Here is a 72,089-nt window from a genome sequence, read left to right on the forward strand (position 1 = left end):
ATTAAATAACATAGGACCCAATCCTGAGCCTTGAGGGACTCCACAAGCCAAACCCAGACGCCGTGACGTAAACTCACCCAACTTCACAAGCGGTTGCCTCTCTGTTAGATCACTTTTGATCCACTCCCCTAATCTTTAAAGTTTAACCAACAATATTTTTACAGTGTAGTGCAATTGTAGGACAACCACAAAGACAACCGAATGAAATGTATCAAACAAGAGTCAAACAAAAAGCACAGGTTATTATTATTGAAGATTCTTCTCATCCGTTGGATATTACATTTAATCTTTTACCATCAAAAAGGCGTTTTAGGCGAACTCAAGTCAGGAAAAGGTGCATCAATGTCCTCCGTGCCGACTGTGAGGGGGATTGTGTTTCTTATGTGATTTGTGTGATAATATTGGTTCACAAATTCCCCAAATGTTTCACTCATATGTACATCACAACCGTGAAGTTGTGACTTTAAGGGTGATTTAAATCCCAGTCATTAAAACTGCATGCCATAACAATTACAATCAGTAAATGGTTATTGTTGCTATGCAGGCAAGTTATATTAAGTTGCCTTATTAAATAATGTAACAATATATTAACTCATTTGAACTATAAGACAACTATACATTTTACACAATGCCAATGTCAAATGTCAGACAAAGCCAAAGCAAAGTGTGTGTGTGTGTGTGGGGGGGGGGGGGGGGGGTGTTATCTCACAGGTGTGATTAGTGGAGCGAGAGCGCCATCTAGTGTTCATGTTGAAGAACGACACATGACTGAAGTGCAGATTATTATAATGCCGCTAGGTGTCAGTGTGTGCTCATATATGTGTGTGTGTGGGGGGTGAGGGGGTGGGCTCGCTGTCGGCCCTCTGCTGGAGACTTTGGTACTGTCTTCACCTCCGTCCTGCAGATTTATTTAATCACACACTGATGCAAGAGGACACGGTAGACATCTGTTGACCTGAACACACACACACACACACACACACAGAATATCATCAAATACTGATGCATATACAATATACTCATGATTCAAATAAACACTAACAAATATATGCCTTTAAAACTCAAAGCAATGCTAAATGGATTTAAAAGCGTAAGATAATACCTCCTTTATTCACACGTCTCCATGTGTGTGTCTTACACTCATTTAACTCAAATGAATCACACTTTCCAGGAATGATGAAGGTTATGCATCGGAATATATCATGATTACATCTCTCTTCTCTTCTAGTGTATTTTATATGTCATGCACATCTTTTATGACTAATCTGTTTCAGTTATTAATCATGTTTATGAACAATACACTGAGAGTATGGAGTGGAAAACCCCTGATGAAGAGGAAGTGTGTATTAAACATGTTTAACAGTAAGTGTTGTATATAAACGACAGGCCTGCTTGATGGCAGATTATAAGGCTCATATTATAGACCAAAGTCATGCATGTGCTCCATCTCTCTCTGCAAGCTGCAAGATCTGCACGTTTGCATGCATCAGTCTTCCTGTCCTCATTTCTGTCACCCACACACACACACCCACACACACTCACACACATGCGCAAACACACACATCCTGTCTCGCTCGCCTCGCACAAGAGAAAAACAACCACAGCGTCTGTGACGTGGGCAGGAAGTTCTTATTTCTGCTCAGTGCCGCTTCCTGTGGAAACTCAAACTAACCCCAGATCAGATCATCCACTCACCTACTTCACAATCAGGCCAGAGCTTCAACATCACTACTGTACAATCAGGCCAGAGCTCCAACATCACTACTGTACAATCAGGCCAGAGCTTCAACATCACTACTGTACAATCAGGCCAGAGCTCCAACATCACTACTGTACAATCAGGCCAGAGCTCCAACATCACTACTGTACAATCAGGCCAGAGCTCCAACATCACTACTGTACAATCAGGCCAGAGCTTCAACATCACTACTGTACAATCAGGCCGGAGCTCCGACATCACTACTGTACAATCAGGCCAGAGCTCCGACATCACTACTGTACAATCAGGCCAGAGCTCTGACATCACTACTGTACAATCAGGCAAGAGCTCCGACATCACTACTGTACAATCAGGCCAGAGCTCCGACATCACTACTGTACAATCAGGCCAGAGCTCCGACATCACTACTGTACAATCAGGCCAGAGCTCCGACATCACTACCGTACAATCAGGCCGGAGCTCCGACATCACTACTGTACAATCAGGCCAGAGCTCCGACATCACTACTGTACAATCAGGCCAGAGCTCCGACATCACTACTGTACAATCAGGCCAGAGCTCCGACATCACTACTGTACAATCAGGCCGGAGCTCCGACATCACTACTGTACAATCAGGCCAGAGCTCCGACATCACTACTGTACAATCAGGCCAGAGCTCCGACATCACTACTGTACAATCAGGCCAGAGCTCCGACATCACTACCGTACAATCAGGCCGGAGCTCCGACATCACTACTGTACAATCAGGCCGGAGCTCCGACATCACTACCGTACAATCAGGCCAGAGCTCCGACATCACTACTGTACAATCAGGCCAGAGCTCCGACATCACTACTGTACAATCAGGCCGGAGCTCCGACATCACTACTGTACAATCAGGCCGGAGCTCCGACATCACTACTGTACAATCAGGCCGGAGCTCCGACATCACTACTGTACAATCAGGCCAGAGCTCCGACATCACTACTGTACAATCAGGCAAGAGCTCCGACATCACTACTGTACAATCAGGCCAGAGCTCTGACATCACTACTGTACAATCAGGCAAGAGCTCCGACATCACTACTGTACAATCAGGCCAGAGCTCCGACATCACTACTGTACAATCAGGCCAGAGCTCCGACATCACTACTGTACAATCAGGCCAGAGCTCCGACATCACTACTGTACAATCAGGCAAGAGCTCCGACATCACTACTGTACAATCAGGCCGGAGCTCCGACATCACTACTGTACAATCAGGCCGGAGCTCCGACATCACTACTGTACAATCAGGCCAGAGCTCTGACATCACTACTGTACAATCAGGCCGGAGCTCCGACATCACTACTGTACAATCAGGCCAGAGCTCCGACATCACTACTGTACAATCAGGCCGGAGCTCCGACATCACTACTGTACAATCAGGCCAGAGCTCCGACATCACTACTGTACAATCAGGCCAGAGCTCCGACATCACTACTGTACAATCAGGCCAGAGCTCCGACATCACTACTGTACAATCAGGCCGGAGCTCCGACATCACTACTGTACAATCAGGCCAGAGCTCCGACATCACTACTGTACAATCAGGCCGGAGCTCCGACATCACTACTGTACAATCAGGCCGGAGCTCCGACATCACTACTGTACAATCAGGCCGGAGCTCCGACATCACTACTGTACAATCAGGCCGGAGCTCCGACATCACTACTGTACAATCAGGCCGGAGCTCCGACATCACTACTGTACAATCAGGCCGGAGCTCCGACATCACTACTGTACAATCAGGCCGGAGCTCCGACATCACTACTGTACAATCAGGCCGGAGCTCCGACATCACTACTGTACAATCAGGCCGGAGCTCCGACATCACTACTGTACAATCAGGCCGGAGCTCCGACATCACTACTGTACAATCAGGCCAGAGCTCCGACATCACTACTGTACAATCAGGCCAGAGCTCCGACATCACTACTGTACAATCAGGCCGGAGCTCCGACATCACTACTGTACAATCAGGCCGGAGCTCCGACATCACTACTGTACAATCAGGCCAGAGCTCCGACATCACTACTGTACAATCAGGCCGGAGCTCCGACATCACTACTGTACAATCAGGCCAGAGCTCCGACATCACTACTGTACAATCAGGCCGGAGCTCCGACATCACTACTGTACAATCAGGCCGGAGCTCCGACATCACTACTGTACAATCAGGCCAGAGCTCCGACATCACTACTGTACAATCAGGCCAGAGCTCCGACATCACTACTGTACAATCAGGCCGGAGCTCCAACATCACTACTGTACAATCAGGCCGGAGCTCCGACATCACTACTGTACAAATAGGCCAGAGCTCCGACATCACTACTGTACAATCAGGCCAATCATACAATCATAACTGCCGGAGATCACACCGTGACTCAAACACACGTTTATTTGAAACGCAGATTCATATCTGTGCTTTTGTTCAGGCGTGGATGGTATCATACACAGTTCCATCTGTGCTTCTCTGAAGCTTTTGGAAAAACTGTGAGGGTTTTCCGTGTGCTTGCTCAACAATCGGCCTTTTGTTCTTTTGTGTCAACTGTCGTATCGTTCAGGTTTGCCAGATTTAATGTTTAATGTTAATATTTTTAATCTGTTTTAAAACTCCTGATTCAGATCGCCCACTGCTTTCACAGCCTTTAACACGCCTAAGGTCAATTATATTCGTCATGATACTATATTTTAAAAACTAGTATGTTTTTTTAAACTTTACAGCACGTAATGAAAAAGGACTTTACATGCACTGTAAAACAAATGTTGGTTTAACTTAAAGTAAGTAAGAGTTTATTGCAAAAAGTTATTTTTTTTGATACAATGAAGGAAACTGGTTTGATAAATAGAAACTCAAAATATTATACATTATAAAAAATGTAATAAATCATGAAAATAGCATAATTTGGCATGTTTCACGGCATCATCACAAATAAAACACACAATTACCCAATATGCTTACAAAATATTTGAATAATATTTGAATAAAAGTCAATTCTCAAAAATGTTCATTGTACTAACTCACATTTTTATTTTCAATGAACTCAATTTTTAAGGCAACCAGGTTACTTATTTTTTACATAATACATTCATTTATATATATATATATATATATATATATATATATATATATATATATATATATATATATATATATATATATATATATATATATATATATATATATGCAAGTGAAGGTAATGCTACAAAATTAAACAATTTCACTCCCTCTATCTAATCATAACTGATGCCCTGAAAAGAGCTTTAATAAAATAAATCATAACAGTTAATGTTCTGTCATTCAAACACTTCAGTTACACATTATTCTGATAACATATCTGCACAAAAGTGAATAAATGTTATTTATATTATATTATATTCAATATTTTATGTATTATTTTACATATTAGCATATTAGTCAGGTTAGTAACAACCAAATTTGAGAATTTTGTTTTAAATTGATTTCTGACACACTTCTAATATTTATTACTACGGCTAAACTTTTTTTTAAATAATTTGCATATTTACTTGGAAACCGGTACCCAGACTCTCCTCAGATCTGAGAAAAGGCCTTAGAGCAGTGTTATATTAATCTTGACTAAATATTAATCTCATATTGCATTATGTCCCTCATTAAGCTTGCATTTAAAGGGATTAAAGAGATCGGTTTGCTTAAAATCGAATTAGAGGATACCGCGTTATGACAGTGTGTTATTGATCAAAGGCCTGCCCCTAAAATATCATCATAATAAACCATTCTTTATTTCTGCAGGAGTGTAATGAGGTCACAGTATTTAAGGTCACATGGGCTGCAGTACACACACACACACACACACACACACACACATTTGTCTGTTTCACTATATTAGTGAGGACATTACATAGATTTCCCTTGATTTTATATCAGGTTAATGATACTTTCTATCCCCTAACCCAACCCATCACACACACACACACTGCCCCTAAACCTCCCCATCACACAGACACACACACACACACACACACACACACACACACACACACACACACACACACACACACACACATACGTCTGTTTCACTATATTAGTGAGGACATTACATAGATTTCCCTTGATTTTATATCAGGTTAATGATACTTTCTATCCCCTAACCCAACCCATCACACACACACACACTGCCCCTAAACCTCCCCATCACACACACACACACACACACACACACACACACACACACACACACACTGCCCCTAAACCTCCCCATCACAGAAACATCTGCACAACAATAGATTAAATAAAAACTTGTTTTGGCCGATTTATAAGCCTTTTTAACAAGTGAGGACCAGTCCAATGTCAAACTAGTGACTTGTTTTCATATATAACTATATAAGTGAGGACATTTGTCCCCTCACAAGTATTGCCAAACAAGGTACACACACACACAAACACACACACACGCACACACACGCACACACACACACACAGGTCTTCATTCAGATGATCATGTCTTCATCTTCTATATTTAATGAAGATCTTAATGAAGATTAAAATGGATTTTAATCTTTATTTAATTTAAAATAAAAGGAATACACACCCTCTTAAATATAGCTGTTGTTTATCGGCCTTGACTGAAGAAGCGTTACACCTGAGGATCTCCACGGCACCGAAGGAGCTTTAGATTGAAGATCACTGAAGCGTCACACACATGCTGCATTAATAACACCTTATTAGCATAAACTCATTTAAAAGCCAGAACTTCTTCTAGAATGACAGATACAGACACACACACACACACACGAGCTCACACACACACACACACACACACACACACACACACACGAGCTCACACACACAGGCTTCACTGTATGCTCATGCCTTGCAGCTCCAGATTATTTATTATATATATATATTTTTACCTTTAATCTGTAATATTTATTTCTGCAATGAAGATGACACAGAAAAACATCAACAGGAAGTGTGTGTGATTTTGTTTGCGTGGAAAACAGGTGTTGTGGATGTGGGCTGTACACACACACACATACACACACACACAGCTGGTGTATCTCGAGAGGTTTCCGCTTCACACACACTCTGGTTTAACCCATGGAAACACAACACACACTTCCCGGATGAGGTGGACAAGTTTAGACATTTGGGCGTGTGCTTTTCTGGCCCGTTATTTACAGATGTTGTGTTTCACACACACGTGCTCAGGCGCGTTTATTGTGGGTTTTTAGGACACCCCGTATTTGTGAAACTTTATATTTTTTTAAAGGCATCAAGAATGATATATTGTGCTTTTGCATGACATATACAGTACAGTGTGTATAAATATTACACATAAGTCTCAAAGGTCACATGATATGACGGTATTCTGATCCTGAAAGCTGTTACAGCCAAAACATTATGAACTCTGCTAACTTCAGTATAACTCCATCCGTCATTAGAGGATTAGTCTGATTAATATCAGCCTTCTGTAACGCTAACCTATAATACTCAGAGTCAGCTGAGGTGCAGGAAAAGCACGAAATGCAAGGCCAGAACATTGTTCTATATATTTTAAATACATTTTAAATTAAAAAGTAGTGTTGAGGAGGTTTTGATGCATGCTATACCATTAGTGCCTAAAGGGGATCACCAATGATAGGGTCAATAAGTCATGTTTTCAAGATAATTTAACTCATCAAAATAAATTAAAAAGTTGAAATTGCTTAAGTTATATAAGATTCAGTCCCACTTTAGATTAGGTGGCCTTAACAAAAGATAAGTAATGTACATGTTGTGTTCATATTGTAATGCAAACCCCTTTTGCTGATATTGAGGTAAGGTTCGGGACAGGTGTGGTGTGTATTTAGTTTAAGAGTAGGGTTAGGTAAGAGAAGTGTCAACAGTTTTAGTAATTAGTGTAATTACATGCAGGCTTTTTTAGTACAATGTAAAAACATGTATGTACACAATAAGTGCATTGCATCAAATGATTCATTTAAATGTCAGGCCACCTGATATAAAGCGGGTCCCGATTCAACTCAAAATGATCAGTTTAATGTAAATTAAGTTGAAATGACTTGTATTTTTAAGTAGCTTTTTAAGTTGAAATAGGTTTGCATTTTTTACAGCGTACATTCAAAAGGACAAAATGCTACAAAATTAAATACCATTTTCAATTTAAGTTGAATATTCATACGAAATATCATTTATTAAAACGGATAAAACCCCCTCAAGTCAAATGGAGCAGATCACGAGAGCACAATATCCTGATATCCTTCGGTTTGATTTGTATTTCCAGTTTTTGATGTGATTATGAATCGTTAACCCATTAAGACTGACTGATGAAGTGCCCACACACACACACGCACGCACGCACGCACGCACGCACGCACGCACACACACACACACACACACACACACTCAGGCCTTTGGGTCATACTAAACACTGTAATATCCTGATTATCTTACATGCACGAGTCCTTCAGATGCTCTTACAACATGTCTTATTATAGCTTGAAGGCTAAAAGTGTATTATTTTCAGTATTATAATTCTCTGTTGTTGTTCATAATCAGTTGTGTATTTTGTTGAGGACTTAAATTATCTTTAATTTCTTGACATATAATAATAAATGTGAAATCTCTTGGCAAAATAGCCGGCGTTCAGTCCGTGATTCATCAACAGTGGGGATAACAGCTGAAGTCCACACTGCTGTTAGCACTTGCTGCACATAAATAGACATATTAATATGAAGTTTTTAAATGATGGTTGCTCTAAACTTTAAAACTTGCTGTTGGTTTCTTCTTTGAATTCGATTGCTGTCACATTTAATGTGTCTATTATAAAACACATGCCTATGAAACTTATTTAAACTTTACATGAAGTGTGTAAATATGTGTGTGATACATCACACACAAAACAACTATTATTCTGTTTATTCGCCACCCTGGCTCACAGGACCATAAGCTATAAAACATGTACTATACTACTGGAGAAATGAGCATCATTCAGAAATACGGCCCTGAACACGTCCCTTTAATTTTCCGTCATGAAAAGAGTTTAAATATTCAAGAAATCTCATATAAAAGGCATAAAATGGTTAAGCATATTGCTTTTCATATTTTAGAACAGTGTCTGAAATGCTTTTATGTGTTTGCCTTTAGTACTAAAACTAATAAGTGCACAACAACTCAACTAAACAAGTAATTGATAATATAAATCATTAAAAAGAATGTTCTATCAGTGTTAAAATACTGTCATTTGAAAATACTTGTATACATTTATGCCCATCTATGAAAAATATACATATGTCAAGGTCAAAGTTCAGAGGAAGAGGGGACGTTCAAATGTTCAGTCGTTTTACACACACATCGTTGGTGTTTTTATTTTTAATACGCACAACAAACGTCTGTTTTCTTTAAAAGAGATCGCATTGCTTCCGGTTTTCTGTGTGTAGATATAGAGCCGTTTTACACGAGAGAGAGCAAAGATGAGCAGTGCAGATTAATATCTACTAATATTATAGTGAATAAAACTCCAGTAATAACAACAGCTGATTACATCCATACATAACAACAATAATAACAGCATAATAACAACATAATAACATAATAACAACATAACAACAACATAACAACAACATAACAACATAATAACAACATAATAACAACATAACAACATAATAACAACAGCTGATTACATCCATAGATATCAGCATCCGTGTTGTTAACACTAATCTGTGTCCTGTTAGTTGATGTGACGTTCAGCATAAAGCCGATTATTCAGAGATTATGATTTAATCTGATTGATAATGCATGTTGTCATTGACAGCATCTTGAAAATGAAGCTTTAATGACTGACACAGGTCCTTTATTCTGCAATAGGTGCTCATAAACACGTGTGGGTGGAGCGGATGCATTGATTAGATGGAAGGAGTGAAAGTGAGTCTAATGAGTTCATGAACTGGCCTGAGGAAGGGTCCAATAACGTGAGGCTGACTGAGATAAACCGGTGTCTGGTTGATCATGTTATGGCCTCATCGAGCGCCCGCTCCATTAAAAGAAAACCGCTTTTAAACAGATTTTTCAAAACATATTTTTTTATGTGTAAAATGTTATTGAGGAAAAATGCCAACCAATGTCCAGCAAACATATATATAAGCAAAATGTCAATTCAAGTTTTGAATGTAAGGTATCTTCAGAGTAACGGAGAAATTCAGCAACAGGTTGATTTATGAGCACTGAATAAAAGTCAAAGATCATGAATATCTCAATCCTGAACACTCAACTGTGCTCATAAAACACACACCATCAAGACTAAACGTCTGTGCTATATATATATGAATGTGTTTATTTGAATATAATTATGTATTTTAGGCCATTAGATGAAATATGGCAGATGGTGAAAAGCTGTCCTGGTTTATGTGTAAAATGTCAACCAATGTCCACCAAACTTAGGCAAGCAAAATGTCAGGCACGTTTTAAATGTAAGGTTTTTCGAATCTATCTTTAGAGTAATGGAGTAATTCAGCAAAAGGTTGATTTATGTTTATGAGCACTGAATAAAAGTCAAAGATCATGAATATCTCAATGCTGAACACTCAACTGTGCTCATAAAACACACACCATCAAGACTAAACGTCTGTGCTATATATATGAATATGTTTAATGTATTTTAGGTCATTAGATGAAATATGGCAGATGAACTAGGTGAAACGCTGTCCTGGTTTACATTAGTTATGACGGAGGGATAAGGTGTCAGGTGGCCAGGATGTGTGTGTTCAGTCTTTCCATCAGACACATGTAGGTCAATGAGGCCAAATCTGTGAACTAAACAGCAGGAGAAGCTGGATCTGGAGTTTAAGACCGCTCAAGCTGCTATCCTTATCCTTCCTGACACCAGATATTGGTCCTGTTAATGCAAATCATAGGAACTAAAGGAACACTACCCATAGTACAGCGTATGTCTAAGTTTGGGTGTTTTAATAAGTCGGAAATGAGTTTATGTTGCAGATGTTTGTCTGCACTTCCTCCAGATGTGCGGTTTCGTTAGCGTTTGAAACTGGGTCGAGAGCTGCAAACTCAGACGCCGTGAGATGCACAGTCATAAGAACAAAGTCATGTGTGAGGAAAAGAGCGTGTGTGTGTGTGTGTGTGTGTGTGTGTGTGTGTGTGTGTGTGTGTGTGTGTGTGTGTGTGTGTGCACTAGAAAACTGGCAAAACCACGTGTAGTTAAAAATACACAGAGGAAAAAGTACTTCATTACTTGAGTAAAAGTTACAGTACTACTGGTCAAATATTACTCCGTTACAAGGGAAAGTTGTAAAAATGGATTATTACTGGAGTAAAAGTACAGAAGTATTTGTTTTCAAAAGGACTTAAGTATCAAAATTACATTTTTTTGTTGCCGCATTATTTTATTATTGTTGTATAAATGCACATTATGCCTTCATGGTTTAATATAAATACTTGTAGAAAAGTTACAAAGCTGCTGTCACTTTAAGGCCGAATGCACGGATCCAATACACTGATACACATCTGATATTCTCACACTGTTCACCTTCACTGAAGACAGAATCAACTTTGTTTATGTGAATCCTCCACTAAATGAGCATTTGGACATCCGTCTTCTTCCATTTTGCTCTAAACTATAAATCAGTGTTTAATAAATGCTGTGAAATCATTGAACTTCACGAGACTCTACAAGAGTGATTCCTGAAAGGCTTTCTGCAAAAACCCAAACACCTTTTAAAGAAGAAAAAAATCATCACTGACTTTCAAAGCTGCGACAGAAACGACTTTCCACTTCGAGGACCTTGATAGAAATGTAGTGGAGTAAAGAGGACGATATTTGTCTTTCAGATGGAGTGAAGTTAAAGTCAGAAGATTACAGAAAGAATAATACTCCAGTAAAGCACAGAGACTCAAACAGTGAACTTCAGTACAGGACTCGAGGAAATGAGCTGAGGGACTGTCCAGCTCTGAAAATACAAATATATGTATATATATATTAGAGCTGCAAGTGATATCCTTTGTTTACTTAATCTGTTGAGTTTTATCAGCGTTTGGTATATTAATGTGCTGTTAGGGCTTGTACTGAACATTATGAGCAAAGACACTTTTGTGCATGGTCACCTGCTTTATTCCTGAATTACAGCGTCTGAATAATGATTTGCCTGTTTAGTTTACTTAAGTACACAACTGAACTACATCTGTTCAATCACCTTACATTTATAATGTTAAACTGGGGGGAAAAAACAATATGGAATATTTACAAAAATGTTATTTTGTTGGTATGGAATTAAAGCGTTAGTTCAGCCCGTAGTGTAAATTGTGTGATTAATTCCTCCTGTGGTTGTCCAGCCGTCAGACCTCCGCTCATCTTCACACACAGATGAAGATATTAGTGTTGAAATCCGATGGCTCAGAAAGGCCTTCATTGACACCAATGTCATTTCCTCACTCAAGACCCATAAAGGCACTAAAGATGTCGTTACAAAGCCCATCTCACTACAGCGGCTCTACAATCATTGATGAAGAGGCCAGAATAGACCTAAACAACTAAATAACGACTTATATAGTGATGGCCGGTTTCAGAACAAAGCTTCGAACCGTTATGAGTCAGTGAATCGATTCATGAGTCGAACCGTTATGAGTCAGTGAATCGATTCATGATTCGAATCGCGAGTCAAACTGCTGAAATCACGAGACTTTGGCGATTCGAATCATGAATCGATTCACTGACTCCTAATGGTCTTACAGGTGTCCAACGACATTAGGGAGAGGAATTAATGACAGAATTTACATTTTTGGGTGAAATAACCCTTTAAGTAAAATCTACTTAACTACGTTGTGTACAGTTAACAAAAAAAATGTGGAGCTCTTCACCAGTTGTGCGTCTCACGGGTATATCTGTGGCCAACACTACACTATAAGGGTCACAATTATCCATTTTTCTTTTCTGCCAAAAATCATCAGGATATTAAGATCATGCTCCATGAAGATATTTAGCACATGTTCATATCATAAATGTATTATTAGTAGTAATATGCATCACTAAGGACTTCATTTGGACAACTTTAAAGGAGATTTTCTCAATATTTAGATGTTTTTGCACCCTCAGATTCCAGATTTTCAAATATTGTCCTATCCTAACAAACCATACATCAATGGAGAGATTATTAATTCAGCTTTCAGATCATCTACACATCTCAACATTGACCCTTAGGACTGGGTTTGGGCTTTAACTGGGGCAGTTAGAGTTTGAGTAATTTTTCATTTGAACTCATTTAAAGTGTTTCCAGTACATTGTATTAAAATACTGTAGTACTTAATTAAGCCATGATTTTGAAGAGTATGGTTTACTTATAAACATTTAAGTAACCATCTCAATAGATTTACACTTTGTAAGACAACACATCTCCATCACCGAGACCCCAACACACAGTAACCCTAACACTCAAAGGATGGAGTATGAACGGGTCATTTTGGGTAAGAAATGAGCTCCAGCCTCCGGTTTCACAGACGGGGTTTAGATTAAGCCCAGGTTTAGTTCAATCAGAGAATTTTAGTATCTTTTATAAACGTGTGTTAGAAAAGAAACATTACTGGTGTGCATCTTCAGACAGAAAGACAGATTTTAAGATATGCTTTCAGTTAAAACAGCTCAAACGGGAGTTTTAATCTGGGACTGGATTAAGTCTGTGAAAGAGGGGTTAAAGTGTTTAATGTGCAGTTATGTTGGAGATTTAGGAGTCTTGCTCATGTTATGTGGTTATTAATGGAGATTATGAATGTGCAGTGCAGCTGCTGTATGCTGTGTATTGTTTCACTTATTGAGAAATAACTGAGACACCTGTCTTATCTTATGTGCTCATTCCATTGATATAGCAGTACGATAACTATCTTTAGCATGCTGTCGTGTTGTAGTACTAACTGGCCCTCTCAGATCAGGTCGGTTCTTTGTCTTGATTTGCTTGAGCTGTGGCCAGCAGTTGCTCATTGTGAAGGACTTTTCTTAACATTAACCTCCTATAGACTAAACACACATTCACATGGACTCTAGACATGACCAATTAACTTAACTCTCTTTCAGGTTAAATCACGGATCAGGCCCGTCCCATTTCCGGTACACCTGTCGAGTGCTTCATCTATACGTGCATTTCATTTACAGTTTTTCTCAAACGCTTTGGCTCATTTCTCGAATTAGACTTTGTTTTCTCATAACAATGAGTTCAGATCACAACAATTCATTTGATCAAACATTAATTTGGCGCATGAGTACAAAAGAGTTAGTACAATTGTCTTCAGTTTGGACAATGACTAAATGCACAGCTCTTCACAACTTCTAAACATTATTTCATCAAGTTTGTTAAATTGCAACACACACTTACTATATATATTGTGTGTGTGTGTTGTAATGGAGTTTGCAGACAGCACTATCACCACCGTTTTGAACATGGAGGAACATCACACCCCTGTACCGCATCAGTTACATCAGTTCTTATATTAGTACTTAGTTCAGTTTTTACTCAACGTAATTACTTTAAATGTGCCTTGTGGAGATTGTAGTATTGATTGCTTTTTATTTTGCAGCGAGTAAAGGTGTGGTCAAGTCTGTGAAGTTACGCAGACACAAATGTCCATTGACTATTGTGAGCCATTTACATTGTGGACACACACACACACACACACACACACAATGGTTCGTTTTGGCGTAGACATTCACGCGGAATCACACGGCTTACACATTCACGCTGATTGCTCATAATGCGTACAGATATCTCACCGCTTGGCTGTAGAAAGTGGCGTGTGTGTTCATGCAGAGTCCTAATGTCATGTTGGTAATGAAGAGCTTTCTGTTGGCCAAAACTAAGACCCCTAGTGAGTTATCTGTTATCTGCTTAGGTTAGGAATACTGTATTCAAAGCCTCTACTCAACAGGCGATTACGATTCATATCACACATTTACACTAAGCCATGGTGTGCATTACAGTCTCCAGTCTCATGGCATCCCAGACTTCAGTATTTTAATACTTTCCCAAAAGCTTTCTCTGAATGCTGCATGAAGACTGCATAAGGAGTATCTTTATCATGACCGGCTGTGAAAAGTGTATTTAACTCGGTCTTGGACTCGTTCTCGAGACGGTATTTTAATGGTCTTGGTCTTGTAATGGACTCGGTATTGACTCGTACTCGAACATATTAGGAATTGGACTCATTCCTAAGTCCACTCGAGTCCCATCAAAATATTTTATGATTATTACTGTACGTTAATAATTCTTTAAATTGATGTTTGATTGACACATCCAATGACTGGTGATTTTTTTTGTTAGCAACTGAGCAAGACTTGAGACGTTAGTGCAAACATAGAGCACAGTTCCAGCTATTATCGAAAGCGTGGTTGAACACTATACTATTTCTCAACTGTTATTTATGTGTGTATACATACATACATATATATATATATATATATATATATATATATATATATATATATATATATATATATATATATATATATATATATATATATATATATATATATATATATATATATTCTGTTTACAAAGTAGGACAAAAGTGTCAGAGAAAACCAAATCTCATTTATGTAATAAAATGAAGACAGATGAGATGACTGCTGACAGTCTCAACACTGAACATCTTCAGGAACATTCACACTTTTGCATGAAAAAGACAGCAGTTTTTCTGCAGTCACTCTTGTGCTTGCCCTCCGTAATTAAAACGTTTATTAAATTGAGTTTTAATGTTGTTTGTGGATTTTCTCTGCACTCGGACTCGAATGAGCTGGTCTCGACTACAAATGGTTTACAACACCGGTTTAACACACCAATGAAACTGACTCAGAAATGTATTCATGTCGGCGACACACACCGTTTAAAACTCTCCACTCATGCCAGGATGACCAAACTCAGTGTGTTTCTCAGAAACTCTCAGTGTCTCAGAAAAAATGCTTCAAAATTAAGAAATCTTTGGAAAATATCACTGAACATGTATTTAACCATAGCAAAGGTAAATTTAAGTTTATTTAAAATAAGACAAATCTGATGTTATTGTAAGTGTATATCTGTTATTTAACAGTTGAGATCCGGGGTTAATCCCAGTGGAGCCTCCGGGGCATGTTGTCACACTGAGTCTCTATTAGAAATATGATATTATAGTCTATACTTTTATGAATTATGTTGAGAAACCATGAAATAAAGACTGAGAGTCAAATTTCCAAAGGGGTAGGGGCTCAAGCCCCTGAGAAAAACTGTAAAGTTATTGCCTTGCATAATGATATTAACATAAACCATGTCATTTAAATCTGTTTTTCTCGTTTATTGTAAGACATAATCATCATTATTTCCACTGTTTTGACTTTGTAAAGCATTGCAGTGCTGCTGGGTACCCAGAATGCTCTGTGTTCTGGCCAGTCTTGGGTCTGAATACACACACTGTAAAGAAAAATCAGGTCTACAATCGAACATTTTCTAGTGACGGATCACATCTACATTTTTCAGTTGGCTGAACTTAATTTCTGTGAATTAAATTGCATCAATTCACAGAATTTCAGTTCGGCCAACTGAAAAATGTAGATGTGATCGGTCACTAGAAAATGTTCGGTTAGAATATATTTGTTTTGTTTCCAGTGCAGGCGATGTTGTGAGAGCTCCAGAACGGTGTGTGTACCGCATGCTGTGTGCTGTCAGCTTGCCTCATCATTCATAACCTCAGGAGATGTGGTTAGGACATTCTCATCACCACGCGCTTTTCTCTTCGTCTCAGTGAGATTTTGAGATGTGATTATAATCAACAGTAACATATTTCCACAGAGGGGGAGTAAGGTTATTACTTCATACCAAGTTCAGTAAAACATGTGAAAACATAAAGACAATTCTCCTTATTTGTATTATTACAAACTAAACTATATGTCATTTCCCCTTTAGCAGCCATTTTATTTGGCGAAGGAAGTAGGCCTGTTCAGGAGTCTAAGATGGTCTGCATGTTTGGTTAGTTAGTTCTGTAACACCACAAAACTTCAAAGTTGGTAATTTTGAGGAAAATGATCAGTGTTTGTAGATTTACAAGAGCTTGTGGTCACACTTTAGATTAAGTTACAACTCTCACTATTAACTATGACTTTCCCCTCAATAAATAATCAATGCTTATTAATAGTTAGTGAGGTTGTTAAGTGTGAGTATTGGGTATGATTAAGAGAGATGTATATGATCATGCAGAATAATTCCTTCATATGTGCTTTATAAGCACTAATAAACCGCTAATATCTTAGTAATGTAGGAACTGAACCCTAAACCGTAGTGTTCCAGAGTTAGTTTGAGTTTTATTTCGGGTTGGCTTCGTGCTCTGTGTTTGCTATGGAGGCTTGTTTCTGCCACAGAATAACACATAAAACGGAAATCGCTAATTTATCACTCGATTCTGACTTTATAACACGCAACTGCAAGATGTAAGCTCACAATTGTAAGATAAGAAGTTTTTATTTAAGAAGCAATTATTTTTCAAAATGTTTTATTCTGAGTTGGAAAAGTTTCCCAAGCTAATCAGCATATTTTGACTATCAGTGTTTCATATCCCCGTTCTTGGATAGATTCAGAGCTTTTCTCCCAGTTTAATCCATGTCTTAACTTTAATGTACATTTATATCACTCATTTGATACCGTGCCCTTATTGTCTGCTTGCTTTTACATCGTGCATTTTGCACTCTCAATTACAAATGGAAAGACATTGCATATTGATTTATTTGTAATTACACTGTTGTAGACCAATATTTTAGTATTCAATATTAACTTTTATTAGCATTCATAACCAGTTAATATTCTGTATCTGTATTATTACTTTTTTAATATTTATAGTCATTGTTAATCATTGTGTGCTTGAATACTGAGTGTAGGAAGAGGACTGTGAGACCAATGTAAGTGTGTAGTCTGAGTTTTAATACCTATGTGTTCTCAGCATTTAGTTATATATTCTGTGCTAATGTAGACTTAACGGTCTGTTTTATGTTCTGTGTATATGTTGACTTACACATTTATACATTTCATTTTAATGGACATTACATTTTGTTCACCTGGAGTATTTTTTTTTCTCAGAGTGTCTATTTGCCTCATTGGAAAAGGCTATTTACACTAACTCCACCCACTATTGTCTGGACAACCGCCTAGCAACCACCCAGAGTACCTTAGCTACTGCCTAGCAACACCCTAACAACCACCCAAAACACCATTTTTGTTAAAAACAAGCATTTATTATATAGTCTTCCGCGTTATCTTTGGCTAAATTACATTGGTTACATTGGTAAATGTAACTCATCCCCCAGCTTTTGTCGTACACTCATGAATGAGTCGTCAAATCATGCGGCTTATTGAGGAGAGGTGTGTTATGACTTTAATAAACAATTGGGGGTACGACGTGCGCCTCAGGGGCGAAAAAGTAGCTGAATAAATCCCAACACTTTAGACCAGAGATCAGAGAAAGCTGGAATGAAGACGATCTGCCAGAAAATGTCTTTCTCTCCTATGTCAGATGTCTGACAGATAAAATAATAAAAAAGAAAATCTCTTTGCAAAATAACTAGTGTCCGGTCCTGTGAATCAAACTATAAAGGGGACAAAGCTTACATTTTAAGTCTACAACTGTTGACCTTAACCCACCGGTAACCCTAACCATCCGACCTGTCCTCAGCTTTGCCCATACAGTGTGGACAGTACTTCATATTTTTATGCAAGCACAAAGTATTTAATGTCAACTAATATAAGTGTGACCACAAAACTTTAATTTGTAAAGCGTCGGATTATCATTTAGTAAATTAAATGTACCTGTAGATTTTCATCTGGTTGGATTTTGTTTATAATACACAGTTTCTGAACAAATGCTTATAATACACAGAACCCCAGAGTTGGTCATTTATGCATTTTATTTTCATATGTTTTGCACAATGCAGTCATAACTCGATACACATCTGCCATTGCAGAAGGAAGCACAAGTCCACGTGTAAATATGAAAGCTATAGACAGAGTAAATCCAGCTTCAGAGTAAGTTAAAAATACATTTTACAAAATAATATATTTTTTTAGATGATAAATGTAGAAATCATTAAAATAAAGAGAAATTAAACATGAAACATTTTTAAAAAATCTACGTTGCTAAACTTAATCTAAACTAAGTTGCTAAATTAGAAACAGCTAAATTGTGGCGATTGTATCCTAAACTAGAATAGCTGAGCCCATATTACAAAAGCATATAAACACATTACATTCACATGTGTGTACAGTATTCTTCTTCGACCATAAGCACTATAGCATAACATTAATTTCCCTCAGATGTGATGAGCGTTTCTGACGATAAACCCGACTGATGAGAAGCCATTGGGACTCGTGAGACCTGAAAGAAGAATAAAACACGTTAATCCTTCAAACCAAGCGGCTCATATGGAGCAGAGTGAGCTAAAGCAGCATTGGGTCTCATTCACTGATGGTTGCGTACTTACTGTGTGTGCAGCGAGATCTCCGAGTAAAGCCAATCACAGCAGTGGACTTGATATTCATTAAGCACCGCTTATAACGGTCTAGAGTATGTGGGCTGGCTTCCTTTCCAGAGCCTATCCCAGTTTTTGTTAAAGACTGTAATATAACTATCATTTAGTCGTCTTTTTCTCTGAGTGTCTATTTACACCAAGTGCAAATAGCCCACTTTATTGGAAAAGGTAATTTACACTAACTCCACCCATTATTGTCTTGACAACCACCTAGCAACCATCCAGAATACCTTAGCAACTGCCTAGCCACGCCCTAACAACCACCTAGAACACCATTTTTGTTAAAAAACGTAATTTTTGAGTCTCTTTTTTCCTCTGGGTGTCTATTTACCACGTTGGCAAAGGCTATTTACACTAACTCCGCCCAATATTGTCTTGACAACTCCCTAGCAACGCCCTAGCAACCACCCAGAACACCACCAGTTTTGTTAAAAACCTGTAATATCACTATAAGTTAGTCCCCCGGGATCTTCTTTTCTCTGCGTGTCTATTTACCTCATTGGCAGAGGCTCTTTACACTCACTTCAGATATCAGATATTTTTTAATTTAGTCTTGGTCCAGTGTCAAATGCACTTTTAGTTGTTTAGTTGCACTGCCAGATGAAGCTTGCATTCGTGCATTTATTCAGGAATCGCAAATACAGTCGCGATCCGTGTTTGTATTATTAGAGTTCCTCATGAGAAGCAAACGGAGCGAGCGGCTCGTGCCAGAACACACACCGCCTTATTTCAGCAGAATATGTCGGATTGATCAGCTCTTGTTCGTGTGTGTTTTCAGATCATCCGCTGTTCAGAGTGTGTGTGCATGGTGGCCAGATTGCACAGATGAAGTAAAACACCGGGTAGAAAATGTTTCTTTTAAAAGCTCTGATTGGGGATTTAAAGCCTTGAAATCTGGCAAACTCAAGCATGAACGCTCGTAGAGGACTGTTTTTTATCATCTTAAGTGATTTTTGTCAAGTTTTATTTTTTAACTACATTTTAGTCGATATTGCATGTCTCATGATCGTCTCATCTCAGTCATGGAAACGGTCGTCAGTGAACATTTTAGGTCATCATTAATGAAGTTAACACTAAAGTAGGAGATGCTTTCGAGACAATGTCTCTAAGGTAATGTCTCTAAAAGATGGCATGCATTTATGATTTAATAAATATAATCATATACATGGAATAGTGCCACCATTTGCCCTTAGCATTTAACATTATTTGCACCACACACACAAAAACGTTTAATGTAAATGAACACTTAATGCACATAGCCACTGCCTTTATGGTTTCAGTCAGTTCTCAAATGTTATCCTGAACTTTATCTAAATGCAGCTTAAGTCATAATAAATCGTAATTTCTGCATGAAAGTGTCGGCCCGCAGTGTTGGTGAATGAGACCCATGCAGTGTGAGATGAATCTGGACTCACGTTAGCTCATCCAGGCTTTAAAGGTCATCAGGACGTTAAACACCACGGTCTTCAGAAAGAGGATCCTCAGCCAGAACAGGCCCAGGGATAAGAAGTTCACTTTTTCATCTGCAGAAAGTAAATGACGTTAGCATGTCTTCCGGGTCTTCTGTGTATTTTGCATGAAGGCTTAGAATCTGAAGTCTGTGGGTGTAAATGAAAGACTTACCTTTTTCTATCTCGCTACTCTGACCGGATGATCCTTCTTTACAGTCACCTGAATGTGGGATAAAGGAGATTAATCTAATGCAACCAGCATTATTAAAATGGATTATTTTAGTGCATGTAATGATTCTGACCTGTTTCCTGGCATTTATTGTCTTTTGCTCCTCCCAAGGCGAAGCTGCTGTAGTAGTTCTGGTAATCTTTGCCTGAATATCGCACCACTTGAGCGCCGCTGAGATTTACAGCCGAATGGCTTGTGAAGTCCGTGGCCAGACACGAGTTGTCAAATTTGTAAATTTCTGGCCTTTTTTCAGTTTCTGTAAAAACATAAGAGAAAAAGCAAGCACATTAGTTTCACAAGCATAAAATGTGTGTGTGTAATGCAGACACAAATGAGCCAGTTAGGTTTCGTCATGTGTGTGAGCTCCATCAGAAGAACATTCCCTGATCCTAAACATGGGAAGCATTTTTCCTTCCCAAGCACACGTTTCAAATTAAAATGGAAAACAATTTTATTGTCGAATACGAAATATAGAATAGAATAGTATGTTTGCTTCAAATCAATGACACCAAAGTCCTTTTACTTTAAACATTTAAAATATTAATAATATGTCCAATTCTCACCCTATCCTTCTAAAGCATCAGCTGATCTCCCAGACACACAGGCTGATATCCCATCTCAAAAACTCACTCAGACTTTAATAACCACTGCATATAGTTAATGTCACAATATAACACTGTGTGGGAAAACATATTTCCATGGGATATGTTTGGTGCATATCACTGTCTCTGTCCACCAATGGAGACTCTATCATTATTAGCTGTTTTAATTTAATTCATAGCACAATCATCAACACAGATCAACTTAAATATGAAACAATATGACCTACAATGCTTTCAGCTCTTTAATGGCATCAACACAGTTACCCTAATGAATAATACTCTATATTATACATCTAACGTACACGTTTAACCACAACTGATACCAGCTCTCAGGCTTTAACTATTCAACTATAGCGGTGATAATTCCTGCTACGTGTCCAAGTTCAGAAGCTTTTATTATAATCTTCTGCCATGTTTAAATCGGTTACGTCACACTTGTTTAATCGGGAAAACCTACGTCAGGTTTTATCACAAGTCAAAATATAACACAAATATTGCTAAAGATCCGCAGTAGCTTCGTTTGGATGTGTTGGGACGCAGTGTTAGTCACACAATGATTAGCACTCTTATCATAATCATAATCCATGTGGACATTATAATCATAATCCATGTGGACATTATAATCATAATCCATGTGGACATTATAATCATAATCAATGTGAATATTATAATCATAATGCGTGTGGCTGAAGTTACGCATAATTGACGCTCTGTACTATACGCGCAAAATCAACACAATATCAAAGTTTGTTTAATTTATAATACAAAAAAACACTTGACAGCCAGCCTTATTTAGACTCTTATCAAACTCAGATGTTTGTGTATCTATTCAGTGGTGCTAAAGAAAGAGATCGGATGTATTACGTGATGAAATATGTCATTAAGGTTTTTAGAAAGTGAATTATTACAGAAAGTTATGTCATAATGGTAAGCTTTCAAATGTGCAGCTGATTATTATTTTGCTGACAGTTTAAATTTCTCTATTTAGCTGCATTATTTCTCCACATGATTTATGAAAATGCGTATTATATTCTACCATAGGTTACCCGTAAAACATTAATCGTTCATTCAAACGATTATTTCTGCATGTTGTTTTAAGGAGTCGCCTCACGAACGGAGGTTGAATATGAGAAGTCAAACCTCTCTTTGTGTGATAACTAATAATAAAGTCATATAATATGTTTAAATACTTAGCCGATCTGTACAGGCACACATTATCCGAGTTCTTTGATTATTATTATTATTATATATTATTCTCTTACTTGATTGTACTGTTAATGTTGTTCCTCCTCCAAAGAATATTTTGACGTTAGTCACACAGATTGATAGATCAGCACAAAAACGTGTCATAAATCAATGAGTTATGACAACATATGTTTCTACTTTGTTTTAACTCATCAAAATAAGTTAAGCAATTTAAGTTATACAAGATACAACTTGTTTTTTAAAGTATGTTTTGTAACGTAATTGAGGTTGAAATGACTTAAAAATCCAAGTTTATTGTACTTAAATTTCAGGTTCTAACTTTTTTTTACAAAAAAAACCTTTTTTTTCTTTAGTTTATGTTACAGTGTGTATACTGTATAATATAGATAAAGTAATTATGAATTTCCAGTATGATCTGTAGGATAGAGATGCGGATCATGAAGTATGTTTCACAGTTTCATCATTCATAAACTGATTCTTATGACTGACATTTATTTAGCTAATTATTTAAAGCAATTCTTTATTTCTGTTATTTAGATAATAACATCTGACGTTAGAGTGTATTTGTAGAGCTGCGTGATGAAGCTGGACACTGGCGTTCTGTTTAAAGCTCATGATTTCGTAATGTCGTCGTTTTTAATCTGATGTCCTGATGAATTATTTCCAGTCAAACGAAAGGTTTTACTTACTCGACTGTACAAACAGCTGAGTTCCTTTGGCAAATATCAGTCTGCCGGTGTTGTCATTCACACCGTGTGTGTTCGTGGCATAAATACTGCGCTATATACGGCGTGGCTAAGCGTGTCAGAAAACTGAAATAAATGGCATTAAATCAAACATCTCTTGTGTAAGACTCCCAGTGCTGTCGGTGGGTTAGTGGAAGAGCTGGTGTAATATCAGTTCATCTTTAATAACTCAATCATAACTTACTCCATAACACAATGAGCCGAGTCCCCTGCCCAAATATCAGTTTATCACACAATTACAAACCTCGACACCCAAACACATCGGACACGCTTTCCTCTGGCGGTATAAAGACGTGACATTTGACATTACAGTAAATCATATAATTAGATTAATAACTAATGTCTGTGAATGAATTGAGTTTTTAAATCATCGTCTGAAAACGTCTGATATTTGGTGGGACAGTAAATGTAATATTAAGTTTCACTACTCATGACTCTAAAAGTCCAAGTCCTATGAAAATAATATGCTATTATTATATTTTAATATTTAAACGGTTGTACTCACTGGCTTGTATATGGAGTTGTGTGCCCTTCCCAAATATGATTTTATTATAATTGTCATTCCCACAGTGGTTAGAAGTGGCATAATAACTCCTGGACAGATTTAACATCAGCTTACAATAAAGGCTTTATGTTTATGGACTGTAGAGCAGCTTTGATATAAATCAATTTCTGTCTCTTTCACTTACACGTCTGTCTCTTTAATGTCCTCAAAATATTTCGCAAATTAGGCATTTCATATCAAAGAAGCAGAATATTAAATGATAATCTTGAAATATGTCCAGTTGAGAAATTATTGTTTCAAACATCTGGAAAAGCATTGATTAGTGTTTTTTAATAATTCTTTATGTGACTGGACGGGCACAAACACAGAGAATTAGGAAATGATCGGACGAGGAGTTGTTATTTCCAACGGATGAGGATATTACAGTAAATTATATTAATAATTTGGTTATTAACTAATATCTGTGGATGAAGTGGGTTTTAAAAACATATTTTGAAATATTCTAAATATTTTATTAGATTAGATACCAAATCAGACACCAAGTCCTATGAAAACATTATAATAGCATAATATTATAATATTATAATGGTTGTACTCACTGGCTTGTATATGGAGTTGTGTGCCCTTCCCAAATATGATTTTATTATAATTGTCATTCCCACAGTGGTTAGTAGTGGCATAATAACTCCAGGACAGATTTAACATCAGCTTTCTTCCGCATTAAAGGGGTTTATAATGAATAATAATAAAGGCTTTATGTTTATGGACTGTAGAGCAATTTTGATATAAATCTGCATTATATACACTTCTGGGTCTTTAATGTCCTCAACAGTTTTTGCAAATTAGGCATTTTATTCGAAGAAGCAGAATATTAAATGATAATCTTGAAATATGTCCAGTTGAGAAATGATTGCTTCAAACATCTGGAAAAGCATTGATTAGTGTTTTTTAATAATTCTTTATGTGACTGGACGGGCACAAACACAGAGAATTAGGAAATGATCGGACGAGGAGTTATTAGTTCCAACAGATGAGGATATTACAGTAAATTATATTAATAATTTGGTTATAAACTAATATCTGTGGATGAAGCGGGTTTTAAAAACATCTAACTTCTGATATTTGTTGGTATAGTAAATTTAATATCACATTTCATTACTTGTGATTTTTATTAGATTAGATGCCAAATCAGACACCAAGTCCTATGAAAATATTATAAAAGCATAATATTTAAATGGTTGTACTCACTGGCTTGTATATGGAGTTGTGTGCCCTTCCCAAATATGATTTTACCGATATTGTTATTCCCACAGTGGTTAGAAGTGGCATAATAACTCCAGGAGCAGGACAGATTTAACATCAGCTTTCTTCAGCATTAAAGGGGTTTACAATGAATAATAATAAAGCGTTATGTTTATGGACTGTAGAGCAGGTTTGATATAAATGCACATATAGATGTCCTCTATATCTGTGGAGCGTCCATCTTTCAGTGTTCTTGACAGATAAATATATATTACAAAAACTAATAAAGATAAAACAACTTACTGGGATTGATTATTATTTTAGTGCTCGCCCCAAATATGACTGTTGTCGAGTCCAGAATGTTTTGATCATTTTATATTTGTCATTTTACTGTTTTGTTTTAGTCCAGCATCTCTGGACAGAATTATTGTTTGCAAGAAATTCTCCTTTTGCAATACAATCATAGTCACGTTTGGTTAATGAAATTATGGATTTATCACAGAATAAACCCAATATTAAGATTAAAGCCCAACTCACTGCTTTCTACGTGAAGTTTAGTCCCCATGCCAAAGAAAAGCTTTTGTCCAGCATTCACACAGTCATTGGGCATAGACTCAAAACTACAGCATCCTGAGAACAGCAGCCATTCTTACAAAACATCTGGAGTGAACACTTTACAGAAGGAACGCCATCCATTTATATTAATATTACGCTTAGAGCGGAGAATAAAAACTCCAAATCTGTTTTAACGCTTAAGACAAAAGTTATTCATAAAGTTAAAAACAAGCTGTACGTTTTTTATGTATTTATCTGGGAATTAAATGTGATATTACAAAAAAAAAATGTAAGTTTGAATTCTCAGGTAAATATCTTTACATATTTTTATGAAGATCAGGAGATGTATCGTTCTGATCATAATAAGTGCATATTTCATAAAAACGTATGCGATATTTGAGAGATTTGATCCACACTTACTGGAAAACACAGATAGTTTAGTGCCTTTCCCAAATATCACTTTGAATCCGCCTTGAGTCACACAGCTGTCGGCCATACACTCATAACTGATGCTGAACATATAAATATCCTTTCATTTCTTCAGCTGGGATAAAGGTTGGGATTATTATCTCCTAAACCTGTATGATCAGTTCAATTTCAGCTTTATTCCAGAGATTTACTGATGTAGTTTGGATGTACTGCAATAAATGGCTAATATTGATGTGACATAAATCAATGATCCCAAAGGATTGTTTTATGGTTAAGTTGAGGAACTGCATGATTATCTGATATTCTCATATTTTGCATTAATGATGGTTCCTCCCACTATACTCTATTTAAAATAGAATGGAGAACATATGATGAGGACGTCTGTAAAAAGCTATCATCAATGACATATGCAGCAGTTGAATCAAATATTTTAAGTGATTATTAGAGTTTTAGAGATCAAACTTACGTGTGTGTACTATAAGTGTGGTCCCTTTGCCAAAGATCATCTTATATTGATTAGTCACACAGCTCTCGACTCCATGCCAAAAACACACAGTCTCTACAGATCACACTTCTAAACTTATGAACCAGAAATATTTGACTATAATTATCATGAAACTAAATTTGCTTTATTTTCGTTCACATGGTATTTATTATGCAATTAAACTAGACTATCAAATATTAGACATTGCAGTATTAAATTAAAAACATGTGTAGAGACATGATGTTCATATCATCCTGTGACCTTTCTGTGATATCTGATTAAAGATCATTTTGTGAGCTAAGTCAATAAAATATAACACTCATTTAACACTAAACTAATTTAAAGTCATGTGAACTTCTAATATTACCCAGCAAGCATATCCATCCAAACACAGCCCTGACGTCTGGGCTAAAACAAGGCAACATTTGGGCTGTCTGTGAAAATGTAATAAAGTCTAACCAAAGCCCAAGAGTAGACTAGAACATGCCAAAGAAATGTCTAAAGTTAACTCAGACTATATCAGGTCTAAAGTTAACTCAGACTATATCAGGTCTAAAGTTAACCCAGGCTATATCAGGTCTAAAGTTACCCCAGGCTATATCAGGTCTAAAGTTAACCCAGACTATATCAGGTCTAAAGTTAACCCAGACTATATCAGGTCTAAAGTTAACCCAGGCTATATCAGGTCTAAAGTTAACCCAGACTATATCAGGTCTAAAGTTAACCCAGGCTATATCAGGTCTAAAGTTAACCCAGACTATATCAGGTCTAAAGTTAACCTAGACTATATCAGGTCTAAAGTTAACCCAGACTATATCAGGTCTAAAGTTAACTCAGACTATATCAGGTCTAAAGTTAACCCAGACTATATCAGGTCTAAAGTTAACCCAGACTATATCAGCTCTATAGTTATCTGAGTTGCTGGCATGACGGTATACTCATCTGTACTATCCTCATTATTGCATTCTATTATTTTACATTTTGAAATATCTAAATGAACAATGTTAAGCAATGCCAGCCATTGAACACCAAATAAACTCCCTAAAGAATGATCATTTGGAAAGCGCTTCACTCACTTGAAGTAATAGTTAGTTTGGTGCCGGTCCCGAATATGATCTTGTTGGCCCCAGGATTCACACATCAGTGAAGCTCAGCACATTTATTCTAGAGTTATGGGCTGGATAAATCTATATTCACTGTTGAGATATTATTCATTTCTACAAATATGCAGACAAATGTTTAACATTCTGTTGAGTTGCGTTCTTTGATATTGTGTTGACCGCATGCTTTTGCTGGTTTTGTTTGATTGTTTGTTTTTTTGCATAATCAAAATGGCAGAACATGAGTTGTGTTAAATACCTCTACATGACATTATTATCTTTTCTATTACATCAATAGCAGATAACTAGCATTTTTAAATAAGCATTTTATGCATATATTGGTATGAATATTGAAACTTACTTGAGTGTACAATGAGTTGTGTTGCTTTGCCAAATAATATTCTAATTTGATCATTCACACAGTGATTCCTCATGTACGGAAAAGTGTTGATAGATGATTGTCCAATTTTAACACAAATTTGGGCTCTTTTTTCAGCATTGGGCTCGAGTCCGTCTTGTCGAGACTAAGAACTTAACCATTTGAGTTTGAGTGAGAGATGTTTATTAATGTCTTGATGTCTTCATTTTATGTTGTTAATCTTATTTTTCTTTCGTGTTACACATGCCATGGATTTGACGGTACTCGGAAAGTGTCTAAAAGTCCAAGTTTGAGTACGAGATCATTTATAATTGCCATAACAAGTCCAAGTTTTTCAAAGTATTATTCGTAGCGATTACGGACAAGGCCACAACTATTACATTTCTGACTACTAAAGTTATCAATTTAGTTTCAATATTGAAGCATTCACACTAAGATTAAAGCCCAACTCACTGCTTTCTACGTGAAGTTTAGTCCCCATGCCAAAGAAAAGCTTTTGTCCAGCATTCACACAGTCATTGGGCATAGACTCAAAACTACAGCATCCTGAGAACAGCAGCCATTCTTACAAAACATCTGGAGTGAACACTTTACAGAAGGAACGCCATCCATTTATATTAATATTACGCTTAGAGCGGAGAATAAAAACTCTAAATCTGTTTTAACGCTTATGTTCCTAAGACTAAACATTATTCATAAAGTTAACAACAAGCTAGTTGTAAGTTTTGAATGTATTTATGTGGGAATTAAGTATGATATTACAAGAAAATGATAACTACCTTCACATGTTTTTAAGAAGATTAGGAGATGATGATTTTTTGTTCTGATAATAATTATCATAATAAAAACTTTTATAAAAAGTAATGCGATATTTGAGAGAATTAAGCCACACTTACTGGAAAACACAGTTAGTTTAGTGCCTTTCCCAAATATCACTTTGAATCCACTTTGAGTCACACAGCTGTCGACTATATACACATAACACACACACACACACACACACACTTCTTCATCTGGGATGAAAGTTATTATTATTATCAAATAATACTATAATTTATCGGTTAAGAATCACCTGTTATTCCAAATATTGTATTGATATTGTCTGAATATTGAATTATATTGTGTGGATGTACTACAATAATGGGATATTATTGTTGATGTTATAAATGTAAGGGTTAAGAGATGATGATGGAAACCCTACGAACTAAAGCTGAGCTGATTAAAATAAAGCTTTTCTTGCACATTAGTCTGATTATATTTGACATGAATGCTAATTTTCCACTATAGTGACCTTGACCTCTGGATATACTTAAGCCATCTCGAGTATAACTATCACATATTCTGCTATGGCAATATTACAAATCTTTTCGTCAGTTTAGTTTCGATAGTACCATTTTCCCCAGTGTCATTTAGTAAATGTTAAGTCTACAATACAGTAGTGTGTTCACAGTTTTAAATGTAACTTTGGTTGTAGAATATAAAGTCTTAAAGCCGGCTAGATCTGCACTTACGTGAAAGTACGGTGAGTCGAGAGCCTTTTCCAAACACTAGTGTGTTAAATCCTTGAGTCACACAGTGTGTTATCTGACCGCAGAAACATACTCCCTATCTTCTCCTCATTAAGGGCTTTTATTATTCACTCACAGTACTTTATTTAGAATATAATTCAACAGCTCAGTGATGAATTTCACTTAAAAGTATACATATCTGAAAAGTGGTACAACTATAAAGATCATGCAAGCTACAGTAGCATTAAATATTGACTGAAATAATTTGGAATCTATATCATCTATATCACAATATACAGTTGTCTATTATTATTATTATATTGTATTAAATGTTAATGCTCTTTGTGTATTGTATTTCTCTAAAGTTATGGTTTAAAGTCAAACAAGGACCTTATTTTTAATGTGAAACAAAAGTTGTGCTAAAGAATATCAGAATTAGACTGAAGCCATTTTGACTCTAAGTCTTCAAGAACTTTGATTAGTTTGATGAAAATATAGTTTACAGTTTTAAAACGATCTCTTTCTTAGTATAAAACTTACTTGAATCAATTGTTACTCTGGTGCCTATTCCAAATATGATATTTCCATAGCCAGCATTCACACATTAGTACAGGATGGCACATTTACCCAGAATCCAACTCTAGCCTCTCTTGTCTGGTGTTTATTTCATAGAGAATTAACAGACATGACTGTACATAAATATAATTATTTACTATTATCAGTTTTATCCAACCAAACTGCATAAACGTAAGTAATTAACTGTAAAATCTGAACTTACTTGACTGTATTATGACTTTAGTCCCTCTCCCGAAGTAAATCTTATATCCATCATTCACACAGTCATTGATCAGACAGCGAAAACACCATCAGCACATCACACACTTTAACACTATCATAACACTGGCATGTATACTTTGCAAAGATATATACTCTAAAGTGAAAGTCGCCACTAAACTGTTTAATTATTGATTATGCGTTTAAAAAGCACTTTGATTCATGCAATATTGTGTGTTTTAACCTTTCTCTTCATTTTCAAGGTTTAAAAGAACTGTGTTAAGGATCATATTTTTTTTTATTTTAACAATTCATTCTATTGAAATGAAATATCTTACTTGAAGTAATAGTTAGTTTGGTGCCGGTCCCGAATATGATCTTGTTGGCCCCAGGATTCACACATCAGTGAAGCTCAGCACATTTATTCTAGAGTTATGGGCTGGATAAATCTATATTCACTGTTGAGATATTATTCATTTCTACAAATATGCAGATAAATGTTTAACATTCTGTTGAGTTGCGTTCTTTGATATTGTGTTGACCGCATGCTTTTGCTGGTTTTGTTTGATTGTTTGTTTTTTTTGCATAATCAAAATGGCAGAACATGAGTTGTGTTAAAAACCTCTATATGACATTATTAGCTTTTCTATTACATCAATATCAGATAACTAGCATTTTTAAATAAGCATTTTATGCATATATTGGTATGAATATTGAAACTTACTTGAGTGTACAATGAGTTGTGTTGCTTTGCCAAATAATATTCTAATTTGATCATTCACACAGTGATTCCTCATGTACGGAAAAGTGTTGATAGATGATTGTCCAATTTTAACACAAATTTGGGCTCTTTTTAGCATTGGGCTCGAGTCCGTCTTGTCGAGACTAAGAACTTAACCATTTGAGTTTGAGTGAGAGATGTTTATTGATGTCTTGATGTCTTCATTTTATGTTGTTAATCTTATTTTTCTTTCGTGTTACACATGCCAGGGATTTGACTGTACTCGGAAAGTGTCTAAAAGTCCAAGTTTGAGTACGAGATAATTTATAATTGCCATAACAAGTCCAAGTTTTTCAAAGTATTATTCGTAGCGATTACGGACAAGGCCACAACTATTACATTTTTGACTACTAAAGTTATCAATTTAGTTTCAATATTGAAGCATTCACACTAAGATTAAAGCCCAACTCACTGCTTTCTACGTGAAGTTTAGTCCCCATGCCAAAGAAAAGCTTTTGTCCAGCATTCACACAGTCATTGGGCATAGACTCAAAACTACAGCATCCTGAGAACAGCAGCCATTCTTACAAAACATCTGGAGTGAACACTTTACAGAAGGAACGCCATCCATTTATATTAATATTACGCTTAGAGCGGAGAATAAAAACTCCAAATCTGTTCCTAAGATAAAAGGACAGTGGTTGTTCTGAGTGTATTTATCTGGGAATTAATTATAATACTACAAGAAAATAATTATAAAGTATGAATTCTCAGGTAAATATCTTTACATCTTTTTAAGCAGATCAGGAAATCACTATATCGTTCTGATCATAATAAGTGCATATTTCATAAAAAGTAATGCAATATTTGAGAGAATTGATCCACACTTACTGGAAAACACAGATAGTTTAGTGCCTTTCCCAAATATGATCTTCACTCCGCTTTGAGTCACACAGCTGTCGACCATACACTCATAACACACACTTCTTCATTTGGGATGAAAGTTATTATTATCACGTAAAATCTCATTTAGAAATAATATGAAATGATAAAATCTGTTAAGTATCAGCTATTGTTCCAAATATTGTATTGATATTGTCTGAATATTGAATTATATTGTGTGGATGTATTTCAATAAAGGGATATTATTGTTGATGCCAAATTTAAGGGTTAAGAGATGATGATGATGGAAACCCTACGAACTAAAGCTGAGCTGATTAAAATAAAGCGTTACCAAACTCGGTTATAACACTGTTATAATAGTGTCATATATTAATATTCAATGTTACTGTAGCTGGGATAACCTTTATAGTTGTAAAATTTCTAGTATGGTTTTCAAATATACTTTAAAGTGAAAGTCACCACTACACTGAAGTATTGAATAAGCATTTTCATTCATGCAAATATTAATTATGGACTTTTGTGGTTTTTATGATGAACATCTCTCTTCTTCTTCTTCTTTAATGTTTAAAAGTATTATGTTTATTTGTATTATCTGATGAAACAATATCTTACTTGCAGTAACACTGAGACCGGTGCCGGTCCCGAATATGATCTTATTCCCTGGATTCACACATCGGTACAGTACAGAGCATTTACCAGGCCCAGCTACTGGCTGCTTATTATATTACATTTTTTCGATATGACTAGTTTGATTAGTTTGGAAAATGTAGTAATCTAGGAAAGAATAATGCAAGTGATTATGATAATAATAAGCACATCATTTAGATTTTAAAATACTAACTCAAGATTAAAGAATGTATGATCTGGACTGCACATATACTTTTACAACTTCACACACATTGTTCACATTTGTTGAATAATTGCGATCTATTAAATTAGTGATCAAATGTAAATATCAACGTTCAGTATTTGTTCATGTTGGCTGTTGAAGTGATTTACTTACTTGTGTCTACAGTAAGTTTGGTTCCTTTCCCAAAGATGATCTTATTGACATTCACACACCCTTAGACTCTGGGACGGAAACCAATGCCTTCAGATATTCACTGAGTTATATATTGATCACAGTTGTCATCAGTAGTAATTTTGCACTCGTGTGTTTCGACGGTCAGTTTAGTTCCTTCTCCAAACACATAGCGTTCCTCTGCGATGAGGAAACCTGTCCCTATACAGTCCAACTCTTATTCATTTAATGCTTATTAAAGTAATGCCAAGATTACATTCGGATGAAGATTAGATGAAGCTATTGTATCGAGTTAATCTGGTTAGGATTTAAATGGTAATATAGTGTAAATGCGATGCATTTGGAATATAATATACAGTATATTTTAATGTAACATTGATAATGCAAGCTTACTTGTTTCTGTTATTAATCTCGTCCCAGTGCCGAATATGATCTTGTTGGCAGCATTCACACAAGTGTCGACTCCATCACATAAACCACACCGTCTAATTCAGATATTGAAAATGTTTTCTTGCTTTGTACCTTTATTTTCTTTAAATTAATCATATATAAGAAAAGCATTTGTATGGTGTTGATGTAATGAGAGTTTTTTACCTCTCTATTTTTTTTTTAAGAATGGCATTGGTTTAAGGTTTTATGTTTGTGTTTACATAATAAACTGTACGTGTGTGTACTGAGTATAATTAATATGTATATTTGAATACACACATATACATGTATATATTTAAGAAACATGTGTAATATTTAAATATAACATACATTATATAAATATATATACATGTAAATATATACATATATGTGTGTGTATTCAGGCATATTAATTATACACAGTACACACACACCTATATTATGTAAACTCAAACTGTTATTTTGGATTTGACAGAACTAAATATGGTCTAAAAGCACTAAAGTCAGAGCAGCTTCCTCATGACAATGTGTGAGGAATGATAGACTAGTTTTAAACGTGTTAAATGGACAGGATAAAGCCGAATATGCAGTAACTCTGGGTTTTCTATGATCAGACCCTGTTGTGAAGATCATTTTATCTCCCGCGGTCACACATGGACAGATCCCACTGCCCTAATCTTTCTCCTCAAACTGGAACAACTGGTTTGATCAAGTCACATTTCTGTCTGTTTTCTTCACAAGAGCGAATTCGAACTCGAGTTTAGAGCCACTTTAGCCCTATCTTATATTTAAAGCTACTCGTAATGGCGGACGGAAAATGTAAAGATCAGACTTAATCTCAAATCTTACTCTATTGAGAAGCTCCTTTAAAAATCTAACAACACACACACTTAGGGTTTTAATGAAGTGTGTATGACGTTTTGAACGAATGCTTGAGTGTTTAATCATATTTCGATAATGGCTGTTTTTTAACGGTTTATGGTTTTCAATGGTTGTTTTTTAGGAGGATGTCTAAGAGTTTATATTTGAAATAAGACTGTGATTAAGATGCAATGTGCAAACTAAATTATAAAACTACACTGTATAATTACAGAACGTCACTGAGTCTAACATCGATAACTTTATCTATATCTTCATTAGTTTAGATCTGTTATGTCTTACGTGTTTCTACAGTGAGTTTGGTCCCCGTCCCAAAGATGATCTTCCGATTATTAGACACACACGAGCTCAGTCCATCACAATAACATCAGACCCTGTGCGAAGAGCTTTAACATGTTTTATTTTTTATTTAATTTAATTATTTTACAACCTTTGTCAGATGTAATCACACTAGGGCTTTTGCTTTTGTTTCATAATAATATTTCACTCTTAATATTTCACTTTTCTGCTAAATAGTGACTTTTTTTAGTAATATTTTCCGTTAATGTAAGAGAATGAAACTCACGTGTATGAACCGTTAGTTTAGTCCCAGAACCGAATGTCAGTTTGCCAAATCCTTGATTCACACACTGTTCATCCTCACTACAGTAACTCCGGTCTGAACTTACTTGACTGTATTATGACTTTAGTCCCTTTCCCGAAGTAAATCTTAAGTCCATCCTTCACACAGTCATTGAGCAAACAGCGAAAACACCATCAACACATCACACACTTTAACACTATCATAACACTGGCATATATTCATATTAATACTAATGTGACTGACATAACCTTTGATTTCTGTAAATTTGTAGTGTATTTTTCACAGAATGCTTTTAAGTGAAAGTCAGCAGTAATTTGTTAAAGTATGAAATATGCATTTGGGAAGCACTTTGATTTATGCAAATGATGAACGTTTCTCTTTTAAGGTGTTAAGGAGGATAATACTTTTTATTTTACTAAACTATCTTATCTGATAACACAATGTTGGCTGTTGAAGTGGTTTACTTACTTGTGTCTACAGTAAGTTTGGTTCCTTTCCCAAAGATGATCTTATTGACATTCACACACCCTTAGACTCTGGGACGGAAACCAATGCCTTCAGATATTCACTGAGTTATATATCATCTCTCTATAGATCACAGTACAGCAGATCGAGCTAATGAAGTCTCCACTGATTCAGAATCAGCACTTATTAAAGTTTGGTTATAATCAGTGATTTTACACTCATATTATATATTATATTATATTTTATTATATAGCTCCGTCTCCAACACTTCTCTCCGCTGTTGAATATGATGGACAAATGTTTTAAACATGCTAAACTTAAGCAGAATATGTCTGCAGTAACTTACTGTTTTAGAGCCAGTTTAGCCCTACATTATATCTTAAAGCTACTTGTAATGGCGTCCAAAAAAACTATAAAAAAAAAGAAATCTATGTTTAGTAAAAAAACTAAACAATAAAGAAAAAACAAACAAGACAATAAAACTCACTTATTTGAACGACAACTGTGGTCCTCTTTCCGAAGACCATTTGATAGCCAACTTTCACACAACCATTTGCAGCTAAAAACTCAATTCTTACACTATTGAGAAGATCCTTTAACATTCCAGCAATACACACACTTATAATTTAGGCACTTAGGCATAATTTAGGATGTTAAATTTTGATTGAACATTTTTCGGTAAGTTTTTTTAAATTTACAGTTTTAAAAACCAGTTTAGATCTGTTATTGATGCAGTCTTACGTGTTTCTACAGTGAGTTTGGTCCCCGTCCCAAAGATGATCTTCTGAGCGTTAGACACACACGAGTTCAGCCCATCACAATAACATCAGACCCTGAGCGAAGAGCTTTAACTTGTTTTATTTTTTATGTAATAAATTAAATACATGTAAGTACTTTAACAACCTCTGGGGGGTTTTAATTTTGCAATAATTTTTCATTTTTACATATTTTTCTGCTAAACAGTGATGATTTGTTTGGTATTATTTTTTACGTTAGTGTAAGAGAATGATGAAAACGGTAAAACTCACGTGCATGAACGGTTAGTTTAGTCCCAGAACCGAATATCAGTTTCTGAAGCCCTTGATTCACACACTGTTCATCCTCACTACAGTAACTGATACCGTTATCGGCTATCAACACGACAGATTTGCTTTATACTGTGTTTTTTTTGTTTTGTTTTTTTGCATTAATGCAAACTGCTTTTGCTAAGAACTATACTAACACATGAATAGAAGACACTTACACGAAGTTTCAGAATTGTCAAACATAAAAACATTTTTACATGTATCAAGAAACATAATTAATAGAATTTTTGATTAAAGTCATGACACTTTTGATCCTCTAAATGCTTATACAACTGGTTTTTAATCATAATTTAATTGTAATATATGTGCATGAATGATTAGCCACATTAATATTTGTGTGAAGAATGACGGTGTAATATTGTTAATAACTCTGAAGATTTGCATTGATATCAAGCGATGCAGTGGTGTTTAGGTTTCCAGATGATCATTATTTAACTTCATTATATGTAATAAAAGTGTAATCAAAACTTTAAGAGTTATTTGCGCAGTCTTGTTTTAGTTTGTTTGACGTATTAATGTGGAATGAAGGGAACAAAGGGATGATTATTGAATATTATTTGAGTTGTTTTTAAATGCAACTTACTTGATCGTATGACCAGATTAGTTCCCCTGCCAAAGAGGATCTTATAGCCAGTATTCACACACTCTTTACACACACTACAAAAAGCCCTGCGTTTCTCTGATGCTCCAATAATATCTCACACAATGTGCATTACATCGAAATTATCAAAAACACTAAACTAATGAATGGATATGGCAATGCCAAACTACATGCCAAATAAGTTAATATTTTAAAATAATAAGTAATGCTACAATAGACGTATCATAACTCACAAACTCATATAAAACTAACATACTTCAATAATATAATATAATCTGAGGCGAGAGCATAAAACAGGCTTTAATACTCACTTTGCTCAACTCTCAGTTTCATTCCTGAACCAAAGATGACCTTCCAGTTCGTATTCACACAATGAAAGCAGTGCACACAAAAACTACACAACGGCCATATAAACTATTTCCTTAAAGTCATTTTTTGCTGTGATTTCTACATTGCATGGAAAAAGAGTGAAGCTAATTAATAAGGTCCCACTTTATATAAAAGCATGAATGTGCATAATAAGTGCATCTTATCAAATTATCAATTTAAATGTTAGTACACCGTTAAAGACAGTGCTGGGTGTAACTAGTTACTAAGTAATTAGTTACTGTATTTTAAATACTTAGGGGTTACTCTTATTTTTCTGTAATTTAATTACAGTTACTTTTGATGTGGTTGAACTAAATACTGTGTATAGATTGCAATTATATATAATTCAGTAGTGGAATTAACATCAAAAGTTGAAGTCTAACTTTAAAATGCATGTTTTTATGTCTCCTTATCACATTTGTAAGACTTTGGACAGTTAATAAGAACAATTGATGTAGTTTTATATGATTTATTTGAATAAATGAAAAGAGCCTTGAATCATTAACTAGTCGAGGTTGGGTTAGAATTTAGAAAGTAATTAGTAATGAGTAATGAAATACTTTTAGGAGGGAGTCATTTGTACAGTAATCTAATTTCACTACTGAAGATGTAATTAGTAACTAGTAATTCATTACTAGAAGAGTAACTTACCCAACACACCTAACATAAAGTGGGTCCAAAACTATCTACAAAAACTGATTGCAGAATCTGAACACTTTAAGATGGAAACATTCACACTTACTCGACTGTATTCTGAGTTCAGTTCCTGTGGCAAATATTACTCTCCGTCCATCAGACACACAACATCCGACTCCATTACAAATACTGAGAGAGAACGCTTGTGTTCTGGGGACTTTGTGTCTTTGTGTAGTCGTTAAACAATTGAATGTTAAATTTGAATATTATTGTTAGTACAAAATCCAGTAAAGAAAGATAATAACTCACTTCAGTGAACAATTAATGTAGTCCCGGAGCCTAATGTGATTCCCAAATCATCATTCACACAGAATGAGCCGTCATTGACTAGTGTATTATTGCAGCCTGATCTCATGAAATGCGTATTTATCGTGTGATTTATTCATCAAAATGAGATTTTATGTGCATATGTTACACACTTATTAACGTGTTATATGCACCCAAGGTAAAAACTCATTTTGGAATATAAATCACACAATAAATACAGTTCGTACTTTATATAAGTATTTCATGAGAAGGTGTAGAGTATTGCTAAAATAAAATGAACAAGTTCCCATGTTTTAGGCATAATTTCACTCTTGTAATATTAGGGTTTATAATGAATTTGCGATATCATAAGCAGTAGGTTCTGCATTTCCTATTTCACGAATATAATTAAGCACATTTTGAACTGTTTTAGATCATAAGTAGACGACAATATTTGGGATTATGAATAAAAAGCATTTGTTTTTGCATCGGTTCAGTCTTTAACAAGTTCTGATATTTTAGCCATCATTTCCCTCTTGTAATATTAGAGTTTACAATAAAAATTTAGCACATTTTGAACAGTTTTAGCTCATGAGTAAGACAATGATTGGGATTATGAATAAAAAGCATTAGTTTTTGCTGACTTCTCGGCATGTTTGGTCTGTAATGGACTCTAAACTACACATTAAGAGTTGGTTATCTGAAGATGAATAATAATAATATGACTTACGTGCAGACACAACTACTCGTGTCCCTCTTCCGAATATGATCTTATTCCCAATATACACACAGCCATAAACCACAGCACAAAAACTGCACATCAGGTGAAGCGAAGCATAAAACTAACATTAAAGTGCTAATATCTCAGGCACTATACTCACTAATGTGAACGATCAATAACTCACCGTACTCATGCGACTGCAGAGATGTGTGTTAAATAGGACAGTGTGGCTGTGTAATGGTGTGCAGATGCAATTAGCAAACATTATGCATTATACTACTTGATGTGGGTTTAATAAATGTAAAGGAAAGGAGAGTTTGTGTAGTGAATTATTAATGATGTGAAGGGGACAGTAAAAGTGTGCTGTACCGACTCAATGTTCAGTGATCTTATATTGAACGAGTAATTAGATATAACAAATTATTAAGATTTGCAAAAATAATAATCAGTGTGGCTTGAGTTTAGTTTAACTTGAAAGTGAATGTGATTGTGAAAGTATTTCTCTTACTGGCTTCCACCGAGAGCGAAGTCCCTCTTCCAAAAATGACCTTGTTTGTCCCGTCATACACACATCACTAAAGCTCTTGACAAAAAGCGCACTCACATCTCCAGCGCTGTTCATGATTTATGGGGATTATTATATTATAAAGCTTATGATTATAGGGTGAAGTGTGATTTCTGACGGTCAGCTCAATAATGACTGTTTTCAAACGGGTTTCCTCGTCATTTGGCATCAGCTGTGTTATTAGCCATTTACAAATCACATTATTTTCCATTTTAAAAAAGTCTTAAAGAGGAATAAAGATATTTTTAATATCAGGCTTTTCCATTTTTCATGATAATGAGATTTCCCGAAAAATCAAATCATGGGTTTTTCCCTGAGAAGAAACGAAAAAATACAGCGCAACGCAACTCGCTTTTGATAAACGTGTCTTCCAAATGCATATATATATATATAAAGAGATTTAAACCAACATAAAAGAGCAATAACGGTAAAGATATACTCACTGGCTTCAACATGCACTCGTGTTCCTTCACCAAAGATTATCTTGTAACCACCAGTCACACACACACTAGCTACATAGCAAAAACTCACAACTAATCACCGATTGTGTTGAGTGTGTAAACGAGTTATTAACTGTAACTCAATGAGTAGAGCATGGCGCTCGCAACACCAAGGCCATGGGTTCGAAGCCCAGGGAAACCAAGAACAATTGCGTAACATAAATGAACGCGCTACTAATAACACGATTTGTTCTTTCCTGATCAATGTGTAAACGTATATTAATGAAAGCTAAACTCAGTGAGACTAAAGGGGAGACGGTAACAGCCCTAATAGATCATCATAATTTGGATAGAAATATATAATACTCACTGGCTGAAACTCTCAGTTTAGTTCCTTCTCCAAAAATAATCTGCCTTGCTCCAGTTCCAGTCACACACTGCCATGGCCTTACACAACAACCATCCGGAGCTACTCTAGCACATATTTATCAACTATATATATCTAATCCATTTTTTCTGTTATACCAAAAATCATTCGGATATTAAGATCATGCTCCATGAAGATATGTAGCACATGTTCATATCATAAATGTATTATTAGTAGTAATATGCATTGCTAAGGACTTCATTTGGACAACTTTAAAGGAGATTTTCTCAATATTTAGATGTTTTTGCACCCTCAGATTCCAGATTTTCAAATACTGTCCTATCCTAACAAACCATACATCAATGGAGAGATTATTAATTCAGCTTTCAGATCATCTACACATCTCAACATTGACCCTTATGACTGGGTTTGTGATTTGAGCATTATTATCTCAAGTTTCCTTGTATAAGAGAATATGCAACACTTATGAGTTTTATAATCAAACTGCTTTATCTGGTAGATCACATGCAATGCAAAGAGTATTAATATTGTAATGCTTAAGTATTGTATTAATCAATACTGTGTTCATTAATAAGATGAATTAATGGAAAGTTTTGTTCTTACGAGTTTCCACCGTTAGTTTGGTTCCAGCTCCAAATATGATCTTGTCATAATTCACACATTAGCAAAAGCCTCAGCAAATACTCTCGAGCCGTCGGGTTTGATTATCTTACTGCTAAACTTACAATTCATAAATTGGTCTTTAATAAACGTTGGCACAGAATGAGTTTGGACTGGACATCATCAATAGTGATGATATTATTAATCCGTTTGTTCAGAGATGACTCTGTTCTCATCACAGCCATTTCATTCTTTACCGTTTCAAGCTGACACGATATTCAAATATATACTATCTTCAGACGTTTATTAATATACTTTCATGATGAAAATGCATTGCACTTACTGTGATAAACATAAAGCCGTGTTCCCTGACCGAATATGATCTTGTTGCCATAATTCACACAGTGTTGAACAGCAGAACAACAACATCTGCAGCTCAATATCTTTACTGTATTTTGGCTTTAAACTCTGACAGCGAGTGACTTTAGACACGATGTCCAAACGCTGGACACAAACTGAGCAAATCAGGATCAGCCTTACGTGCTTCCACATGTAATATCGTTCCTTCTCCAAAGATGATCTTTGTAACTCCAGCTCCAGTCACACACTAACATGTCCTTACACAACAACCATCTACTCAACAGGTGCTACTCTAGCACTTATAGCACATATTTATCAACTGTGTTTTTAATATCAAATAGAGTGTCTAATGCAGTTGTACCTGTTTAAAGTATTAAAGTATTGAGCGTTCCCGCATATTTGAAATCAATATAAATATGACCCTGGATCTCTTCACCAGTCATAATCTCACGGGTATATCTGTGGCCATAGCCAACAATACGTTATAAGGGTCACAATTATCCATTTTCTGTTATACCAAAAATCATTCGGATATTAAGATCATGCTCCATGAAGATATTTAGCACATGTTCATATCATAAATGTATTATTAGTAGTAATATGCATTGCTAAGGACTTCATTTGGACAACTTTAAAGGAGATTTTCTCAATATTTAGATGTTTTTGCACCCTCAGATTCCAGATTTTCAAATATTGTCCTATCCTGACAAACCATACATCAATGGAGAGATTATTAATTCAGCTTTCAGATCATCTACACATCTCAACATTGACCCTTATGACTGGGTTTGTGCTCCAGGGTCTCTTATTTATACTGAGAAACAATAAATCAACAAATCAATTAATGATGACCAACATCATTTAACCTGACATAGAACTTTTTGCTGGAGAACTTCTCAAGGATTTGTTTTTTTCAATGATCAACAAATAAATACCTCTCAGAAGTCGAAATCTGTTCAAATGAAAATTTAAATGTAAAAGACTTACTTGTTTGAATTATTAGCTTTGTGCCTGTTCCAAAAATAATCTTTTGTGCACCTCCAAAAGTCCACAGTATGAGACCACAGAGCAAAAACTACAGCCTTACAGACGCAAGACTATCACTGATCACGGCTTGGCAAGCGATATTTTGCAGAATAAACTTATGCTAAATTAATGTGGGTTTGTTCAATTTAAAACATACAAGAAAATTCAATGTTCTCTGGCTAAATTGTGTCCTGGAGCTCTTCATCAGTCGTGCGTCTCACTATGCCAAAATCATCAGGATATTAAGATCATGCTCCATGAAGATATTTAGCACATGTTCATATCATAAATGTATTATTAGTAGTAATATGCATCGCTAAGGACTTCATTTGGACAACTTTAAAGGAGATTTTCTCAATATTTAGATGTTTTTGCACCCTCAGATTCCAGATTTTCAAATATTGTCCAATCCTAACAAACCATACATCAATGGAGAGATTATTAATTCAGCTTTCAGATCATCTACACATCTCAACATTGACCCTTATGACTGGGTTTGTACTTCATGGTGAGACTTTAGATTGTGTTTTTCTCTTAAAATCAGATTTAAATAGTGTCTTAACATCCCTAAAGTACTTTACGTTGACATTTGAAAGCATACATTTTGGATTATCTTAATCAAATATAAATTAATCGAACACATTTTTAGATTCTGATAAGTCAATTGAATAATCTTAAAATAGTAGATTTAACTCAAAAGGAGGAAGAAGTTTGATGAAATAATGTCACTTACTCGACTGAACCCTGAGCTGAGTCCCACTCCCGAATATAATCTTTACTCCAGTCGTCACACACTCATCTGAGCAACTACAACAACTAGGACATGACTTCTGGATCATTATTAATACTAAAAAATAGATATTTTAAATCCAAACGTTCACATTATATTAGTATTTATGTACATGACTAAACCTACTAATTTCAATATTACAGCACAAAATATGTAATTTTGTCATATAAACAGCCATGAGCGTTACTATCTCTATAAGTTTCCTTGATCAAGAGAATACGTGGCACTTATGACTTTCATACTTCGACTGTTTGATTACATGCAATGCAAAGAGTATTAATATTGTGATGCTTAAGTATTGTATGAATCAATACTGTGTTAATTAATAGAAAGAAAGTTTTGTTCTTACGAGTTTCCACCGTTAGTTTGGTTCCAGCTCCAAATATGATCTTGTTGTAATTCACACATTAGCAAAAGCCTCAGCAAATACTCTCGAGCCGTCGGGTTTGATTATCTTACTGCTAAACTTACAATTCATAAATTGGTCTTTAATAAATGTTGGCACAGAATGAGTTTGGACTGGACATCATCAATAGTGATGATATTATTAATCCGTTTGTTCAGAGATGACTTTGTTCTCATCACAGCCATTTCATTCTTTACCGTTTCAAGCTGACACGATATTCAAATATATACTATCTTCAGACGTTTATTAATATACTTTCATGATGAAAATGCATTGCACTTACTGTGATAAACATAAAGCCGTGTTCCCTGACCGAATATGATCTTGTTGGCATAATTCACACAGTGTTGAACAGCAGAACAACATCTGAGTCGACCGCAGTGCCATGACACTCATTATCGTTACTGTATTTTGGCCTTTAACTCTGCACTGTAAAAAATCCAACTTATGTGTCATGACAAATTCAGCTTTTAACGTCTATTCAACTATTTAACATGAAAAAAGTTGAGATAACTCAAACAAAGTTTGTCCAACTATTGACCTTAAGTTGAGAAAACTCAAATGTTCGGCAGCCGGTTGCCTTAAACGTTTAATTTTTTTCAACTTTTTGTTTTTGGTTTACAGTGTGACCGAGTGAATTCAGGCCCGATGTCCAAACGCTGGACACAAACTGAGGAAATCAGCCTTACTTGCTTCCACATGTAATATCGTCCCTTCTCCAAAGATGATCTTGTTTGCACCAAACGTCACACATTATGAACATGCCTCACAAAAACTACAGGATCTAATACTCATCACTGTAAAAAATATTGTTGGTTTAACCTAAAAAAGTAAGTAACCTGGTTGCCTTAAATTTGAGTTTATTGAAATTAAAAGATTTAGTTGAAACAATGAAGGAAATTAGTTTTATAAATAGAAACTCAAAATAATATTGTATTTGAACCACGTAAAAAAAAAGTGATAAATCATGAAAATAGCACAATTTGGCATGTTTCACGGCATCATCTCACAAAAAACACACAATTACCCAATATGCTTAGAAAATATTTAAATACGATTTTAATAAAGGTTGTTGATTCTCAAAAGTTTTCATTGTATTAACTCAAATTTTGTTTTGAATTTCAATAAACTCAAAATTTTAAGGCAGCCATGCAGGTAACTTATATTTAAATACATTTTTACAGTGTACAGTTTTTCAGTCAAAACACAATGACATCTTCAGTTGTAAACAGAACATTATTAAATCTGATCATAGTGTTTTTATACTAACCCAGGATGGTAAAAGGCCTACTACTTTCAGTCATTGTTTCAGCAACGATTTATTCATATTTAATATACTAACATATATTAATCATGACTTGTCCATCCTCTAGCTGTTTTTACAGATGAACTCTGTCTTAAGACTGATAATCTGTGGTTTTAACATTATTTCAGTAACGGGTGATGATTTTAGGGTCTGTTATGCACATCTATAAAATATGATAAAATATGAATATATATATTTACTAAAGCATCATATCGCATTCCATTATTGCAGAATTTACGTACAAATAATAAAACATTAAATATATCTTACTTGATTCAACTCTTAAAGCTGTTCCTTGACCAAAAATGATCTTTGTCCCAGAACCATCCACACATCAGGAACAATCATTACACAAACCATTACTACACAAACACTACACGCACCATTACTACACAAACACCCTCACTACACACACACCATCAGTGACCTGAGGCCAATGTGCTCCATATGTGGTGATTATAAAGGATAATGTTTTTAAAAATCTATGAAAAATCTCATTTGAGATTACATTTCGTGTGGTCTTTTAAATATTTAGCCTATCATTGTTAAACCTTACAGGTTATGTTTGTCTTAATGTGAGTCAGATATTCTGTGGTATGAGCGAAGACATTATTTCAGTAATAGATTATGATTTTAGGGTCTGTTATGCACATCTATGAAATATGATGAAGAAAATGTGTCTTACGAGAGTCAATGCTTAGTGTTGTTCCACTTCCAAAAATGATCTTGTTGTTCCCATAATTCACACAGTAACACACACTCAGACAAAATGTTCCTCAGGACGTCTTCATAAAGTACAGTCGCTCATGTGTGTGCGATGAAAGACATCAAGACACTAATATTCTAATATTTATATATCAATAAATACATATCATTTGACAAATAAATGGTTCTTTTAAAAGTTTATGTTGTCACTGGTTCAATGGCAATAAGCTTTATGAATACTTCTTTCTGTATTAAAACATGGTATTAATCACATCCAATTATTGCAGAATTTATGTAAAAAATTTAAACATTAAATATCTCTTACTTGATTCAACTCTTAAAGTTGTCCCTTTTCCAAACTGAATCTTCCAAGCATCATTCACACACTACCTGACCTCACAGCAACAACTGCCTCACATTAACACACACACACACTTTTGATTAATCGTGTTCAAATATGTTTAATTGTTTTATGTAATGTTTAATTTGTATGTTGTTTCGAGGCAATAATACTACAATATTAAATGTCGGCAATGATAAATGTGTAACGCAAACTATGATGATTTAAAAATTAACTATAATCTTTCGTATCAAAACTTTGGGCAAAATATGCTCGTATTATGGGTACTACTAGGTACCCACCAACTAGGGTAAATACCCTACTTGAAGTAAATATGATCATTTCTAGCTTTTTCTTTCTTTTTCTTTTTCATGTGTACATGTCAAGTTTAAAATGTTTTAACTCCTTCCATTATTAACTTTTAAAATGGTATATCAAGTAATGGATATTTAAATATCCCAAAGCCACTTACTTGTGTGAACGAGCAGATTTGTGCCTTGACCAAAAGTGAGCTTGCCTCCATAGTTAGACACACAGTGCTAAAGGCCATCACAGTTTCTGCTCCGCTAATGCTCATCCCAAAAATCATCGAGCCTGTACTCTTCTACAGGGTAACAGCATTAATGAGACCACACACACCCCTGTCCCTTCTCCAAACCATATCTGGGAAGCCATATTCACACAATATCAGCCTCACAGAAAAAAGCTCAAGCTCCAGTATCTCCATCAGCATCCCATCTTTAGGAGGATAACTGGACTCATCTCAGCAGAGATGGCCCAAACACACTGATATACGTCTGCCCTTACCGGGTCAGATAACTCCATCCCTGTTGATCTTAAAATGATCTTAAAATATAATATTACACACTTGGACCCTTAACAAGTTCATGCTCCTTATACTGGACTGCATCACTGTCTCCTTTATCACTAATGATATCAGTTTAAAACTATAAAATAAAACAGAAGACAAATATCGTCCTACTTGGTTGGATGAAGACTTTTGTCCCTGATCCAAAGATGATCTTTCGTGTTGCATCATTCACACAGTAACACACACCTCTTCATTAAGCTCTTCACTGCAAAAAATGCTCTTCTTATTTAGTATTTTTGTCTTGTTTCCAGTCCAAATATCTAAATATTCTTAAATCAAGATGCATTTACTAGATCAGTAACTTGTTGTTTAAATTGCAAGTTCAAATACTCATGATTATCTGTGCACATGATGAAAGACTTGCTAATAAAGTTTTTATTTTTAATTTTTAACGTGTATTTTAATAAATACAAAATCTGCATTAACAACATAAATTAAATATCTCTTACTTGATTCAACTTTTAAAGCTGTTCCTTGACCAAAAATGATCTTTCTCGCTCCAGCATCCACACATCAGAAACCATCATTACACAAACATGACCTGAGGCCAATGTGCTCCACATAAGTGTTGATTATAAAGGGTAAAATATTATTTTAATAATATATTTTAGGGTTTGAATATTCCTTTGAGATTCCTGATTGGTCTTTTAAAATTTTTGCCTCTTATTGTAAAATCTTAAACGTTAATGTTTTAAAGTTATTGTAATTTAGATTAACCTTTATTTTTGAATAGAGAAAAATAATCTCTTACTGGACTGTACATGTAAAGTCGTCCCTTTTCCGAACAGAATCCTCCGAGTCCCATCATTCACACACTACCTGACCTCACAGCAATAACTGCGGCCTTTAGGAAACCTGTCATTAACATATGCTGTCTTATTTTTTAATACTTAATATAATGTTTTATTTTTATTTCATTTCTCAGTTTTTAAACATAGTCTACATCTACACTGTTGATTCACTGTGTCAAACTATATGTTTTTATGTAATGTTTAACTTATATATTCTTTTGAGGCAATGATACTACAATATTAAATGTCAGTAACAATAAAAGTGTAATGCACATTTAAATACTCACTGTAATCGACATTCAGCTTTGTGCCTTGACCAAATATAATTTTGTCAGCAAGTGTCACACAACAGTACAAACTTTGGCAATATCTAATATACAGTCTTGGCAACATAATGTCCTTTAGATTTAATACCTAGAACACAAATATGACCACGGAGCTCAACAGTAGTCATAATCTCATCACGGGTATATCTGTGGCCATAGCCAACAATACACTATAAGGGTCACAATTATCCATTTTTCTTTTATGCCAAAAATCATTAGGATATTAAGGTCATGTTCCATGAAAATATTTAGTACATTTTCATATCATAAATGTATTATTAGTAGTAATATGCATTGCTAAGGACTTCATTTGGACAACTTTAAAGGAGATTTTCTCAATATTTAGATGTTTTTGCACCCTCAGATTCCAGATGTTCAAATATTGTCCTATCCTAACAAACCATACATCAATGGAGAGATTATTAATTCAGCTTTCAGATCATCTGCACATCTCACTCTCATAACATTGACCCTTATGATGATAAAAGATTTGGTAGGTTGATTGTAAGAGCGTATATTCACTTACTGGAATGAACAGTCAAGGATGTTCCAGAGGCAAATATGATTTTGTCCCCAGAATAAGTCCCACAGTAGCAAAAACCTCAGCCATAACTGAGAGCATTAGAATGAATCAAATCTGAATAAAACATACAGTATACACCTATAGCTCAGGATGCTAACAATGCCAAAGAGTCACAATCCCTGATCTCCATCAACGCTGCCAACGGATTTCAGTAAACATGTCTGCTTACGCTGAAAATTATACTTGTTGTTATTTAAAAATCCTGAAATACTAAAAGTTTAAATGTGAATGTGTCAGGCTTGTTTTTGTAATTGGATACATTAGTCTACATTAACTGATGCATAAGACAGCAGTAAAGCTTGCAAATATGAAGAAAAATCTTTCTACTATTGATTTAATGTCATATTGTGGTTCAGATCAGATAACACTGACCCAGTACACTTACTTGACTCGATTAGTAATTGTGTGCCTTTTCCAAAGACGACCTTGTCCAATCCCCCATTCACACAGCGAGAAGCTTCATCTCAGAAACCTCTAGAGAAAGCTTTTCAGAGATTGACGCTCTAAAACTAATCCTCATCTCCAGATTTATCAAACATAACTAATAAACTTACACGACTTTACTCTCACTATTATTCCTGTTCCAAAGATCATCTTCTCATATCCCCCTGTTTTCACACAATCAGAAACTACACAACTAAACTGTCCAGAATGAGCCAAAAGAAATATTTCAAGATGACTAACAATAATCTATCGAACTGACCAGTTGAAATAACTTTGTTTTGGAAAGAAAATTTGGTTAGACTTTACTTTAAGGTGTCATTGTTACAGTGTAAATAAATATTTAAATACTGAGTAATATTAATGAACTACATGTACTTACTAAAGAGTTAAGGTTTGTTTGAGGGTTAGTTGCATGTAATTATGCATAATTTATTGTTATTACTGTGATGTAATGTGTAACAAGGACACTGTAAAATAAAGTGTTACCGAGTGTGATATAAATACATAGAATAAGAAAATGAAAATGCCATGATGATAGATTTGATCTATACCTGTATTGACGGTAAGTTTTGTTCCTTTCCCAAATATTAAACGTCCCACTGAGTTAGTCACACACAGGTTTCTGTCTTTACAAAAACTAAACAAAAACTTTACAAAAGATAATTATTTATAAAGAAACGAGACTGCAAAAAATGCTTTTCTTACTTTTTTTTGTCTTGCTTATACTCCAAATATCTAAAAAGTCTGACATTAAGAAGCATTTACCGGACAAGCGGAAGTTATTTTCTTGTTTTGGGGGGGAAAAAAAATAATTTTTCCCCAAAACAAGACTTAATGTAAGACTTTTTAGATGTTTGGACTGGAAACAAGACATAAAATACTAAGTAAGAAAAGCCTTTTTTCCAGTGGCAGAAGTTAATAAGAACATAGACAAACTCACATATACTAAATAATGTTGGGTTGTTTCAACCCAAAATTGGGTTAAATATGGACAAACTTGACCATTTGGTTAAACACTGAATGTACAATTTGAACCCAACGCCTGGGTTTCTCTACATTTGAGCCAAATTTGGGTTAAAACAACGCAGCATTGTCTAGAGTGTAGGTTTGTGTTGCACTATTGAGAACTTTAAACCATTTAGAAAAAGCTAATTCTGGAAAGAACACTAACAAACGAGACTGTTCACTTACTTGCTGCAACTCTCAATTTAGTCCCTCTTCCAAAGATAATCTTCCCAAATCCCACATCATTCACACAATGAACAGCCTCACAACAGAAACTAAGACATGTTAGATATTCAGGTTTGACTAAAGCAGGTAAATCTGCTGTGAATGCGCTGATAAACCGTTCATTTGTTCCAAAGACCAATTAATATCATTATCATGAGAAATCAATTGAGAGAAACAATGAACCCATATTAATTGATTGTATTAATTGACATAGTAAATTGATTTTTTAAAATGTTGCCATCAAAACAGAATTATAATCAATAGTACTTTCTTACACCGTGAGTTTTTCAGAAATGGGACTGAAATGCTAAAATCTTTGGGTTATATCAAGCATTGTATGTTTGTTTTTTTTCTTTAAAAATATCAGTACATGAAAATAACCATTTATGAAAAGCATTATATGAGCTGACCTTTTACAAATCAAACTTTTCATGTCATATGAATGCCCTAAAAATACTATTAATGGGAAAAATCTTAAACTTTAGACATTGTGGGTTTTGTCTAAAATGATATTGATTTTGCATAAACGTCAGGAAACAAAAATCTTGGTAAGTTTGTGAACAAAACTCAACAGAAATTTGAACAAACTTACTTGTTTGAATGATTAACTTTGTGCCTGTCCCAAAGATTAGTTTATTCCCTCCACTCCCGTAAGTCACACAGTATTAAACCGCACGGCAACATCTCTCAGACCTCACACACAGGTCTAACACAACTTTACACACTAACTAAATTACAAAACCAAGATAAATATAAGATAAAAGATAAGATAAAACTATATTACAAAACCTATAAATTACTGTTATTATTTTGCATGGTCCTGACTTGTTGGGGTGAAAAGCAAACAGAAAACAGACACTAAACTCCACATAATAATGAATAACTCAGATTGGGGTTTCTACTCACTTGAATGGATGATAACCTTTGTTCCTTGACCGAAGTATATCTTATCAGAATATGACACACAGTGTTAATAACCATACGCATTACTTCTGAAGATCTCCACATTCTGCTGCCGGGGGAATTAGCATTTTGGCAATCAAAATAAAGTTAATTTAATAGTAGACTGTTGTAATTGAGTTTGTTTGGTTGTGTGTGTTTTTTTAAATACGGAAATCTCTGGAAGCATTATATAGTGTTTTTAGTGTGTGTATTTTTTTTTAACAACAAACATGCTAACTACTTCAATGCACAAGCATCATGTGGATAATATTCTACTGAGAACCTACAGATATCTGAAATTATATTATGATTAATATTTTTCATCTTAAGCTTTTAGTAAGCTAATGTCACCATATGCAGCACAATTAAAATGAAGTTACATGTTTAAGTTATCAACCTTTTTTGTTTTTGTTAGTTTTTTGTTTATTACAATTCCATGTTCATTAATGTATTTATGACTTACTTGCTTCAACATGAAGTTTAGTTCCAGAACCAAAATAGATTTTGTAGTTTCCAGTTGCAGTCACACACTGCAGATCCTCCTCACAATTACTCTACACACACATGCGTTTTTTTCTGTTTGACTACATTTTAGAAAATTAAAGACTTTTTTCTTTAATATAAAAGTAGAAAAAAAAGTCTATCTATTATTTTATATACATGAATGCTGGATTTTTCCTTGCCTACAGTTGTTTCTAATGTGCTAATGAGTTTGTGCAAGATCCTCTTCACATTTAATATTTCCTCATGAGTTATCAATCACTCACTTGTTTCCACAGTAAGTCTGGTTCCAGAGCCAAATATGATTTTCCAGTTTCCAGATCCAGTCACACACTGAGTTTCCTCTCAGCAATTACTCTCACATGAACACTTTACTCCACAGACATTAGTGGGAATTAAACATTAAGCAATTCCACATGGAAACTAAATGACCCTGATAGTTAAGGATTTTTAATAGAACAAAAGAATAGTCTTGTTATATAGACTAAAGCAATCGCATGAAAGTTTGAAATTATATATAAAATATGAATAAAGTATCTGATACTCACTGGTGTGAACTTCTAATTTTGTGCCAGACCCAAAGATGAGCTTTCCATACCCACTCCCAGAATCCACACAGTGCTAAACCTGATGACTATAACTCTATATAACCTTTAAAACTCTCCAAAACTTTCCAAAACTCTCTATAACCTCTAACACTCTCTATAACTCTTTAAAAAACTCTCTAAAACTCTCTAAAACTCTATATAACTCTCTAAAACTCTCTAAAACTCTATATAACTCTCTAAAACTCTATATAACTCTCTAAAACTCTCTACAACTCTATATAACTCTCTACAACTCTCTACAACTCTATATAACTCTCTACAACTCTCTACAACTCTCTACAACTCTATATAACTCTCTAAAACTCTCTACAACTCTATATAACTCTCTACAACTCTCTACAACTCTCTAAAACTCTAAAACTCTCCAAAACTTTCTAAAACTCTCCAAAACTCTCTACAACTCTATATAACTCTCTAAAACTCTCTATAACACTCTATAACTCCATAAAACGCTCTATAACTCTCTAAAACTCTCTATAATGCTCTATAATTCTCTATAACTCTCTAGAAGGCTCTATAACACTCTATTACTCTCTAAAACTCTCTATAACGCTCTATAACTCCATAAAACGCTCTATAACTCCATAAAACGCTCTATAACTCTCTATCACTCTTTAAAACTCGCTAAAACACTATAATACTTTAAAACTCTCTAAAACGCTCTATAACTCTCTATAGCTCTATATAACTCTGAAAATGTAGTAGTATGTACATAGTCAATAGTAGTCATTTCATTTCTTTCTCATGTATTCTTTCTCTTGCATTTCAACCACTTCCACTAGAAACTTTGAAATGTTTTCTATATGTATATCAAATAATGGATATTTTATTATGCACAAAACACGTTTATATAAAGTCACCTACTTGTGTGAACGAGCAGATTTGTGCCTTGAGCGAACATGAGTTTTCCTCCATATGTGTTAGACACACAGTGCTGAACACAATCACAGTTTCTGCTCCGCTAATGCTCTCACATGTCATATAATGCATTATAATGAGCTTACTTTATAAGATCACTTTGTGCCTCTTTCAAAAATACGTTTGAACATGTCGGATGCATTTGGATTCCCATAAGAAAGGAAAACTCCTCACTAAATGTTTAAGACTAAACTAAACCTGATGTTAAACCCCGAACATTTTACACACTATTATATTATAAACACCATTATATTACATTCTTATATTAAGCATAAGAAGTGTCTCTAATCCCATTAGCACAGAATATGAACAGTAGATTTATCTGATTGGAGGAGCGTGATCGTAGAGACTTACTACAGTAAATCTGTAATGTTGTGCCAGACCCAAAGATGATCTTTCCAAATCCAGCATCCACACACTGCTAAAGCTCATTCTCTAACTTTATATTGAGGGCATGAAGGCATTTCTATTGGGATAATGCATCATTTCGGTTCAATTTGCTTTTAAACATTTGAGAATGCATGTATATCCATAATATCCATTACAGTTGTTGACTATGAATTGCACTTACTTGTATTAATAATTAGGTTTGTTCCTTTGCCAAGTACAAATTTCCCTCCATAGTTCGTTGACACACAGTGCTGAGCTTCATTACGGTTTCACCTGACAGTTTCAGAGTTTCCTGACCTAAAGTTATGCTTATCATTTTTAGAAATTCGCAATTACATTCACTCGTTTTATGACTATATATTTGTAAACGAAACGGTTTGCGCTTATTGTTGAAAACAGGATATCCAGCGGGATATTTTGGAGATGTTTGCCATACCTGATTGTACTGAGAGCTTTGTTCCAGTCCCAAATATGACTTTACCAGCAGCAGTGTTAGACACACAGGGTTATATATCTGCACAAAAACATCTCTGACTTCAGACCGCTGGAAGACATCTGTGTCTCTGCCACGTCTGCCGTAAAGTGTAGTTTTATATATAAGACACATGGGAATTATGTGCATTGATATAGGCATTCTAAGATTTACCCATCAGGTTCAAAATCAATAACCTTCATAATATAATTAGTAAAAAAGAGCTTGTTTTTTTCTTACTTGTTCCGACTATCAGTTGCGTGCCTTTCCCGAAGTATAGTTTATTAACTCCAGTAGTCACACAGTATCTGACCACAGAGCAAAAACTACAGCCTTACCGACACAAGACTATAGGAGCACTGATTGTGCCTTTGCAGATTCAACATTTACTGAATTAATGTGGGTTTGTCGAATTAAATAGATTAAATTAATTTAAATTGTGCCCCTGGAGCCCAACACTGCTATAATATGCATCATTAAGGACTTCATTTGGACAACTTTAAAGGAGATTTTCTCAATATTTAGATGTTTTTGCACCCTCAGATTCCAGATTTTCAAATATTGTCCTATCCTAACAAACCATACATCAATGGAGAGATTATTAATTCAGCTTTCAGATCATCTACACATCTCAACATTGACCCTTATGACATCCCAGAAACTGTACTGTGATGGCCCATAGTCAATAAATCAATAAATGATGACCAACATCATTTACCCTGAGACAAATATTCCTTGAGAAGTTCTCCAGCAAAAAGTTATTTTCAATGATGAACGGAAAAAAAATCTCTCAGAAGTCGAAATCTATACAATTGAAAATAACAGAATAAACCTTACTTGTTTGAATTATTAGCTTTGTGCCAGTTCCAAAAATAATCTTTCGTCCACCTCCAGTAGTCACACAGTGTGTGACCACAGAGCAAAAACTAGACGCAAGAATGAGCACTGACTGTGCCTTCGCAGATTCAACATATACTGAATTAATACGGGTTTGTTGGATTTAAAAAAAAATACAATACAATTCAAACTTCTCTGGCTAAATGGTGACCCCAGAGCTCTTCACCAGTCGCGCGTCTCACGGGTATATCTGTGGCCATAGCCAACACTACACTATAAGGGTCACAATTATCCATTTTTCTGTTATGCCAAAAATCATCAGGATATTAAGATCATGCTCCATGAAGATATTTAGCACATGTTCATATCATAAATGTATTATTAGTAGTAATATGCATCGCTAAGGACTTCATTTGGACAACTTTAAAGGAGATTTTCTCAATATTTAGATGTTTTTGCACCCTCAGATTCCAGATTTTCAAATATTGTCCTATCCTAACAAACCATACATCAATGGAGAGATTATTAATTCAGCTTTCAGATCATCTACATATCTCAACATTGACCCTTATGACTGGGTTTGTGCTCCAGGGTCTCTTATTTATACTGAGAAACAATAAATCAACAAATCAAAAAATGATGACCAACATCATTTAACCTGAGATAGAACTTTTTGCTGGAGAACTTCTCAAGGATTTTTTTTTTTTTTTTTTTCAATGATCAACAAATAAATACCTCTCAGAAGTCGAAATCTGTTCAAATGAAAATTTAAATGAAAAAGACTTACTTGTTTGAATTATTAGCTTTGTGCCTGTTCCAAAAATAATCTTTTGTGCACCTCCAAAAGTCCACAGTATGAGACCACAGAGCAAAAACTACAGCCTTACAGACGCAAGACTATCACTGATCACGGCTTGGCAAGCGATATTTTGCAGATTAAACTTATGCTAAATTAATGTGGGTTTGTTCAATTTAAAACATACAAGAAAATTCAATGTTCTCTGGCCATATTGTGCCCTGGAGCTCTTCATCAGTCGTGCGTCTCACTATGTCAAAATCATCAGGATATTAAGATCATGCTCCATTAAGATTATGAATGTATTATTAGTAGTAATATGCATTGCTAAGGACTTCATTTGGACAACTTTAAAGGAGATTTTCTCAATATTCAGATGTTTTTGCACCCTCAGATTCCAGATTTTCAATAGTTGTATATCGGCCAGATATTGTCATATCATAAATAACATAATTTACCCTGAGATAAATGTCACTTGAGACAAGCATTTATTAAATTCGATTAAGAATCGTTCTTTTCTTTTTCAATGATAACTAAATAAAAACCTCTCAGAGGTCGATATTCTGTATAAATATGCAATTGTACAAATAGAAATAGGAGAAGAAAACTCACTTGTTTGAATTATTAGCTTTGTGCCTGTTCCAAAAATAATCTTTTGTCCCCCTCCAAGATTCACACAGTACAAAACAGCTCAGCGACATCCCTCAAACTATAACTCTATCACATCTCATCATAATAATGCAATCTTCATTCTATTAATGTTCTCAAATCTAAACTATTAATGTTCTCAAATCTAAACTATTACTGTCCTCAAATATTATTAAACTGTTCAAAGTTATAGCACAAATTTTTTGAGCCAATATGTTTACCATCTAGTGCACTATTGTTATTATATAACTGCACTGTAAAAAATAAAAATGGAAACTGGTAATTTTCTGCCAGTACATTATCCAGTAATTTCACGGAAATTTCCGTTGACCCTTAAACACAAACTAATGCGATGTGTAATTCAAAATACAGGTAAAACACCTGTAAAAAAACGATATGGAAAATTCCTTCATATTTTTACAGTACATTGTGCCCTTTTTTACAGACTTTTTTTAGTAGCATGTATTACTTTATATTTTAACAGTCTATATGTTGGAGGAAATAATAATTCTCAACAGATATTTCAACACTTTTATAAATCACTCACTGCTGTCTATGGTCAGTTTGGTTCCAGAGCCAAAGTGTATTTTCCATCCTCCAGATTGAGACACACACTCTATCTCATCTCGACAGAAACTTCCTCTGACACAGAAAGATGATCTGATTCATATTCCTGCTGTTTTTATTCCTTATGTAGATGCTGCAGGCGAAACGTTATTAATATCCTCACACTATGATCATCCCAGCATTAAGAGTCCACTAATGGCTCATTAAAGAGCAGATCTCAGATCAGTCAGCCGTCATTACGTTTATTTCAGAAACATTCTCTCTTAAATAATGACGGAAAGGAAATCATTAAACATTAAACAGCACTAATAATCATGGACTTACTTGCTTCAACCCTCAACTGTGTGCCTTTCCCAAAGATAAGCTTGTACGTTCCACCTCCATAAGACACACAGCCTTACAGCGCTGAGCAAAAACTGGCCTCCGTAACGAATCGTAAAGATTAATATCACAGCTAAAGGTGTATTGTACGCATTTTAAAGCACAGTAATGGATGTCCATTAGTAGATAACGTGTAAAGATGCATTTTGGTCTGGAATATATGAGACTAAATGTGCTTGTTTAACTGCATTCCCTATCGTATATAAACGTGTTTTAATAAAGCACTTACTTGCTTCAACCATCAACTGTGTGCCTTTCCCAAAGATAAGCTTGAAAGCTCCACTTCCAGAAGACACACAGCCTTACAGCGCTGAGCAAAAACTGACCTCCGTAACGTATCTTAAAGATTAATATCACAGCTAAAGGTCTGCTTAAATATCTTAAAGCACAGTAATGGATGGCCATTAATAAACTACACACTGTATGTAAAGATCCATTTTGGTCTGGAATATATGAGAGTATTATATGTATATATGAGTATAAATGCTCCTTTAACTGCATTCCCTACATACGTGTGTGTATATATAAGAGTGTTTTACTAAAGCACTTACTTGCTTCAACCATCAACTGTGTGCCTTTCCCAAAGATAAGCTTGTAAAGTCCATCAGTCACACAGCATTACACCGCTGAGCAAAAACTGACCTGACCTCCACAATGAATCTTAATGATTAATATCACAGCTTATAGTTATAAATAAGTAATAAAAATGCATTTCAAAGCAGTAATGAATGCCCATTAGTAAATCACATTTGTGAATAACTGATATGTGGGGACACTAACATTATGATCCAAGTTATTCAACTAAATATACAAATTAATGAATTATGTCTTATTTAATTCTATAAACTATAATCCTGATCTGCCATCATTGTCTCTCTCTATGATAAATTAAAATAAGCTGATAACATCACTGTTTCCTCCAGAACGACTGTACAGCCAAATCTAATTCTGCTGCAGTATTGTCCTGTTTAACACTGAAGCTGCTCTGACACAATCGGCGTTGGAGAAGAGCGATAGAAATAAAGATGACTGATTGATTGATTGATATGTGATGTGATGTGACTAAAGGCATCAGTTTTCTTTAACTTATTGATATGCTTACCTGATATATATATATATATATATATATATATATATATATATATATATATATATATATATATATATATATACAATGTGTTGTTTTATATCTCTTTACTAGACTTAAAAGCACTTACTTGCTTCAACCATCAACTGTGTGCCTTTCCCAAAGATAAGCTTGTAAAGTCCATCAGACACACACCCTTACAGCGCTGAGCAAAAACTGACCTGACATGAAAATCAATTCTCTGTAATGAATCTTAATGATTAATATCACAGCTTAAGGTGTATTATAAGTATTTTAAAGCACAGTAATGGATGTCCATTGGTAGATTTCATGTGTAAAGATGTATTTTGGTCTGGAATATATGAGTCTAAATGTGCTTGTTTAAATGCATTCCCTATCGTATATAAACGTGTTTTACTAAAGCACTTACTTGCTTGAACCATCAACGTTGTGCCTTTCCCAAAGATAAGCTTGTTAAATCCACTTCCAGAAGACACACAATGCCAAACAGCTAAACGAAAACTGACCTGACCTCCGTAATGAATCTTAATGATTAATATCACAGCTAAACGTCTAGTTTAAGTATTTTAATACACTAATAACGCGCATTAGTAAATATTACACACTTATAAATGATCATGTTGCTGGTGTACATGTGACTAAATATGCCTCAGTTTTCTTTCACTTATTGATATGCATTCCTGATATATGTATAAAATGTGTTGCTTTATATCTCTTTACTAGCCTTAAAAGCACTTACTTGCTTCAACCATCAACTGTGTGCCTTTCCCAAAGATAAGCTTATACGTTCCATCAGTCACACAATGCCAAACCACTGAGCAAAAACTGCCTGACATGAACATTAACTCTCCGTAATGAATCTTAAAGATTAATATCACAGCCTGTTATTATAAGGTGTATTTAAATCAGCACAGTAATGGGTGTCCATTGGTAGATTACATGTGTAAAGATCCAGTTTGGTCTGGAATATATAAGACATGCTTGTTTAACTGCATTCCCTATATACGTATATAAACGTGTTTTAATAATAATAGCCTTAAAGCACTTACTCGCTTCAACCATCAACTGTGTGCCTTTCCCAAAGATAATCTTAAATCCACTTCCAGAAGACACACAGCCTTACAGCGCTGAGCAAAAACTGACAGTCAGGGGGTCATTTATATTTACAAAATAATATTACACTTTATATTTCATCAGTCATGTTAGTTCAAAGTGCTTTAGCTAATTATATAACTTTAGATTTTAAAGATGCATTAGACAATGTTGCAATAGGATTAATAAAGTGTTGAGTTTTTACATAAAATAAAATAAATCTGCCAACAGGGAAAGCAAAATAATCTTAATTCAAACAGAAAATGAGATTATTTTGTTTATTCTATTGGCAGATTATTTTAAGCAAAAACTCTCTTAAATTTGAGTTATTTTTTCCCAAAACTAGACAATTTCTTTTGCTTGTCTAGGAAATACTTCTTGTTGTAAGAATTTTTTGATGTTTGGAAATAAATGTTTGGAAATGTTATAAAAATACTGAGTAAGAAGAGCATTGTTTGCAGTGTAATAACGCTATACTTCTGAAAACGCAGATATTTTTCTGAACAAAAAGTGATTTCAATGTATTATATATTTTATAAAACATAATTCTTTAAATAAGCATTAAGATAAAGCACAGAAAAACACAGGAAATCAAACCTGACCTGATCTGTTTAATGACGGTGTGTAAACGTGAGCGGGGTCATTTATTTTTTTAACACATGAAAATTTAGACTAAAATTAATGATTTTGTGACTCAGTGTGCAACGACCTTTATAAAAAAAGTGATTAAAGTAAAGTAAAAATATGACTTAAATAATTGTATAATTTTTGCAGGTACAATAAAACAAATAATAGCTCGTAATAATACACAATAAAAACGTGACCCTGGAGCTCATCATCAGCCATAATCTCATCACGGCGATATCTGTGGCCAACACTACACTATAAGGGTCACAATTATCCATTTTTCTGTTATGCCAAAAATCATCAGGATATTAAGATCATGCTCCATGAAGATATTTAGCACATGTTCATATCATAAATGTATTATTAGTAGTAATATGCATTGCTAAGGACTTCATTTGGACAACTTTAAAGGAGATTTTCTCAATATTTAGATGTTTTTGCACCCTCAGATTCCAGATTTTCAAATATTGTCCTATCCTAACAAACCATACATCAATGGAGAGATTATTAATTCAGCTTTCAGATCATCTACACATCTCAACATTGACTGGTTTTGTGCTCCAGGCTCACTATATTAGCATTAATAAACTTACTGGTGTGGATGATCAGGTTCGTACCCGTGCCAAAGATAATCTTATATCCAGATCCAGTCACACAGTATAAGAACACACACCCAAAAGCGAAATCACGTTCATCACCCCTCTGCTTTAATGAATCTGCTCAGGAATTTTAAAGTTTAAAATAAGGGTTTATCTCCAGCTAGTAAACAGTAGTTATAGCATTAAAATCATAAACTCACTTGCATTAACGTGTAATTGTGTGCCGGAGCCAAAGATCAGCTTCCCGTATCCACTGCCATCATTCACACAGCCTGAAACATCATTACTCTAACTGGCTTAGCTACACACATGTGGTTACGATGTTAGACGTTGAGAACGTTGGACTTTATGTTGATTTTCTACAAATAAATCCTCTTATTTCACTCAATTTTATTTATATTTCTAAATTATATTTTATGTGCGTTATACCGTAAGTGTCCGGTTAAAGTGAGTGAATGTGAAGAAGAGCAGGAAGAGTTTTACCGGCGTTTACTCGGAGTCTCGTGCCTTTCCCAAAGATAACTTTCCTGACTCCAGTGTCAGTCACACACACTTATACAGCCACACAATAACACACTTGAGGAACACACACATTCAACGTGGAGATGAATACACTAATATAGAGCAAAGGGGGGTTCGTTTAGGCGCTAACGCTGCTCTAATGCAGATAGTGATATTAATTACTCAATGATACATTTTTAGCAGTGAAAAAAACTACGCCTAAGTTTTCATAAAACAATGTCATTCGACATCAGTGATATTGGTATAAGTGCAGTTCATTATTAGTTCATGTAAACTAATGACCATTATCGTAAAGAGTTACCGTGATATTTATTTTTGGTGAACAGCGAGTAATAATGAACTTACTTGTTTGTATAATGAGCTTTGTGCCTGTCCCGAATATGATCTTATTGAATCCTCCTGTAGTCACACACTACAGAACCAAAGAGCAAAAACTAGGAGACCCAAGAGGCTCTACACCTCTCATTATCAAACACACATTTAACCAGAAAAGAGCTCATAGTATAATACTGGGTTTACTTGCAATGTGTTGTGCAAAAACTACTGTAATATATAGCTTATTGCATTTCTGCCCATAAGATCCAACATTCCCATTGGGTCTAAAGTCAAAATTAACTTTATGCTATCTTTTCATTTTCATTATCCTTTATTTTACCAGGAAATAATCCCATTGAGATTCAGAGTCCTGGCCAAGAATTACAATAAAATACATATACACACAATTAACCGAAGAAGACATTAAGCAATTTAACATCATCTCAACCGAATCACCAGCAGCGCTCTATAACATCACATGTGCAGTTATTATCAACTAAATGAACTTTATGATATCTGAAACCATCCTTTATATGGTATCTGCCCTAAAGATGACATGCTTCATTTGATATTCTGTCAGATTAACATGTTCAGTCCTATCATGAGGATCTTTACTTCATTTCTCCGCATTGCCATACCATCGCTTATTAATGAGTAAAATATCACTAATACCATCCCGAGACATGGCCATTGACTTTAACAAGAGGTTAATTTATGCAAAGCTTTCTCTCCCTCAGATTGATGGCAAGTATAGAGAGATTAAACTCGCATAATAATCATGAACTTACTTGTTTCAACCCTCAACATCGTGCCTGTGCCAAAGATAATCTTATCGTCTCCACTTCCATAAATCACACAATGAAAGACCTCCAGACTAAAACTACCATCAATCTTTCCTAAAGCAATGATTGGTTTTCCTATCACAGAGGATTTAATCTATCCGGTATATCTAAAGTAATGATGTCCAGATATACACACCGCTTTATTTACACCTAAACATGTAGAACCGTACCTGATGATATATGACCTGGATCTCTGAATCCATACTAATGACTTTGACTGACAAACTGAAATGTAGAAGAACATGTCATAACGGTCTAAAGTCTGCTCTTTTCTGAATGTACGTCGAGTTATAAAGCGTAGTGTTTACCTGTGTTTACAGTGAGCTTTGTGCCTTTCCCAAATATCACCTTCTGTAGTCCGGCCTGAGTCACACACACACACACAGCGGCACAAAAACATGCTCTCTGTAAAGGATTGATGTGTGTCTTATTCACCCTTGCTAAATGTATTTTTCTATACACCCTAATCTTTGTTAACATGTATTCTTACTTCACTGAGCCCTTTGTTTGCACCTTCACTTATTAAATAGTTTATTAATGCATTGTTAGCTATCTGCGTGATTTCTGAAATCCATAACTCCTCTGGTTGCAGATCACTCTACATTATACTGATTATATATTACGATAAGTGTTGTGAAAAGCGCTCTACAGATGAATGTGAGTTTAATTATTACGCATTTACTAACATTAGCTAATGCATTAGTCATCATGAACAGTATATTGCATTTATTAATCAAGGTTAATATTAATTGATCCTTATTGTAACACACATTTGTATAAATGAACATGCATTGTGAACAAACATGAATTAACAATAGTGCATTTAGTAAGAACAATGTTTTTAAATTAACATTAACCTTTATTAATAAAAATGTTCATAGTTCATGATGCATTAATGCATAAGCTAATGTTGATCGTATTATAAAGCGTCACCATATATACTCATATGCATGCTCTCTTGAGAACATATAATATATGAATCATAGAGAAGAGCAGAATAAATATATTTTACCTGCAGTTACAGCGAGTCTCGTGCCTTTCCCAAATATCACTTTCCCTAATGCAGAGCCAGTCACACACAGTTATACAGCCACACCAAAACACATTTAGAGTTTGCCTCTGAAATACCAGCCTGGTCTTATGAAAATGCATATCTATAGCACGAATTATGTGCATATGTTATGCAGTTTTTAAATGCATATGATACACACTTTATAATGTGTTATATGCACATACACCACTAAACCCCATGGGGTGGCAATGCCTATCATATGCATGTAAAAACTCATTTTGCCGTTTAAATATCCGCATTTCATGAGAACGTGTAACATCTACACTAGTTTACAAAAGCCTTTTCCCAGAACCAAAGTAAGTCTCTCTTAATGGACTAAAACAGGGACAATGTCAGGAATTTGGTGCACTTCGCATAATGCAGACTATAATTTTAAAACTTACTTGTTTCAATGAACAGCTTTGTGCCTGCCCCAAATATGAGCTTTTCGAGTCCACCTGCAGTCACACACTACAGACACAGACAGCAAAAACTCCTGAGCCCTCCATCATCTGAGAAACGCTTCTGTGTTCATAACACATAATGCTTTTCAGATCAATACAACAAGTGCGTCTTAAATCATTTAAACATTAAGATGAGACCCTGACCGACAAACCCAGTCATAAGGGTCAATGTTGAGATGTGTAGATGATCTGAAAGCTGAATTAATAATCTCTCCATTGATGTATGGTTTGTTAGGATAGGACAATATTTGAAAATCTGGAATCTGAGGGTGCAAAAACATCTAAATATTGAGAAAATCTCCTTTAAAGTTGTCCAAATGAAGTCCTTAGCAATGCATATTACTACTAATAATACATTTATGATATGAACATGTGCTAAATATCTTCATGGAGCATGATCTTAATATCCTGATGATTTTTGGCATGAAAGAAAAATTGATAATTTTGATCCTTATAACGTATTGTTGAGATGCTAGTCAAGCATTTTATACCGATGTTATCTATTCCCAAACTTTGATTTGCCTTAAATGATGTGAATTAAATGAGCACTTTCTATTTTGCTTCCAGGAAAGTCTTGATTTGCTCTAATTACACTCAGAAAGGACATTTGCATGCAATTAAAGCAGAAAAGTGTAATGTAGTTCTTTTTCAGCACGTTTGAAATTGATCAAATGAGAGCAAGTCTTTCTTCTAAACTCAGCTGCTTTAGTTTGAGCTATCGGTGGTATTTTGACATAATGTAAGAGACGCAGATGAAGCGTTAATGCCGATGTGAATAGAGCTGAACATGATGAACTTACTTGAATCAACTGTTAATGCTGTGCCTGTCCCAAAAACAAGCCTTCCTGCAGTATTCACACAATGCCACGACACACACCAAAATCCACACGCAACACACACCTATATTCAAGAGGCAACTCTATTTAAACCTCAAGTGTGTGTGAGACCAAAATATTACTAAATATGACTTTATGCATATGTTGAATAAAATGAATCATTCCATAAGTTATATACTATAACCTTCGAAAGAAATGGCTTCTTTTTTTCTTTGTGTTTAATTTCCAGCTCACTTTTATACCAAAGAATGCATTTGTATCCTAATGTGTGTGTAATATTGGCGAAACACTCACTGCTGTCTATGGTCAGTTTGGTTCCAGAGCCAAAAAAGATTCTGAAGCCTCCAGATTGAGACACACACTACATCTCATCTCGACAGAAACGTCTTACTTAAGCAGCAACAACTCACAGTAAAGCTGAGTCTAGATTAATGTCTACATGTGCATCTTTAACTCAATTCAGTGAAAGCTCGCTAATTTAACTTTATTGTAAGATTGTACGATTTTCGGGAGCGAGTAAAGTTTCTGATAGACATTAGAAACATTTAAACTCAACTTTTCAATATTACTCTAAGTCATGGGTCACTGCTTGCTTAGATCAGCGCTGATATTCCAGCCACGGCTTTTCACAAATGAACACCAATGAAGACTTGATAGTCCAATATAATCACACTTACTGTGTTCAACTCTTAACTCTGTTCCTGAGCCAAAGATAATCTTATATCCTCCAGCTCCAGTAGTCACACAACATCAGATCTCTGAGCAAAAACTGTCCTGACACACTCACATCAACTCATCAATCATTAAACGCATATCGGACAAACTCAACCGAAGTCCTGCGGCAATCACAGCGTTTACAGCATTATATGATGATCTGGTCATAATGTTTGTGCTGGTTCTACACTCACTTGTCTCAACCATCAGTTTGGTCCCGGAGCCAAAGTAGATTTGATAGAGTCCAGATGTAGACACACAATGCAGTTTACCATCACAATAACGTCTACACTCACACCAATGATAGAATAAAGGACTCAATACAGACTAATAGACAAGATTTATAACAACTGTTATTGTTTAGCGCGATTAAAAGGACAATGCTGAATATAATTAATAAGACATTTCCAATAAACAACATTGTGAAAAAGTGTTTAACACTAAAATACTGTAAAAATACTACAGTAAAACATGTTCATTGGTTAACTGTAAGATACCTGAAAACATTTGAATCACATTATATGTAATTTTACTGTAAAACTGTCAAATTTATGGTTTTGCAAGTAAAAATTATTATTTAGTTGGTTATCGGTACATTTTAAGGTACAAATGCAGATTTTGGTAGCTAACATTACATCACCTAATAACATTTACAGTTATAAGATGTAAAACTGTCAGTATTTTTACTGTGAATGTGACCTCCACAGCTGGCAGTGTTTTACTGTAATATAACAGTCTATTCTTTATAGTGTATTTACAGTGGATCAACTGTGTTTCAGTGTTTAGCATCTTTCCCGAGGCGTAATCGCTTGATTTGCTAAAGAATAAAGTCGATCTACAAACACACAATATGATGATATAAGGCATGCATTTTATAAAGCACTGCTGAAATAAATAAACTTACTCGTGTCAATGATCAATCTGGTGCCTGACCCAAAGATGATCTTATAACCTCCTCCAGAAGTCACACAACATGACAACACACACCCAAAACCTTCTAACACACACACACTATACCACAGATCTAAAGGCAGATGTTGTTTTATGGCCGGTCCATTATTCAGGTTTATATCAGTATAAAGAGGGAAGATTAATCTGATACTCACTTGGACTAACGTGTACTTCTGTGCCAGAAGCAAATATCAGTTTTCCATATCCATCAGTCACACAATGGCACGCATTATAACTATAACTGATTATAGCACACTAGCTGAGCGTGTCTCTTATTAAAACATGCAAAAAATGCTTTTCTCACTTAGTATTTTTGTCTTGTTTTGTCTCAAAATATCTAAAAACTCTTACACTAAGAAACATTTACTAGACAAGTTCAAATTATTGTCTTGTTTTGGGAAAAAATTACTCTAAATGAAGAGAGTTTTTACTTAAAATAAGATAAATAATCTGCCAATGGGGTGAGAAAAATAATCTTGTTTTCTGTTTGAATTAAGATTATTTTTCTCACTTTTTTCAAAGTACTTCTATTAATAATAATAATGCGAGTGGAAACGAGTATTCTCGCTCGGTCAGCTTGAATATAAAGTGCAGATAGAGATGATTTACCTGTATTTACAGTGAGCTTTGTGCCGGTCCCAAATATCAGTTTCTGAGCTCCAGAATACGTCACACACAGTTATAACGCGGCACAAAAACAGGCTGATAGTTTAAGGGAACGCGTCTATACACACACAGAACTAAACTATAGATGATCGGGTTATTAAATGCATTATATGTGGGATAACCCTGGCCAAAAATAATAGACTTACTGGCATTGACTGTTAATGCAGAGCCTCTGCCAAAGATAATCTTCAGTGAACTTGTAGTCACACTAAAGGAGACGGCACAACAATAACCCACTGCAAACACTGAGCTCTTACTAAAGCATCTCAATTAAAACACTCAATGCTTCATCTGAGATATTAATAATAAACGTATTAATCTCTAATCCGCATGAACTCACTGCTGTGGATGATCAGTTCAGTGCCTGCTCCAAAGAACATCTTTCCAGCCGTCCCAGCATTCACACAATGCCAGACCACACACCAAAAACACCCAGGCTGTATCGGTTATCATAAACTAAACTAAATCTACAATAATGTCACTTGTGCTAGATATTACACACTTTATTTGTGCATAACACGTATCCTACTGACACTAAGTTTGTTGAAACATTTTCTGCAACATATATTGCTTTATAAAGAATATCTTGGTATCACTTTATAATACGTGTGCACTAATATCAATAATTAATGCTGAACTAATGCCCAGATAATCCTGAGTTAATGACTGACTGATGAAGAACTCACACATTTATTAATGATCACTGCATCAGCAGCTAATGGTGTCGCTTTACTTCACCAATCTCTATATTAAACACTTACTGGGTTGGACCGTCAGCTCAGTTCCAGAGGCAAAATAAACTTTCAGGTCTCCACTAGTCACACACTAATATTCCCTTTAGCAAAAACTGCAATCTCACACACATGCTCTTCATTAATACTACCAACAGGTCATGAATCTTCTGATATCGGAGTTTTATCATTATAAACCCATGGCAAACGGCGGTCAATCGTCTACAGATAAATGAGCCTAGTGCGTAACGAAAGGCCAGCGGATCCAGTTTATCCTCTATAGAAGGGAATTAATTCATCATAATGCAATGCAAAAACTGAGAAAACTCACAGCACGCGAACCAAAGGCAAACCTGGCACATAAAGCAACGCTTCCAGAAACTATACTTGCCTGGTTCAACCATGAGTTTTGTTCCACCACCAAATATAAGCTTATAATTTCCCATATTCACACAGAGCTACAACCCCTACCAAATACTCCATCTCTGATCAATCATATTCACAGAAGCGTTTAATAACTGCGTATTAGAGAATACACCTTCACCTGTACAGATGATCATCTACTATATTACTAACACTAAACCAATGAAGATGGTGAGATGGATTTTCAATTGGAGGAAAAAAACATCTTAAACCAACTTTTGTTCATCAAAACGTTTGGCGGTTTTAGTAACATAAATGTAGAGGCTTTGGCCAAAAAAAATCCTTTTTCACCAATTGGATGTTCTAGCCAAGCTAAATTTACATCGCAATGTGTCTGAAAGTGTGATAAGACTGGTTATGTCTGTGCATTTATATTTAAGACTTAAACATACCTGAACTTATTATGAGTTTTGTTCCTTTTGCAAAAATAACCTTCCATGTTCCTCCACTGCTAGACACACAGTACGGTGTGTGCTGACAAATACAGCAGACGCTCAGGCCATCACATCCACAGATATAAAGACCCAACAATACTATATTAATATTAATACTAATTTTACACGTCATCCCCTACAGTTTCTTTAAGAGCATAGGACATGTATTTGTATCTCTTAAAGATATTACTGGTTGTATTATATGGCTTTAATATTTCATTAAAAACAACAGTGTGCCTATGTTTATGATATTCATTTTCAACTTTAGTGTTGACTGATTATGATTAAAATCAGTCCATGCAAATGGAAAAGCATCCTAAATGTATCTTAGAGATGTTATCACTCTTTTAAGTCAATATGTAAACCATAAGAGCAGTTTTTTATATCTGCATTTACATGTTTTGCCCATCGCAGCCGTTCCCAGCCTCTAGATAATAATAGCAAAATAAGTGCCACAGTAAATATACTGTATTATTTTGATGATTTAATGCAATCTACACTACAAAATTATTTGGGGACCGTGAACATTTTATGATCCACTTATTAAACTAAACCACTCACAACTTTTAGAAGTGTTCCTATCATATTCACATCTAATATGCACTGGATGATCATAATCTGCAGATATAAACGCTAAAGATCTGATGAGATAAATCCATTATGACATTATGGATATGATCATAGTGTTCTGTTATCAATACTTCATCACGATATGATCATAGTGTTCTGTTATCAATACTTCATCACGATATGATCATAGTGTTCTGTTATCAATACTTCATCACGATATGATCATAGTGTTCTGTTATCAATACTTCATCACGATATGATCATAGAGTTCTGTTATCAATACTTCATCACGATATGATCATAGTGTTCTGTTATCAATACTTCATCACGATATGATCATAGAGTTCTGTTATCAATACTTCATCACGATATGATCAGTGTTCTGTTATCAATACTTCATCACGATATGATCATAGAGTTCTGTTATCAATACTTCATCACGATATGATCATAGAGTTCTGTTATCAATACTTCATCACGATATGATCATAGTGTTCTGTTATCAATACTTCATCACGATATGATCATAGTGTTCTGTTATCAATACTTCATCACGATATGATCATAGTGTTCTGTTATCAATACTTCATCACGATATGATTATAGTGTTCTGTTATCAGTACTTCATCACGATATGATCATAGAGTTCTGTTATCAATACTTCATCACGATATGATCATAGTGTTCTGTTATCAATACTTCATCACGATATGATCATAGAGTTCTGTTATCAATACTTCATCACGATATGATCATAGAGTTCTGTTATCAATACTTCATCACGATATGATCATAGTGTTCTGTTATCAATACTTCATCACGATATGATCATAGAGTTCTGTTATCAATACTTCATCACGATATGATCAGTGTTCTGTTATCAATACTTCATCACGATATGATCATAGTGTTCTGTTATCAGTACTTCATCACGATATGATCATAGTGTTCTGTTATCAATACTTCATCACGATATGATTATAGTGTTCTGTTATCAATACTTCATCACGATATGATCATAGAGTTCTGTTATCAATACTTCATCACGATATGATCATAGTGTTCTGTTATCAATACTTCATCACGATATGATCATAGAGTTCTGTTATCAATACTTCATCACGATATGATCATAGTGTTCTGTTATCAATACTTCATCACGATATGATCATAGAGTTCTGTTATCAATACTTCATCACGATATGATCATAGTGTTCTGTTATCAATACTTCATCACGATATGATCATAGTGTTCTGTAATCAATACTCCAACACTTGCCTGGCTCAACTATGAGCTTCGTTCCGCTGCCGAAGAACATCTTGTTCGTGTTTGCATCCACACAGCACTACAGTCTGAACCAAATACTCAACACACTGACCCGTCACTGCACAAAACACCAGATTAAACCTTAAAGGGGGGCATTTTTAAATCTGCGTATAAGGGAATATATTTTACATGTTACAGTGTTGTGTAATATCACACCCATTGTGCAATTTCAAACCCATTTCATTATTGGTGAACCTTGAAATAAATATAGAAATATAGGCGACTTGATTACATTTCCATGGACGATCATTTGTTCAAACATCACGTGTTCTGATCGCTTACAGACGGTCCAGACGCCAAAACAAAGAGTTTGAAATGACCGTCTAGTGGAAGATAAAATCCTCTGACCAAATGGGAAAGTTTTCTGAAGATCTGTCTTCATCCCGCTCCCAGATATAACCCTCACTGGGATTGCCTTACTGGATATTTTACAGTAATATTTAGCGCTGATTCATACACTCTTATCGTGCATCACATTTAATCTGTTCTTCTTAAATATAGTTGTATGACGTTTTAAATCTCTTACTTACTTGATTCAATGAAGAGATTGGTCCCTTGACCGAAAATCAGCTTATTGCCAGCCCCAACATTCACACAGTACACTTCTCCACGACAAAAACCAGTTCACAATACATGAGGATCGCAAGTAAACCAATACAGAAATTCTTTTATCATTTAAAATAAAAGATTTGACTGTGCTTCATGTAGAAAGTGCGTTGCTCAATAATTTACTGAGTGAAAATCTAATTCACACACTTTAGTTTCAGTTATTAAACATATGTCATCATGTTTATGTGACTTACTGGTTTGAATTAGCAGCTTTGCTCCTTTCCCAAAAATGATTTTGTCTGCATTATTAGTCACACAAAGACACACTCCATGCCAAATACTGACTGTACACACCGCTTCCGTTTCATGATCTATATACACTTTAATTTCTGCATTAATAAAATAGGTTTATAAATTCATTACATGCATAATTCAAAACTGCTGTAATGATATAATTTATAAATGTTAAGTTTTCAAAGCACAGATTTAAATCATCTTTAATAACTAGGCATGTTTAAAGTGAATATAAACAGATTTATCACTAAATTAAAATGTCCTATATGACTCAATCAAAGTGTTTTCCTCTCAAACCTCCCGTTTATCAATCAACTTTATATAGTTTAAAACCTTCAACATTTACATTGCTAGCCCAATACTTCCATCAAACTCACAGAAAAACGATAAACACACAGCTCTGAAGATGAGGGAATTATTGAATTCATCAGAAAGCCAAACTTACTTGCATGGACGAAAAGTTTTGTTCCTTTACCAAAGATTATCTTCCCAAGGCTGCCAGTATTCACACATGGCTACACATCCTTACATTAACCTGTGCGTGAGAATCAATCTCTCAATCCGCACGCTGCC

At 35.0% G+C, this 72,089-nt stretch overlaps 1 protein-coding gene across 1 annotated transcript; it reads right to left on the bottom strand.

Annotated features, from left to right (window-relative positions):
* Positions 1 to 18,629: 18,629 nt before the first annotated feature.
* Positions 18,630 to 44,498, bottom strand: LOC137090261 (M1-specific T cell receptor alpha chain-like; the record flags this gene model as incomplete). The annotated part of the gene is made up of 5 exons (XM_067454153.1): positions 18,630 to 19,108; positions 20,678 to 20,785; positions 20,886 to 20,933; positions 21,016 to 21,198; positions 44,435 to 44,498. Coding segments are annotated over 4 exons (402 nt in total), but the record flags the coding sequence as incomplete, so codon positions are not given.
* Positions 44,499 to 72,089: the final 27,591 nt, after the last annotated feature.

This window comes from Pseudorasbora parva, chromosome 9 (genome assembly GCF_024679245.1).
Source record: "Pseudorasbora parva isolate DD20220531a chromosome 9, ASM2467924v1, whole genome shotgun sequence".
In the NCBI taxonomy this organism is placed as follows: domain Eukaryota; kingdom Metazoa; phylum Chordata; class Actinopteri; order Cypriniformes; family Gobionidae; genus Pseudorasbora; species Pseudorasbora parva.